Below are 60,948 nucleotides of genomic sequence, written 5' to 3'. Positions count from 1 at the left end.
TTATCTTACTAATTCTTAATACCTTGCTTGTTAAATGGTTCGTCTAGATTTGTGTTGTATAATACTTGGTACATCAAATGCTTGATCCTTCATAGTCTTCGGCCGACATCGTTATTATGATAGGAACTTGATTTGTTGTTAACATAAGCTAACAATATGAATGTCTGATGATATTAATAAGTATGGTGTTACTTAGATAAGATGATCAATATGATCATGTTAATAATTTATAATGAGCTAATAACGATAAATCATCCGATTGGAACCTTCTTTGTGTGTGGTTTCCAGTTGAGTAATAAAAAGAGTTTATATTATATTTATTTGAAATACCATTAGTGGATCCTCTAACCTTGACAATTGTTTTATTATTGTTTAATCTTTTCATCATTATTACATCTCAAAGTTCTCTTCAACATCAATATCATTTTATTATTTGTAATTTATATAATTCACCTCCCTGTAGTTTGACCTCGGTCTTGCTGGGTTATTTATTACTTTGACACCCCTATACTTGGGATAAGATATCAACTCTTTGATCGTGTAAATTACTGGTGGCTATTTGTATTGTTTATCTTTTGGGCTGAGGGAAGAGGATTATAGAATAATAAATCTCATTTTAGGAATAATTTGTAGCAGAATTGTTTTTTTTTTCTTTAAATTAATCTATAATCTGGTCACTTGACTGAGTCAACTATTAGGTTAGTTGTAATAACTATAAATATAAAATGCGTAACCTCGACGGAGATAGGTGCACAATCGTAGAGAAGAATATCCAAAACCAGGAAAACAAACAGTCTTGAATCGTTTCCACCTTAAAATATCGAAACGACCTCTAAATTTTATGCAACAATGGCACTATCAACTCTTCAACAACTCCTCAAAAAATCGCCACTACATTCAAGAATCCTTGCTTCGCTTCAAAACCCTCATTTGCTTCAATCCCCGAAAGTAAATCCACCCGTCAATATCGATGGCAGACCATTTTTGTTTGGTTCATCTAAAGTAGAAAACTTGACCCATTTGAATCCCTGGCTATTTTCACCGATATCTCCAGTTCAGATATTTTCTTACCAGAATTTATCATCTGGGTCGGCCCAAGATGGTTCAAACGATGATGATTCAGGGATGTGGGCTGATAGTGTGAAGAAGAAGAGAAAGAAGAAGATGAACAAGCATAAGTACAGAAAGTTGAAGAAAAGGCTTAGGAGACGGACTTAGTTTCAAGTTTGTTTTGGTGAGGGTTTCCGTTAATTTTCTTTTTGAGGATTGTATTACACTTTTTAGGTGTTTTGGTTAATGTTGAATTTCTCTTCATAATATTACCCGCCAATGAAAAAACCTAAGTGGGAACTTTATTTTGTTGGGTATAAAAAATTAACATTTTGCACTTCAATACACTCCAAATTATTAGACATTGTAGGGTGTTTTACTGTTGGTTTGATTTTTGTTTTAGTTAAATTTAAGGTATGCCATTGTTACACTTGTCTTGGCTTATGAAAGATTGGATGCATGGATAAATACCTAATAATGTAGTTTACAACAGATGTTAAATTGTTGTCAGAGGGGCTGCATTCCTGCATTCTTGTGAATCGCAAGAATGCAATTCCAAGTATTTTTTTTGTTATCATAGGCTGGATTAGTTGTACCTGGGAGTTGAATGAGTCAGTAGAGACTATTTATCTGCACAGCCAAACCTTTTCCTTTCTTTGTTGTCCTTATGGAGGGATTGGTAATGCACTGGCTTTTGCTAGTTGAAAGTGATTGTTTCCCCTTCTGTTCGATGCATTGTGTTGGATAGGTAAATAACAGATGATGATATTGCGTTTACAGAATATCATGCTCCATCTGTAATTTCGAACACAGCTGTTTGTTTAGACATTGTGAAAGGGTGTTGCTTAGCTGTTAGTTCAGTGGTAGTTTATTTGCATCTTCTAGGGTCCTCAGCCTTTTTTCCTTCTCTTTTTCTGGTGCTGAGGCTTTAGGGACCATTGTCTTATGCAATGATAAAAGACTTGAATTTGCAATGAGATGGGTCAAAATTCAGACCTTGATAAAGAATCTTTGCTGAAATGCTGAAGGATAGGATTGTCTATGTATTCTGCCTCCCAGGGGGCGAATTTGCAGGGACCATTTTGGGGTGATGAGTTCTATTCTCCTTGAATTTATGGTTATCGATAACATTAAAGGTCAGTTCTTGCAGTTACCAGAGTTGAGGCAATGTTCTTCGAGTTTAATTATACCTTTCTTGTTGCAACATTAGAAAATCTACTAGAAATGGGGTATTTTTATTCCCAACTTCGGACTAAACTGGGAAATTCCGTAATTAATCAGTTTCTGCAAGTTTATGGGAGTATCTAGAAGCATAGACTAGGTGTCTTGCAATATGAATTATTGGTCATGTGTCTGTGACGGAAATAGATATAGTTGCATTTGTAGGAGCTCAATCCTTGCTGATAAGATTACGTACAATCAATGTTTTGAAATCTCTGATCCTTTGAATTCCAACTTTGATTTTTGCATCCTTTCTACTTGACCCCCACCTCCTCTTTTTTTCCTTTCCCCCATTTTCTTCCCAAGCAAGCTTTCGTAGACCTTGTTATTTTTCAAAGTGCAGGGTGGCTTTGTTTGGCAGTTACAAAGTATTTATCATATATGGTTACTAAATTATGTTTGCATCATAAAAATAAGATATGATCAGAGAATTAAACATATGTTTATTTGGCTTTAGGTAACAAAATTGGAAATCTTTTGGCTGGACCATGTATATCTCAAACCTTAGTGTGGAGCTGGAATAATAGCAAGATATCTCTATATCACAAGTGGCTATTGTTAAGAAGTTGTAAATATATATACTAAGGTGATAGAGATGTTCTTCTAATAAAATGCTGAGTTGCTCTTGTAAATTTTAAGGTTTTCTTAGTTTATTTAGTAATCAGGTTGTTGTAGCAATAATGCAAACAATATATGTTCTGGGTAGAAAAACATATATTTTAAAGATGAAATAATAAGATACCTCAATATTCCTTGTGTGTGCTGTGTAGAAGTAGCAAATGTATACTGAGGTGATGCTAGCTTCTGAAAATGTGTGTTTTTATCATTGCCTTGTATCTGGCCCATTCATTGTGTGTTTTCTGTGTATTTTCTTGATATCCAAGTTGCTACTTCAGGATTGAGGAAGGAGTGAAAGCTAGTTAGTTGTTAGGTCTCTCTCTCTCTCTCTCTCTCTCTCATTGAGTTGAAGGTCTTGGGACAATTGCTTGGTGCACTGGCAAAAGACTTGGATTTCCGACATGAGGGTGCAGGTCAGAACTTTGAGAACAAACTTTTTGTGAAAAAATGCTGAAGGATAGGATTGTATCCAGTTTCTCTCTCCCAGAACACCCATTTTCAGGGACCATTACTGCATAGCAGATAGATTAGTTATACTCTCCTTGGAATTATGTTATTGGCAACCTTGAAGTGAGGTATTGCAATCAGCTGAGTTTAGGTATTCCTTACCTAATTTTACATCATAAAAGAACTAGACATGGTTTTTTATTCAACAGCAGACAAAACTGTGTAATTCTGTGACAGAACCATTTCTACAAGATGATGAAAGCGTTTAGAAGCATAGACTAGGGTACTTGAACTTCTTTTTTCTTTTGAGGAAGCTTCAAAGTCTTCACTTTATCTTGGAGTTTTCTACTTTTGAGTTTTTTCATTCCCCCCCGCGCCTGCCTTTTTCATTCTCAAGCAAACTGTTCTAGTTCTTCTAATGGAGGGGTTCTTTTTTGAAAATTACAAATTCTTCCTCTTTTTTTAATTTTCAAATTTTGACAGCAATCACGAAGATAAGATTTGATATGTAGAACAAAACTTCTGTTTATATGGCCGTAAGTAGTGCATTTTGAAATCTTATGGTTGGACCTTGTATGTATCTTGCCTAGGTGCAGAGCTGAAATAATATCATGTTGGCTCCATAGCACATATGTGTTGTTAAGAAGTAGCAAATATATACTCAGGTGATGGAGCTCACGTGGCTGTTCTTCTAATAGTTAGTAGGTTATATTGGCTACATTAAGAATAAGAGGTTGTGGACAGCAATATATATATCTGTTAGAATCAGAAACCCTCAGGCTGGACAAGATATTTCTATATTACTTTTGTTTACCCTGTAGAAATACCCAATATATACTGAGTTGATGGTTGATGGTGGTAGGTGACCTAACAAATTATCATTGAACTTCAGTTCAAGAAATCCGTACTTATGGGTTTGTGTGTTTGAAAAAGGGAGAATGTGAAACATGAGACTCAAAAGACTTATCGAGAAAATAGAGCTTGTGCAGGAAGACGCAATGCTAAAAGTTTTGATGAATGGCACCAAGAATATAGTTGGTCAAGGCACAGTTTTAGCTTTAGAATCAATCTGCACATTGTAATTTTTTAATCGTTTTGCTTTAGAATATTTGCAAATTATAAGCCTGGTATTGAAGTATGAACTTAAGCTTGCCTTGCCTGGTAAATGTTTTGATAGCAGTAACCAATTTTGGGGATTTTAACGGTAATAGATTTGATAATTAAGGTACTAAACCATCAGAGATCAATTTGGTCGAAGTAAGTTGCCCCTTGTTTCTTTATGAAAACAAGTTTCGTCAATTTGATAGCGATTGCATTATCCACTAATTTTGACATAATAATTTCTGACATATCCTTTTGCAAATTATAGATTTCATTTTATGAATTCATAGCTATTGATAGTTTTGGAAATGCTCATGCATGTACAAGTACATGCTTTAATTGGACTTGTGTAATTTTGATAAAGAAATATGGAATGAAACCCCTTTGGAAAATCAGACAGTGAGATCAAGAGACAAGTAAGAGATACATGATTGGGGTGGAATTCAAAGAGGACATATTATTTAGAATTGAGCTTTATGATCCGTCAGCTATTCTCATAAGATATCCTTTTTTTTTTTGGGGAAATATATGATGCTTGTCAAGAATGGATGAAGATGATCCAAATGTTTCATTCAACCTAACCCAGGTCTTTCTCGTCTGCATTTGTTAGTCTTTCTTGCTTTCTTCTGTGATTTGGCTCGTGAGACCCACTGTCCTTGGTGAAGGAGACAGCCCTGGTAAGTACTGTCAAAGTCAAGTTACACAGCGTGGTGCTGACCCGCAGCACACTAGCCATGCTACTCATATGATGCAAACTTGTCAGAGAAATATAAACTTGTATTGTTCTGACTTGTGTTGGAGCATGGCATCTAGGGTTGTTGAATGTTCTTAGAACATAAACCTGAACTGCTGTATTACATAATCGTGATACTCTTTTCTTTCTGATGATATATTATCTCTGAAATGCAACATGCTAATGCATTGTTGATGAGTTGCAGTTCAACTGGTGTTAGTGTCTCCTCTCTTTTTAACTATAGTCTCTTCTCTAAGCTTGAGTTTAAATCTATCTATATTATAATAAAAACACATATAAAGTATACTGGGAATTTAGCCCGGCAAGGCTTTTGTTCCTGCAAAAATGTAAAAGCCTAAAACTCCTCAATAGCAAGGAGTATTTGAGGGTTTTGTCCTTTTTCTTTTTTTTTTTTTTTCCTGCCATGTCGATCATCCAACCTCAATAACAAGAAGATAAGAGTCAAGATGAGTGAGACCCACCACTTCCTTTCCCTTTCCCTTGCTTGATATCATGGACCCTATTTTGGCAGAAATGAAGAGTGATTTGCTGCATATCTCAGTACCCTTCTAATCATTTAGGTTTCTATTAAGTCATTTTCCCCACCAATATGATGGCTTGTTTTGCGACCTCGTTTGTGTTCTCAAGCCTTTTTTGTGCTGAAATCTGCGTCCATTTGCTGTTGCTGATATCTGCAGGTGTAAAAGGCGGGGCGGGGTCGGGTAGATGATATTTCACAGCCCCGAAATGAAAATCATTATCATTAGTTTTGACCAGTAACCACGTAATATTAGCAATCTAGTCTCCTTCTAGGGATCTCTGAAGAACTTTTTCTCCATGGCTGGGTAGGGATGTTAGAAAAACAGGAGATTTGATTGCCTCGCTCATGATGAGTTTGATATCAAATCAAATCATTGTCAAGTATGGTTGGAGTTACAGAGACCCACAAAGGGCACTGTGGATTTACAACAACTTACAGGGTGTAGTTTGTTGTTTATGGAAATTGTACTTTCACTTGGGGTTAAAGTGCCTTGCTACCTTTCTTAGGGAGCCAACTTTTCATATTGGTTCAAGGGATGCCAAGACCTAAGAGGGTGCACGTGCAGGGCACAGCGAGAGGTGGTCACAGGATATGGTATAAAGTAGCGTGAGATTGGTAATTCGGTGGATGATATTTTTTTATAAAAATATTTTTTAATTAAAATAATATTTTTAATATTAATATATTAACATCATTACAAAAATAAGTATCTGGAAAAATCAATTTAAGATTTTCAAAACAAAATATCGTTTGAAAAACACTCGAAAAAGCTGCAAACACAAAATCTGGCCTTTTGCGTCCTCGGTTGTGCAGAAAAGGTCTTCAAGCCACACATTTAGGATCTTTCCCACTGCTGCTTTTCTCAATTGCACTTGTTTTTACCATGGGAGTAAAATCTCAAATGCACCATTAACCATCATTACATTACATGGTCTTTAATCCCAGTTGGTTTTGTTTTTTATACCCACTTGATTTAAACGATCCAGTGAAGGCTCAAATCTTCCCTTTCAGCAGTGGATTGAGGAGCCTTAAAGGGCTTTCGCGGCGTTTATAACTTCATCTAAGCGCTTGTTTACCAGCTATAATTACTTGGAAGGAATATGAGTTTCCAGGAAGAGACATTACATACAAGCTAGGGTTCTTATTTGAGCCCGTGCGTGGAGGAGGATTCACAATCGAGCTCCATTAAGTTAATCATAATTCAGTTTATTGAAACTAATTAATTAGTCATTGTAGCATGAGAAATAACTAAGTCGTCACTTGACCAGCTTTAACCATCCTTAATTTTGTTGTATTTTCGTTATAAAAATGCTTTATTTCACTTCTCTTTTCTAGAAATAAAAAAACAAATTAGAAAAGAACATGGAATTGGCAGGAAGGACTCAATTATAAAAAACATAGGGATTAAATATACATTTTTTGAAATTTTGAGGTTTAATTAATTAGCATAGTTAGATTACAAGGTCTGAGATGTAATTCACCTTTGTTTTTAATTAATTAGTCTTGTTTTTTTTTGGTTTGGAGTAGAGATGACTTCGAAAGATGCAAATGGGAATTCTCTTTCGTTGTGAAACTTATTTTTAAAGGAAAGAAGATGAGACTCTGTCAGGCGTCGACCCATCTATTTTCTTTCCATGAAAACCTTGAAGATGAAGAATTTGTTTAGAAAACCTCGTGATGTTATAATATTTCGTTTCAACTTGTAATGTTCAAGTTGTGGCATACCACAAATTAAGCTGTCCTCTCCTTGCTAAACCAGCTGGCTCTTTTCTTTGGGCTCGAGTCTCTCCTTGGACTTAGCACTGAATTGCCCCCCAAACGGCAGCTTAAAACACCCTGTTGACTCTTGATCCAACGTATGAAGCCAGGAGCCTCATGGTTTTTGTAAGAGAGAATCCTATGCTGACAGAATCCCATCTTCATATAGTGCAGTGCTTTTAGGGCAAGCAAGCTATTTGCACTGAATATTCCGATGAACTGAACTTCCATTCAATTTATATGTGGTTACAGAGCATGTTTCCAGCCAAGTGATGAGAACGATTCCACCAATCTATTCCTTAAGCAGCAAGGATGGATGTATGACGAGCTTGAATCTCTCATCAAGAGCACTTGAGTATGTAATCAAGTATGGCAGACACTGAATCTTACAAGTATCAACGAGTGATCCAAGATTTGAGGCTAAAATCTTTTTGTCTAGAGTATCTGAATTTTTGTCGAGATGAGATAGAATTTTGCTTTGTGATTTTCCATATACATACATTAGTAGCTAGCTATTGTTCTTGGGCACTATTAGATAATGGAATTCATCTTCTTTTCAGATTGTTTTTCTTTCAAAAAATCATTAAATCGATGTTTTTGATCAGCCTGGAAAGGACAAGAGAGGCCTCATGGAGTAGCTGAGTGGAATAAAACTACAACTTAAAGCATCAATATCATCCACAAATTTTATTTTTTTTCCTACATATCAAAATAAATGAATGATGGGCTAATTCAAACCAATTAGAGGGAAGTCAAACAAAGCTTGTTGCTTGAACCTGAGGAATTAAACTATTTAATATAGTGTCAAGAGGATGAAACCAAAATGTTCCATCCAAGTGTTTTTTTTTTTTTTTTTTTTTATGATTCTTCAAACCCAAAAATCACAATCAACTTTATCCACATGGGTTGTTGTAAGGCATTTCCACTTGCCATCAAAACACCTTGTCCACTCTATTTGACCCTACAACACCAAATAATTTAAGCCCTCAATTCAATCCCCAAGTAAAAAAGTAGGCTAAATAAATCATACCCAACAAGCCACTTCCCCTCCCCCCCTTGCATTGCAATTTACCTCCAAGTTCTTGGAAATAAAGCAGGAAACTTTGGAATATAATGTTTCTGGTCTAAAACATACGTAGTGATAGTGGAAGGGAGAAACAAGCGATCAAAGAACAACAAAAGGAATCACAGGGAGAGATGGGAGGGGTAACATCATCAATGGCAGCAAAGTTTGCTTTTTTTCCACCAAACCCACCATCATACAAGCTAGTAACTGATGAATTAACAGGTCTATTGCTACTGAGCCCATTTCCTCATCGTGAAAATGTTGAAATCTTGAAATTGCCAACAAGGAAAGGTACAGATATTGTGGCAATGTATATAAGGCATCCTTTGGCTACTTCCACCTTGCTTTATTCTCATGGAAATGCTGCCGATCTGGGTCAGATGTATGAGCTTTTCATTGAGTTGAGCATCCACTTAAGGGTCAATCTCATGGGGTACTACTACTTATAATATCTCGATTTTCCCGTCTTCACCTTCTTGTTTTTTTAGCTTGATTAATGTTCTTCTGACTTCTTTTTTTCCATCTGCTCTGATTCTTGTTACTTGTTATTGTTCACAAGTGAATTTTGTAATCTTTCTATGTTCATCAATTTTAGATTCTTGCCATTTTTTTAAGTATTGGTGCTATCAAGATGGGATTCTTGCCGTATTTGCTCCCAAATCTTAGATTTAAAGCATGCGGATTACCTCCATAGCTTGATCAAGGGAATCCTACTGAATTGAAATACCTCTATCTCTATGACTGTTGCTCAAATAAATCCACTGCAAAGAACCAAGGATCATGTTAGGCTTTGTCTATTATATATCTATATATAAGGGTTGATCCTGGTTTTTTGGTTACCAAGGAGAGGTTTGGACTCGAGACCTCTTGGGGGGAGGGGAGGACACCAATGCCAGTTGAGCTACAGTTCATTTGCTTAGTTTTTCCTGGTCGATTAGCAGATTGTGCTTGCATCTCAAGCTAGTAGACATGCCCTTTCCCAAGTACTATTTGCTGTCATTGCTTAGATGAATTGGACTTGTTTTTTATTCTGTCTCAAGACATGTTATTAATCTGTGTTGTTGAGATACAACTCCGAGACATGGTTTGTGATTTTGCATCTCTCATTGGAATCTTGTTCATTGTTCTCATTCCATCTTTAACTCTCTCAGGTATGACTATTCTGGGTATGGGCAATCGTCGGGAAAGGTTTGATGAACTGTTTAACTTCTTAATAATTCATTGAAAAAAAAAAAACTTCTTTTATGAGTTTATTGGTTCTTGTGGAAGGAACTGAAATGGCCATCTGAAGACCATTTCCTGTGTTGCAGCCGAGTGAGCAGAATACATATGCTGATATTGAAGCTGCATACAAGTGTCTAGAAGAAAGCTATGGTACCAAGCAGGAAGACATAATCCTTTATGGGCAATCTGTTGGAAGTGGCCCCACGTTAGATCTTGCTGCTCGACTGCCTCAGTTACGGGCTGTTGTTCTGCATAGTCCCATACTCTCAGGATTAAGAGTCATGTATCCTGTTAAGCGTACATACTGGTTTGACATTTATAAGGTAACATGCGTTTATCAATACTCTTGTCCTAACCAATCACTGAAGTGGTGATTTTATAATCTCTATAACATAATGAGTCTGTTCTTTGTTCTTTTCTTTTTTGCAGAATATTGACAAAATCCCACTAGTAAATTGTCCAGTTCTCATCATGCATGTAAGTATACTATTGCAATGCATGTTGAAGTGTATATAAAGCTTTCTTTTGTTCTTTTATAATTGCATATTTTGGGGAAAGCATAGCAAAATTTGTATCGATGTTCGTGTCACAGTATAATTGGTGTTGGAATTGTTCGATTTGCTTCCTCCTTTATGTGCTTTTGTCATCTCATTTACAGTTTTTCCTTCTTTTGAAGAATTTAAAATGCTCCCTGTATAGTTAGAAGATCTCCAAATTTTTAGTTGTTCGAGTAACGAGGAATTTTCATTTAACGTAGAGTACACATAAGTTTCTGGCACTCGTAATGCATCCAGGTCTGTTTGTCAACTCTCAAGCTTCTTCATGTTTCGTTGCAGGAACTTTGTTATGTGTTAATCTATGTATCTATGCATGTTTCTCTGTGTTCCTCCAACCAAGTATTACAAACTTAATTGTTCTCCATAAGATATCTCAACACTCTACTTCTTGTAGACTGCCTTTAGTTTACTTGGTTTTTCCTCCTTTTTTAGATTTTTCTAGAGAGGCGTATTGTGATAGTCCCTGCAGAAGTGACAGGGATTATCTTCTGGTATTTCATGGATGATTGATGATAGGGGTTTGTTATTTATTCTTATTTGGCAGTACAAGTCTTGTACTGGTGTTATGGTCCACGCAGGTGTCTCAAATTCAAACAAGAACATAGCTGTCATGTATGTGACTTGTTAACTTACTAATTGTAAAGATTGGAGATCCAGACAAAGTAATTAATCATAGTCTTTGAAGAATCTTAGCTGAACTATTACAATAAAGGCCCCCCAATTTTATTTTATTTTCGATAAATGAAAGGAAGAAGAAGAACAATGGGATAATTTCTTTTATATTTTTCTTTAATCATGTACCTAACCTTCACAGGGATTGAAATTTCATTTGGCAACTGTGGGAGTAGGTTTCCCAGTAAAAAAGAAAAGGTAAAACAAATTTTTTAAACATGATAGGGGTTAGAGCAGCCCTGTAGTTGGAAGAGGTAAGGTATATGGACCCCATGGATGGTCTAATCAGGATTCCTGAGCCTTTTGTTTTGTGCTCATAGGAATGGTGCTGTGTGCTGACTTCTGACATCACTGAGTTCTTTTATTTGACTGTCCTTGAGGTTCTGACATATACAGCTGAAGTAATTTTGTCTTGTGTAATAATTAAATTTGAAATTTTCGCTGTGCCATGGATGGTCTAAGATTTAACTTTTGCGTTGTGTAATGGAGAAAACAGTCAAAATTTCCCTTCAACAAAAACTAGAAAAAGAACATGAAAAAACTGCTTTTCATGCTCCATGACTCTCTGTCTACTAAAAAGTGAAGTGTTTCAGAGAGTGTTCATTTCATCCCCCGCCCCCTCTTTTTTTTTTTATTTCCTGTTTGGAATAATCAGTGTATAATGTTGTTGAATAAGATGTTGATCCTTTCATTCGTTATCTTCTTTCAAGTTCTCAATATCTAGATGCTAGGAGGTTTTATGAGGGTTCATTCATTTATTTTAAATGCATGCAATCCCACCAACTGAATGCAAGATGCCCTTGAAAAGCTAATTGACTTGGGATCTATTATTCGTAATTGCCTTAATATTTTGATCTTTTTTTATTTTATTTGTAGGGAACTTCAGATGAAGTTGTCGATTGCTCCCATGGTAAGCAATTATGGGAACTCTGTAAAGAAAAGTACGAACCACTTTGGCTTAAAGGAGGGAACCATTGTGATTTAGAGCACTATCCAGAGTATATCAGGCATCTGAAGAAGTTCATATCAACTGTGGAGAAATCTCCTTCTCAAAGATACAGTTCCAGGAGAAGTACAGATCAGTTTGAGCAGTCACGGAAGAGTACTGATGTCTTTGAGGTTTCAAGGAAAAGCACAGATCGAAGAGAGAAACCAAGGCAGAGTACTGACAGGCTCGAGAAACCAAAAATTCAATCTAATCATGTTGACAAGCTAGAAAAACTAAAAAATCTGTCAAATAATGCTGATAAGCTAGAAAAGTTAAGGATGTCATTTGATCAAATGGAAAGGTCTCGGAGGAGTGTTGATTGCCATGAGAAATCCCGGAAAAGCATCGACCACCAATTGGAAAGAGCACGGAAAAGTGTTGACAGGTTGGAAAGAATACGGACTGGTTGATACTCAAAACCAACTGTAAAATTTACGCATGGGTTTGGTGTTGTGGGCAATTCATTTGGTTTTTCTTTGCTAATTTATATGGTTTTATGGCTGTGTTGCATTGTCTCTATAATAACAATGGCATGAAATGAGAAAGGGTTTGGTGTTATAATGATTTACTACAAATGACTAGCAATGTCTTTAATATTTCATTTCCAAATTTCGTAATACAAATATGATTTTCCATTTTCATGCCATCTGACGAGAAAAAAGAAAGAAAGAAAGATTGTCCACTGTTATGCTCCTCAATTCTAAATGTTACATCAAGTGGATAACTCAGATGTTGCCATTCATGGTTTTGCATCAGGAGTCAAGTCATGGATTGGTTATGGGCAAGTGCCACAGCAGTTTTCGCCAGCAGACCCATCTGTAGAAAACTTGCACTTGAAAAGAGATTCTTCATGTGGTTGGCTCGTTAGCAGGCTATCAGTCTAGTAAGCCGGGAGCAGGATTAGAACGCAGATCCTGGGTGACATGAATCTCCTTTTCTTCCACCGGAGTTGCAGAATTATATACAATTCCCTGCAAAGAAGATAATATCAGCGGCCGGGAGAGCCATCGTGCCAGAAGTTACTGAACTCTATAGGACTGCATGTATTGGACATGGAGCCTTCCATGTGACTGGACAGAAGTGCCTGTTTCCTGAAGCAATTTTCAGTTAATGATCCATGTAGCACAATGGTACCATTTGCATGCAACAGGAAGAATGAATAGTTTCTGACAGACTACAGAAGTGACAGCTGTACATGCCTCCTTTTTTTTATGGTTGCAAGTAAAAGCTTTGAGAGCCTCTGTTATTATGATTACAGCAGAGTTAACGACGCCAGAACCAAATTGGTGATGGCTATTAAATATTACAGTCCAACTGTAATCTTCACCCTGTACTGTTTGCATTGGTAGTAAAAATCATTTAAAAATCAAGTTAAAATCATCCAAAATATCAAATATAATGCAAAAACAAACACTCTCTAAACAAACCGTGCAAGTTAGTCCTAGCTATGCTCAATAGGCTGTACAATCCATCAAAGCTTTTTAAAGAACTGTTGCCAGAAGAGGTGATGCAGGGTAAGAGGTGATGCAGGAAGTGTGCAGTGTTGTCGATTATGAACCAACCACACCCCACTCATCGGCAAACCCTTCTTCTATTGCCAGAAGTGAAGTATAATTGATAGTTGTATCCATTATCAAACATAATTAAACACCATCAATTTAACCGGGCAATGCATCCCAGGTGTCTCCTTTGCATTAGCTAGGAAACAGCTTCGATCCACCCCAGAAACAGTATCTATTTTATTAGACTACAATTCACTTCGAGAAAAATAGAGCATTAATTACAACAAAAAAGTCCACATGGAAACTTAAAGTCTGCCAAAAGAGAAGGAAAAGGAAAAAACAAAGTTCATGCATTGCACTGTGATTGAAAATGCAGTAATAGTTATTTTTTTAAGTTTTTATTTTAAAAAATAAATTAAAATAATAATTTTTTAGTTTTTTAAATTTTATTTTTTATTTCAACACATCAAAACAATTTAAAAATAAAAAAAATTAATTTGAAACCAAAAAAAATATTCAAAATCATTTTTTGACCGTAAAAACACTCTTGATTGTTTTAAAAAAACAAATATATAATCCTGAGGGATAGATCAACTGGTCAGGCATTAGATTTACTTTCTAATAGTCAAAAGTTCGAGTTCTCTCAAGGCTACTGGAGACTTACATAATCGTTAACTTCAGGAACCGTGAGATTAGTTGAGGTATGTCTAAACTAGCCCGGATACCCATATTAATTAAAAAAAAAAAAGTATGATCCACCAACAAATACATCAACATTTCACTTGAAGCAAAACCACACCATTAAAAAGTGTGTGTGTGTTTTTCTCGTTTTGTGACCATGGCTCGTATTTTAAGTTGAAGGACACAAGGTTTTTTATCCTTGGGTTCTCGTTGAGGTCCAAAGGCAGAACCCAAGAAGTAGTTGCTTGCATTTGTTGCGTACAGAATGGGTGCTTTTAAACTGATCCGACTCGGTGCCCACTGGGATTCTATTGTATACCATGCTGTATTTCGTTTCTGAGACGGAGACAAAACATTCAGTATTTGGTGTGGGTTTAGTTATATTTGACATTAATGTTGCAGAGTTTTCTTCTACTTTGGAGTTCTGGTCACATGGTTAAATTAGCTTTTGCAAACTGGTCAACTCAAAACAGCTGGGATTGCATTGAAGGTTTCAGGGCAATGGTTCATGTTGCAATTCAAACGAATCCCATGTTAGTGTTGTCTTAGAAGTCTTTGCCCAGACAGCCATGGACTTCATGAGAGCTTTACAGGCAATAGTGCCATTTTGTTGGGAATTGTTAAGATGTTGCAGCATCGACATGGAAACTGTACCTTAAGGCACTGGATACAAAACTGTAACTGGCACTAATTGCAATTATTTTTTGGAGTTTTCATTCATCACTCAACTCCCGGGAACCATCCACCCCCACACTTTTTCATTACAAAATAGCAACAAAAATTTACGACATGAAGAAAGAGTGAATCATAACACCAAGGCTCCAAGTTATTGTGCATGTTATGTCGCTTGTATGGTAAAGAATAAACCTCAGACCACCACCGAGGAGCCTCTTCCACCCATTTGGTGGTAGTCTGACTCCATTTTACCTGCAAAGCTAAAGAGAGGGTTGCAAGCTAGACAAACATATGGCAAGTGATCACCAAACCTGCAAAAAACAAAACGAAATGAAAAGTATTTTGTTCCTTAACCTGAGGTAAGTGGTCTGGCTCTAGCAGCGAATGTTGGATAGTGTAGTAGTAAGAAGATGCAAGATAGAATCTCTAGCAGCACATCCATCTTCAAATTATTTTTTTCACCTTGCTCCTCCCAATTCTCATCCGTTTGCTCTCCGCAATATGCATGCTTCCTGCCCTTTTGTCTGGACATCAAGAGGATGAAGGCTAGAGGAGTACCCAATAGTATCGGAAACAGTGCCTCACAAATGAATCTTCAGTAAAGTGTAAGTTTAAAGAACATTATGGGATTATGAGCATCATATGCTGTGAATTCCTTTCGTTCTTTCTAAGCTTCTAAAGGATCAAGGTTTTCAAATAGGAAAAAGTGGTTTGACTGGCCATCACGTGCTCCATGATCGGGAATCAGTCACTGGCTCAATCGGCCTGTTAACGATTGAAATTGGTGCCATAACTTTAACTTCTCACCATGACCTTGCACGCTAACACTTTACAAAACAGAAGAGAAGGCTAGGGTGAATTGCTCAGCAGCTGAATGAGAGCTTCGATTGATTTTTATGGTTCAATTACTGAAGACCATGACGAACTGCACCGATGAGAATTGAGAAGTCTTAGTGCATGCATAAATTCTTCTGAGTTGGGACTGCCTGGTAGCCACAACTACATCGGAAAAACCATGTTCAGATAGTAGAAGAAATGCAAATCTACTGTAACTGAATTAGACCTCTCATGCCATCAGCTCACCCCCAGTAATAAACTGCAGATTTGAGGTTATGCTGCAGGAGAGCCATGAGCAGCGACCTGTTTTAGAAATAAATAATAATAACAACATTTGCAAAGACAGAATAAAATTGTTTTGTCGTTTATGAAGAACACACTAGTCATGCACCCTCATGCCATGCACTCAAATATCAATAATGTCGTGCTAACCCAGCCAAGACAGGAAAAAACGAGAAACATTCTAGGAATTTGATCAACGCCATCTGAGTGGGATATTTATGATACAAAGACAAACTGATAAATTGACCATATCCCTTTTCAAAACACCTGATGCTAACAAGAAAGGTTTCTTTATTTCTTCTTTTTTTTAATCTGAACTCAGCAAAAAATATTAATTGGCTGTGTTACAACTTTCAGAAATGGAACAATCCAACAGGAAAAGTGATAGCCTTTGAAACAATTGAGTATTCTTGTTGAACAAAAAAGTCAGGTTCCTAATGCTTTGCAAGCCAATGTATCACCAACATCATTTTAAATAGAATATTTGGAGCAAGTACATGTTTCAAGGAGCTCTGTCAAAGGGCTGTGTATCATTGTAACAGACATCCCATACAGCTTCCATGGCATCCTTTGCGGCTGCTTTTGAGCAGTATGGGTTGGCGATCATTGATTTCATAACTCTTCTTTTCACACAGTCCTTCATATTTACATTGAAAAGTTAATTATACTGTTCTATATCAAACAATAACAAACCAGGATGGATAAGAAAGACATCATAAAAAGAAAGTGAAAATAAAATAAAATAAAATTGAGGAATGTAACTAAAGTCCTTGTTTGTTAGACACTTGCCACCGCCAATGGTGCGATTCAGTTACCATGTTTTCACATTATATACTAGTCACCAAACATGACATTGCTTTAAAGATACCATTGTTGGCATTATACACTACCAGTGGTCCATGGAAGTATTTGAATGATGCCATGCCATGAAGCTTCCATACTAAGGGAGAAATCACTCTCCAGGTTTTATTGAGTTCTCACTTCCCATTATGTCTTGGATGGAACTTAAACTGCATTCCTATGAATCTCAAACCATTTGTTATTAGTCCTGGCTACATGGATAAGAGTTCTTTTCATTGGAAACATTCCTATTCCTAGCTCAACCAAGTGAATAACATCAGATTTCATTTCAATTATTTTAGTTGATACATATCTGCAGCATATCTATTTATGGAAGCTGATAATGTGTAAGCTCTGTGGGCACGTTATCAGTATAGCCAAATTTTTTTGGACCCAGTTTATCCTCGTCTATCAACTTGGCCAGGTTTTTCAATCAAGGATAAAATTGTAAATCTAATAAATCCACCTATCTTCCCCTACCCTTTGTTGGAAAACACCAGCCTCTCTTTCTTCTCTTCTCCTCTCCTCCTTTTCTTGTCTCAGTCTACTTAATCTTCTCTCTATCAATTGCTATTTATACACAAATGCAAAAAATTCTTAACCATCAATTGCCCTAATTTTGTAATTGACCCATTGACAATAGCTTGATAAAGGTGATTTCAAGTTAACATAACATACCATCCTTGGAAAATAAGAGAAGTATTCTTACTTTTCATTATATGTTTATACCAAAGACACAAACCATTGTCATTGAATCATGTAATCAAGACCAGTAAAACAAAGTTTTTATATAGTCAAGAGCGAGAATTTAGTTTCAGATAGTTGTCAAGTTTAGGTGGATTTCTACGGTAGTACAAGTTAAATTATATATTTTTTAAGGGTTTTCATTTTTCCAAATAATTTGAATTAACAGAAATGATGAAAAGGAACATACAAATCAACAACAGTCATGTTTTGGAATTCATATATATGCTAGCAATTGACTAAATAAGCATCCATATATCTTTTATAAATAATGGAGCTAATTTTTCAACATATTAAAAGTAATGAATTATCCTGCATGCACGGGTGGGCTTGTGGCTTGTTTTATAATATAGAAATTACATTTCTTGAGCTTTAATCTAGAAGAACACCTCGTTCTCATTGTTGTAATTTCTCGTATTCTTCACTAATAATATATTATTCTTTATCCAATCGAAGTAATATTTAACAACTTAGGAATTGAAAATTTTCACCTTGTGTTTTTTCTAGGAGGAAAACTAATCTGAAAATAGCAGGTTCCTTTCCTAAAATACTGCCAAATATGGAAGACAACTCAATAATTGAAGTTGTCTCCCACTAAAAAAGGCACTTCAATTGCAAGGATCACAAACTCTTCCAACTTAACACGTGATGTCCTGCAGCACTGAATTCTAATGAAGTGCATTTTAGTAAGACTCCAACTTCCATCTGTACATGGTGATTTCAAAGGCAAAAGAAACCTCTACTGAAAATGTGGCATAACCATTTACCCTCAATTTACAGCCAATGAAAAGATTGCTGTTTTCATCTTATACGCAAGCAGATGTGTGAATATAGTGGACATGAGTAAAGTTTATCTGTATGGTTTCAGCAGAATTAGAACTCACCTGCTCATGGCCTCTTAATTTCATATAACCCCGCAGCAATTCTCGTTTGTAATGGCAATCACCACTTAAATGGCCAGCACGAATCTGTACACAAAAACAAGAGAGGAAGAATAAGTATCAAGGAAGGGAAAAGTAGTAGTTGCAGCACTTACTATTTGTAAAAATATTTGGTACATTTTAACAAGACTCCCAAGTTGCATCTGTACATGCCAAAGTTCATGAAAAAGAATTGGTCGTTGTTGCAGTGATACACACCTCACTACAGGCATGATGAGCACAGTCAGCCCAATCCAAGTTCGCAGCCCGACAGTCATCATACGCATGAATCAGCTCATGTATAACAACTTGGTTTACATCATCTTGAGTGTTCATGTGATTACTACACACCATTATCTGAAAAACAGAACCTAAATAAGAAGAAACACTTGAGCATGCCAAAGGAGAAAAACATACCCAAAAAAAAAGGCCTTCATGATAAGCTGGCCAATTGTTTGAAGAAATGCATATAATCCAACAAGAAATACATGATTCAGAAACCAATTGAAACCTCAATTAATCTAAAGAAAAACATCATACAATCAAATGCCTATAGAAAAAACAAACATAATGTAAATTCTACTGTATTACATTGACATCCAAATGAAAATAAGGAGTAAACTCACATTATAAACCAAAATACAATCCACAAAATCATGAAAAAACGAAAAATTAACAAAGCAATGAGCCAAGGAATGATACCCCTTCGCCACGAACATAACCACCAGCAATCTTCTTATCACAATTAACAGCTTTCAAGAAATTTTCACCAACTCCACACCCTGCTTTCTCCATATGCTCCCTCAAAAATTTCACCATTGGAGCTAATACAATACAAGACAAAAAAATAAACAAATTTTTTTAAAAAAAATCTGTGAATGATCTTCAAATCAACTTAACTATAGTATCAAATAAAGTTAAAGATACCCATTTGCTTTCACCATTGATTCTAAGCTACAAATTGGAGAAAACAAAAAAAAAAACCTCCACTCTAATGAGATTTATGAATCAGAATGAGAAACGGAAGGGTTTTGAAATTTTACTCCGGAAACTCCGGCGAATCATATTTTTGCATTCCTCTACTGTCGTGCCGTCGGAGCCGGGTGTCGTGCCTGGTTCCTCCGTCATTTTCCGTATGTTGGGCTAGGAGATTTCTGTGACGGGGTTTTTCTGGTCCATGTTTGGGTTTTAATGTACGTTTGGCACCATAGTTTTTAAACCGACCTGGGTCAACCCGGCCAGTTTTAGATTATTGATCAAATAAGTTCACTAGAGTTAACTTGAATGAATTAGTTTTGATGAAGTGTTTTTTTATCGATTAAGTTGTGAGTTAACTTCAGTTTTTTATCATTTACATAAAGTCAATGGTTTTTTTGTTATTTTAGACTTTACGTTTTAAAATTATTTTAAAAAGAAGTTGAAAATTTTTTATTTTTTTTTAAATTAATATTTTTTTATGTTTTTGGATCATTTTAATATATTAATATCAAAAATAATTTTAAAAAATTAAAAAATATATATTATTTTAATACATTTTTAATTTTGATGAATTGTTTTTTTAGCCGATTAAGTTGTGAGTTAACTTCAGTTTTTTATCAGGTTACATAAAGTTAATGTTTTTTTTTTATTTTTAGGTTTTGCGTTTTAAAATTATTTTCAAAGAAAATTAAAATTTTTTATTTTTTTCTTTGCTTTAAATTAATATATTTTTTATGTTTTTGAATCATTTTGATGTGTTAATATCAAAAATAATTTTAAAAAAAATAAAAAATATATTATTTTAATACATTTTTAAATAAAAAAAATTTTAAAAAATAATTATAATCATATTTTTAAATAACTTAAACCGCGTATAATCTAGATCAGAGGTGAACCAACCCTTACATTTTTAAAGCACCCTTTTATTTTTGTTTTTTTATTACTGGTTATCTACTGTCTATGGTTTACCATATATTAAAGTAAAAAGGTAGACAAGTTATCCATATTTTAATACGATAATAACTAGGATTATGCATGGAAATATAGATATCACTAACTGTAAATTATGATAAATGATTACGGGAACTTATATAGCATTACACCATTTTATTTATTTATTTATTTCTTCAGCATGAAAAATACAACCGTGAATTGATTGAAATAAAAAGAGAGCAGGTCTGAGATTGAAACTGTCACACGGTGACAAATCATCACCGACCAAGAAATTAATTGTTTTGGAGTTGCCGACTAGAGCTTCTAAAATAGATATTAATTTATTTATAGATTAAATATTGGGTTAGTTATACTTTAAAAAAAATAGACATGGTTATGTTGTTTGTGTTTTTTTTTAAATTATTCTATTCTTTTAGTTTATTCATAATTTTGAAATCTTATCGAGGATTTTAGAATTGATACATTAATAGATGAATGCATTGAAAATATATTTTTGAAATTTGAAATTTTTTGAAAAGATGTTGAAAATCATGAAAATGGTGCGAATGCATTAAATATATATTTTTTGAATTTTTGGATTTGTGAAAAATATTTTGAAAAAAAAAGTCAAAATTAAGTTATGACAATTCCCCTCCTTTTTATATCGCTTACAGTATAAAGCAATGTTGTCAAAATCGCGAGTTGACTTATAAAATCATACGATTTTATGAGTCAACATATATATAATGTGTAAAATCAGGTTAAAAACTCGAAAACCAACAAACTTGGTAAAAGCATACCGAGTTTACGAGTTTGATAAAAGTTAAAAAATTCATTGACTCCCTATCCCTGAGTCCCGACACTCCACACTCTACAATCCCCACTCCCCAGCCTCCCCTTTCCTCTTTGTCCTTTGCCCAAATCTCAAATTCTCAACCCTAGTAGGCTAACACCAACAACGCAACTGGTTCTACTCTCTCTCTCTCTCTCTCTCTCTCTCTCTCTCTCTCTCTCAACACCCATTTTTTCCTTTACTTCGTTTGCCTCTTATTGATTGTCTCCACTCTCCACTCTCTCAACTGGTTTTGTTTGTCAGTGTAAATGAAGCAATAAGTGTGCCTCTCATTAGTGGCCAGATGTGCTTGTTGGATTCTCTTCTTTTCTGTCATGTTTTATTATACAAAAGAGGGTCATCAATCTTATATCATTTTTTGGTGGTTTGACAGTTAAATAATCTTGAACTTGCTGTTAATCTTGTAAAAAGAGGAAATCTTCCTGGTGCTGAAAATCTGGTAAACACATTATTTTCTGTTAATTTGCTAATCTTTTCTTCTTCCTCCTCATCCATGAGATTAATCAAGTTAATCTTTCTGGTGCTGTAATGGGTTCTTATACTCGGTTTTTGTTGTGATAAATAGAAAGAAGAAAGGTTAATCAAACATTAACTTGAGAATTGAGATGCATATAAAAAACATTGTGTGGTTAAGAAAACATGAACAGAAATACCTGCATCCTGTCTGAATTTATCAATAGTAGAAACCATAGCGTTATAGAGATCAAGAATTACAACTTGTTTTTGTTTCCATCATCTGTGTTTAATTTTTCCACTACTTTCTGCAATACCTGGTTGCGAATCTTGGCGTAATATTCCATGTATGTAAAATGTAAAGGAACTATATCTTTCAATTTTACGCTGCATATATAAAAGTTCAGGGAGTGCTAATAAACCACCTCAGCAACAGCCAAACATATTGGCCATGCCTTTCCTACCCTACCCCATCTCCTCTCTCGCAAACCATATATAGATGCTATCACACAACAATCAATGAGAATTGTTTGTCCGCAAAAGCTAGAATTGACCACTTGTAAATGTTTGGCCAAATTGCCAGTCTTTTGGCATGGCATTGTAGCTTGTCATAGTCCTACCATCACTTGTGGTGACTTGGAAAGAAAGACTTTGGCCATTAAGGTAAGAGAATTGCTTTGCTAGTTCTGGCCCCAGTTCCTCGACATAACTTGCCAACCTGTCTTAGAACCATTTATCGATATTAAATGAACATCTCATACTCCAACAACATTTGTGATCAACACCAAATTAAAGGAAGAGTGCCCATTAATGGTAAACTTTATTTCTCTTTTCTTAACACAGGGGACCTTGTTTGGAGTTTGGACCAAAACAAAGCGTATTAATGAGATGAGCTAAATCTATTTGGTACTGGTGGATACTATGTTGCTCCAATGTATGAGCTAGAAGATCATAACTAGTCACTGTATAAATAATCTACAAGCATATGGAATATTACAATATTAAAAATCAAGTTAATTACAATGTCATATAAATTGATAGAAAATTATAAAAGGTGACATGTTTTAGGTTTTGCTTTCATACTTTTTACTCTAGTTGTTAGATGTATGTTTCATTGTTGATTTAATAATAATGCAAAGATTTTGTAGAATTTAACCATATATATGTATTATATATATTATTATATATATATTATGTCCAACTCTTTGCACTATACATCCTTGTTGGTGCATATATTGATTCTTGAACTGCAGGATACATGGCATCTAAAAAAACTACCAGTGGCAATAAACTTAATGTGGGATGGTAATATGGTATAGATGTTGATAAGAATTCAAGAAAAGTTAAGTGCAAATATTGTCAGAAAAATTTAAGTGGAGGCATTTATCGTTTCAAGCATCATTTGACTTGCACTCGAAAGGATGTTGAGTTATGCCAGCAAGTACTAGAAGATGTAAAGAAGATGATTTTGAATATTTTAGTGAAAAATCAAGAAGCAACTGAGAAGAAAACAAAGGCTTTCCAATATATTGGAAAAGATAAAGATAATGATGAAGGGAATGAAATTAGCTCAGTGAACAAAGGAAAAAGAGTAGTAAGTGGGAGTGGAAGTACAAAAACTACCATCAATTAGCTGCTAAAAAAGGATCTAAGAGAAGAAGCATGTCGATAAATTACAGGGTTTTTCTACACTAGTGCGATTCCATTTAACTATGTGAAAAACTCTGAGCTTATTAAGGCACTTGAATTAGTTGTAAAGCATGAGCAAGGTTTTAAGCCTCTATATTACCATGATAATAGAGAGAAGTATTTGAAGTAAGAAGTAGATCATACGATGAACTTGCTTAAGGAATACAAGCTAGAATGGAAAAAAAATAGGTTGCTCGATAATGTCTGATGATGGACTGATAAGAAAAGGCGTTCTATTTGTAACTTTTTGGTTAATAGTCCTAAAAGGGAAAAAAAAATTTCATCAGTAAATACCTCCAATATATCTAAGACTGTTGATAAGGTATTTGAGATGTTGGATGCTACTGTGGAGAGGATTGAAGAGGAAAATATGGTGCAAGTAATCATTGACAATGCTGCAAATTATAAGGCAATAGGGCAATTGTTGATGGGAAAGAGAAAAGGATTGTTTTGGACACCATGTGTTGCCCATTGTATTGACTTGATATTCAAAGATTTTAAGAAAAAACTAGAGGTTCATCAAGTAACTATTGTTAATGGGAGGAGAATCACCTCGTACATATATTTAAGAACTATTATCATTTTCATGCTAAGACACTTTACAACATAATTAGGCCTGCAACCACTAGATTTGCTACTTCATACTTGATTCTTGGATGTTTAAGTGATTGTAAGATATAGTTAATGACAATGTTTACTTCCATCCAGTAGAGGTCATGTAGGTTTTCAAAAATAAAAGAAGGGAAACGAATTCAAAGTTGTGTTTTGGACAACAAGTTTTGGCATGATGCCACTATATGTATTAAGGCAGCATATTCTCTAATTAAAGTTCTTCAATTAGTTGATTCAAATGAGAAACCAACTATGAGTTTTATACATGAAGCAATGGATCAAGCAAAAGAAAAGATATAAGTGAATTTTGGTTCTGTGAAAAAAAAGTATCGATTTTCTATCTTACTAATTATTTATTTACTATTATCAGTTGATACATAATGTTATTTCACTTTTATATTATTTAATTTAATTTTGATGATAATATTCTTTCTTTTTTTGTAGTTATATACCTATATGGAATATTATTGATGCAAGATGGGAACTTCAACTTTAGAGACCTTTACATGCAGCAGCTTACTATTTGAATCCTCATTATCATTTTAATCCTAATTTTAAAGTTAATGCCAATATTAAAATTGGATTATATCAATGCTTAGAAAGGATGGTGTCTGATGCAAGTGAAAGGTATAAAATTGACTTACAACTTGATTCATTCAATGATGCAAATGGGTTGTTTGATATTGAGGCTACCAAGATAGCAAGGGATAAAAAAAACTCCAGCTAAATGGTGGGATTCTTATGGGGATAAATGTCCAGAGCTATAAAAATTTGCAATTCGAGTTCTAAGCTTGACTTGTAGTTCATCTAGATTTGAGCGAAACTGGAGTGCATTTGAGATGGTAAGTTTTTTTTTAATTTTAATGTTTTTATATTTGATAAGAATCTTATATGTTATAAATTTGAATTGCTTACATAGGTGCATACGAAACGAAGAAATTGTTTGCACCAGAAAAAAATGAATGATTTGGTATTTGTAATGTGCATTATGAAATTGAATGATAACCAAGTCAAAAAGGAAGCTAATGATTTTGGTGAAGTTTTGGATGATCTCTCATCTGATGATGATTGGATAACCGAAGGAGAAAAACATGATGGTTCATCAAACTTTGATTTGTTTGGTGTCATTGATAGTGCAACACGAAGAAAAAAATAGTAAAGAAGATGAAAGTGATGATGAAGAAAATTTTAATGATGCTGAAATGGAGTATCATGGATCTGAAGATGATTTAGAGATTCAGAATGATGTCAATCCAGATAATTCAAGGAGTTTGGAGTTAAATATTGTTGACAATATTGGTGTTGATGTTGGTGTTGGTACTAGTAGTAACACTAATGTTCATAATATCGGTGTTAATACTAGTAGTAGCAATAATAATCCTTTAGATGGTAATGATTTTGATGAATGTTTTAGGAATAACGAGGAAGATAAAGGCAATGAGGTTGATTTTATATGACACACCAACAAATTGTTTATTTTAGGTTTGTTAATTTTTAATTAATAAAATTCTATAGATATAATTGTATTGTATTGTATATTTTTAAGTTATTTAAACCATGTGTAAATTTTTATTTGAACTATGTATTTTAAGATGTTTGAACATTTGTATTGTTTATTTCATTTTAATTTGTATTGTGTTATATTATTATTTACTATTTGACTGGAATTGTCAATATATAATTAGTTAAAATATTTTACTTACGATTTTACAATTCGAGTTTACAATACGAGTTTATATTGTATATTTTATGTTGGGTCAAAAAAGCGTTTTTGACAACCTTGGTATAAAGTTTTGTAAAAAGCTTTATATAATAAACTTGTAAAAAAAAATGATGTTTCTCAAAAGCATCAAAGTTGAGAGGTAACTCCACTAAGAAATTTTGAATTTTATCAAATCATGAGGTGATTATCCTCGAGAAATTTTGAAATTAGTCATTTGAGAGGTAGACTTACCTCTTGAAACATTTAAAATTGATCATATTATTAAGGCGGCCTTCCTCGAAACTTTAAAAATTGTTCATATTATTGAGGTGACTTTCCTCAAATTTTTTAAAATGGTCAAATTATTGAGGCGACATACCACTTGAAACGTTGAAAGTGGTTATTTGAGAGGTGATCTACAACTTAAAACATTGAAAACAATCATTTGAGAGGTGACCTACTCCTTGAAATGTAGAAAACAATCATTTGAGAGGCGACCTACATGTTGAAACGTAGGAAACGATCATTTAAGGGGCGACCTACCTCTTGAAACATAGAAAACTATCATTTGAGGGGCGACCTACCTCTTGAAACATTGAAAATGGTCATTTGTCATTTCGGAGCCAACCTACCTCTTGAAATGTTGAAAATGGTCTTCTGAAAGGCGACCTACCTCTTGAAACATAGAAACTGGTCATTTGGGAGGTGACTTACCTCGAAACGTTGAAATTTTAAAGTTGATTATTTGTGAGGTGACCTTCCTTAAAACATTAAAATTGGTCATTTGAGAGGCGACCTACTTTGAAACGTTAAACTTTTGAAATTGGTTATTTTTTAGGTGATTTACATCTTGAAACATTGAAAACAATCATTTTAGAGGAGACCTACCTCTTGAAACATTGAAAGTGGTCATTTGGGTGACGATCTACCTCTTGAAACGTATAAAATGATCAGTTGAGAGGCGACATACCTCAAAACATTGAAATTTAAATTTCAAAAACTCTTATGGGATTTAAATTCACATAAACAAGTTTTTTGGAGAAAATATTGCAGGAGTCTTTTGAGACTCAAAATCTCAAAAAGGTTTAACCTGTAATTTTATAAAGTGATGAGCTTAAAGTTTTTTTTTAAGTTTTTGAAAATATTGTAAGATTGATGGCATATATATATCCTTACCTGGTTTGAAATATATACTTGGTAACAAAAAAATTGTTATTTATATGTACAGTTTCCTTTATTTTAGGTTACATATTTTGATTATTTATTTTTTAAGAATTTGATTTGGATAGAGAAAGACACACATCCTATTTATTTTCATTTTATTATAAATACTTTTGAGTTTAAATCTTGGATAATATTCTTTTCTAAAATAAAATTGCATGATTTTCATATGCCAAATCCAATAACAATCGGATAAAACACTAACTTGGATGGACCCAAAGATTAAATTAAATCATATAATTATTTAAAGAACTACTACCGTAAAATCTTTAGTTGAAAGACTTGTGGAAATTGTCACAAGTATAAGGTTATTTCCTTTTTCTCCTGATATTGTAGCAAATATACACAAGCATATGCTTCATGACAGTTTTAATATAATATTCAAATGATGGAATTCTCATCAAAACTTATGGGAATGTAATTGACCATATCTTCAAATTGAAGATCGACTGAGGTAGGACGAGGATGATAAGTACTAGCTGGGGCTACAAGAAAATTCTTTTTGGAGGTCACCTCTAATGGAATTGAATTAGTTTTCATGTTCTGTTCAAATATTGATCAATTTCATCCTTTTTATAAGATGTTTATAACAATTTTATTTTTATGATCAGAATTTTTAGCTTTTGTAGTCCCGTGACTGGTTCATTTTCATAAAATCTTCATTTTTTAAGATATTTATATTTTTAGTTAAATAGATGATATTAGTTAGTGGCTCCCAAACTGTCACAAGAGAATTTTTTAGCACTATTATTAAACTCAATCAATCATATAGGGTCAAAATGTGATCCTTCATGTTGGTCTTTGGACCAGGCTGAGTTTCAAAGTTAATCATGTAAGAGTTGATATAATATGGCCCATTTGACCAAGTGGGTGCAATTGTAGCTCGATCAAAATCCAGTATGGCTTTTTATCCAAAAAAAATTAAAATTTATATTGATTCAATTTTTCTTCAATAAAAAAAAAACTAGAACGACGTTTTGGATGGGCCTGAGTTAACATGTCCAGCCCGTGATCTAGGTCATAATGCTGACTAGGTTTATAGACCTTCCTTTTGGAATCCATTTTAATTTAATTAAATAATTTAAAAAAAAATATTTGCATGAAATACAACGAATAAAACTACTGAGAATAAATGTATTTCTTCAACTTAAATTTCATTTCCTTATGCATCTCTTGAATGTTTGAACAAAAACATGTTTTTCAATTGTAATCAATATTTTTTAAAATAAAAATCAATCATGAGCTAAAAAGCAAGTTTATTTCTTTTAAAAAAAATATCAAGTCAATGTCTCACTACCTTGAAAGGAAAAAACTAATAAAAGGGATAAAACAATCCAAAACACCCACCAAGAAATTTCAAGAAAAAAAGAAACGTTTTCATTGAATTTTCATGAACAATCTTTGGTTCTTATTTTTGCATATTAGGTCCATGGTAATCGATAAACAATTGTTAACATTCTCATATAAAAACATTTAATATTATTAAAAAAAAATGGAAATATTGAAAGATAATTAAATATCATGCTACCCCCTCATTAAAAATCTAGAAAAAAAGTATTTGTTTTAGAAAAAAAAACATAGAAGAGGGCCAGGTTTATGGGCTAAAACGACAAACCCTGCACATGTGACTCTCGTTTTTTTGCTCAAGGCATGTTGTCCTTCATTTTCTCTCTTTTTTACAAAAAAAATAATAATAAATTGATGACATTTAGTTTGTTTACCAAGATTTCAATCACTAGAAAGGGAGCCTGGAAAATTAAACTGGGATTTTTTTATCCTAAAATTTATTTTTAACTTATTTTTCTTTAAAAACAAAATACTCTTATAACCTTAATAAACTAGTTTATTAACTCAAAGCACTTCTAAATCAGTTTAAAAACATGAATTTAAATGAAGAGAAAAATGTTCTCTAAATCTATTTTTTTCAACAAAACAAAAGTTTAAAAACACTTCAATGACCTTTCTCTAGTCATGATGTATTCTTGCCGACTGATTGTTTTCTCTCTCTTCTTATAATTAAGGAACTGAAATGTAAGGAAAATAAAGTTTTGAACTAAAATGTAAAAGTCTCAAAGTAAATGAAAAAAAACAATAAAAAAATTTCACAAGCCAAAATCTCTATCAATTTTGGTCACCATATTTTCAATTTTTTTTTTTTTTTTGCAAGTAAGAAAATCAATTGTTTTAAAAAACAAATCAAGTACCAACCTAATATTGACGATATGACCCAATAGATAACAAAACTAACAAATCATCTGGTATAATTTATAGAAAATAAAAAATTAAAAGATTAAATTAAAGAAAAAAATCATGCTCGAATTAAAAAAAAAACACTATTACAATCTAACCCACAATCATTTGAATTACATGCTACAGTACACTCCGCAGTAAAATTGCCTTCTCTTCTATTTTTGTTAGTTAATTAATTAATGATGCTTATGTGGATACAATTACAGAAATAAGTTTATAGCAAGCTAGAAGAAACCAAGATGATAGTAAGAATTATCAAAACCTGGAAAAGAAGAACAACGACTTATGGAAGAGATGAATAAGTTTTCTACCTGTATTGAATTTGTTTCTCCCACACTTCTTGCGTTCCTTTTACAGAAGGGAGTGATATATATACTGTATATTCTATTCTGTTAGTATCGTATAACTGACTATGAAAAGAAAATGAGAAAAAAAAAAGAGTGTTATCCAGCTCATGCTAAAAGCCAAAAAATGCTAGTAACAGAAGAGGAGAATACAATAAAGCATGTGTTATCTATCATCTTGTGCTTGTGATGGGAGAGCTGGATGACTAGTCGTCGTGCCTCCATTGGTAGGAATATTTATGTCCCGTAATACCCCCCACAAGATGGAGAATGTAGGTTGACAATTCCCAGCTTGAGTAAGTGAGAGCTCAGAAGGGAAGAGGGAAGTGCCTTTGTAAGAAGGTCAACTCGTTGAAGGTGAGTAGGGACATGCATTGTGACAATGGATCCTTCCAAAATTTTATCTCTGATGAGATGACAATCCAACTCAATGTGCTTCGTACGTTCATGGAAAACTGGGTTTGAGGCAATATGGATTGCAGCTTGATTATCACAGTAAAGAGTGGCTGCCTGAGAGTGTTCGATATGCAGATCAGTAAGTAGAAAACGAAGCCAAGTGAGCTCAGAGACTGTGGAAGCCATGGCACGGTATTCTGCCTCTGCAGAAGACCGAGATACTATGCTCTGTTTCTTTGATTTCCATGAAATGAGAGACTGGCCAAATAGAACACAATATCCTGTAACTGACCGAAGAATATCAGGGCATGAAACCCAATCAGAATCACAATAAGCAATTAACTCTAAGTTCGAAGAAGCGGACAACAATAAACCTTGTCCAGGTGCAGATTTGATGTACCTTAGAACTTTGTGAGCAGTTGTCAAGTGAGTTTTGGAAGGTTTATCCATAAACTGACTCAGAACTTGGACTGGGTAACTAATGTCAGGCCTGGTAATGGTGAGATAAAGCAATCTGCCAATGAGTCTTCTATATGTAGAGGGATCATCCAAACAGTCACCTTCATCCTTGCATAGCCTGGAATTTTGTTCCATAGGAATCTTGACTGGCTTACAACCCAGGATCCCTGAATCAGCTAGAATATCAAGAGCATACTTTCGTTGGCATATGTGTAGTCCTGTAGGTGATCTTGCTACTTCAATTCCAAGAAAAAATCTCAAGGCACCTAAGTCCTTGATCTTAAACCTATCATGCAAACAATCCTTGACTGCAGTGATGTTGTCCATGGAGCTACTAGCAAGGATTATGTCATCGACATAAACAAGAAGGGCAGTGAAAGAAGTGCTAGTGGACATGGTGAATAGGCTGTAATCAGCCTTTGACTGAGAGAAACCAAAATCCAACAAGCACGAGGTGAGTTTTGCATATCATTGTCTGCTAGCCTGCTTCAAACCATATAAGCTTTTGAGGAGCTTGCACACCTGTCCAGATGTTCCCTTGTTGTACCCTGGTGGTTTTCTCATGTAAATATCTTCTTCTAAGTCGCCATGTAGGAAAGCATTATTTACATCGAATTGATGTAAATGCCAACCACGAACAGCAGCAACTGATAAAAGACATCGCACAGTCACCATCTTGGCTACGGGAGAGAAAGTCTCATGATAATCGATGCCTTCTTATTAAGTATACCCCTTAGCAACTAATCTAGCCTTCAATTTCTCTATATTGCCATCTGAATTCCTTTTTATTTTTTAGACATATTTACAGTCCACGGTGTCTTTCCCAGGAGGCAGATCAGTGAGAATCCAAGTCTAATTCTCTTCCAAAGCTTGCAATTCTGCATCCATTGCCTTACACCAACCTAGATCCTTAACTGCTGCAGAATATGAGGTTGGCTCGACCATGATAGAAAGTTGAGAAGAAAAAACTTGAAACTTGGGTGAAAAACAATCATATGAAAGGTAATTGGACAAGGGAAAAGAACAGTTTGTAGGAGGGAATGATACTTGTGCCGTGGATTGAAAATCTGAAGTGAGTGCAGCTTGTTGACAGTGAAAATCCTGCAAGTATTTAGGGGCAGTCCTGTTTCTAATGGATTTTCGAAGTTCAATATGAGGGGAAGATGAGGGAGTATCATGTGCAATAGGACTAGAAGAGACATGTGAGTTTTCAAGCTCAAAATCCTTAGGAGTGGAAGCAGGACTACTATAAAAAGATAGATTGTTTGGTGAAGTAGGGGTGGTGTCTTCATTTTGTGGAAAACAATGAGAGTTAGATGAGTGATCTGAACAAGGAATGTTTTGTAATCCTAGTGTGGAATTGGAATGGAATGGTCTGCAGTGGTGTCAGAGGGTGACTTGAAAGGAAAATTAGTTTCATGAAAAAGGACATCCCTAGAAAGAAAAATGGTCCTACTATTTAAATCCATCAGCTTATCTCCGTGGACTCCAAAGGGGTAACCCAGAAAAATACACTTCCTACCTCTCGGATCAAATTTTCTTCTCCCATGTGAAATGGTTGTGGCAAAACAAAGACACCCAAAAATTTTCAAATGAGAATAATTTGGTTTATTATTAAAAAGAACTTCATAGGGGGTTCGATTGGCAAGTATAGGGGTAGGTGTTCTATTTATAAGGTAGACCGCAGTCAAGATACAATCATTCCAAAATGAGAGGGGAAGGTTAGATTGGAAAAACAGTGCACGAGCTACATTTAATAAGTGTTGGTGTTTTCTCTCAACTATCCCATTTTGTTGGGGTGTCTCAACACAAGTTCGTTGGTGAATAATCCCCTTTTCATTGTAAAAGTCAGTCATCTTGAACTCAATACCATTATCACTACGTATGTTCTTGATTTTACAGTTGAACTGTGTTTCTACAAGGTGGTAGAAGGATTCAATGCATTTTCTTGTTTCAGATTTGGTTTGAAGTAAATAGACCTAAGTTGTTCTAGACAAATCATCTACTAAGGTCAAAAAATACCTTGAACCATCATAAGCATTAGTGGAACATGGCCCCCAAATATCACAGTGTACTAATTCAAAAATAGTGGAAGATTTATGTGCACTAATAGGAAAAGGGAGTCTATGCTGTTTGGCAAGGGGACAAATGCAACAAGGAGAAGTTTTATTTATGAGCAAGTTGTTTCTTACAGCAGGATCATCTATCAATTTCATTCGTGAATCAGAAATATGACCAAGGCAACAATGCCAAAGATCAATCACATCTATACTACTTTGAACAGAAATAGCAACTGAAGGGAAATTCGGAGACAAACATGATAGAAGGTCGGCCAAGGATGAAGGAGAAACTACTCTAGGAAGAAGGTGATACAAGCCACTTCTCACTTCAGTAATTCCAATCGTGGTCCAGGTGGAAAGGTCCTGTATAAAACATGTATTATTTATAAAAACCAAACAGCAATTCAGATTTTCAGTAAGTCTTTTAACAAAGATCAAATTAAAAGAAAAGGAAGGAATGCACAAAACATCATCAAGGGCAATCTTATAAGTAAGTTGAATGTTGCTCAGATGTGTGGCTGATACAAAGGTTTTATTAGGCAAACTTACCCTATAGGATACCTCTGCAATATTAGAAGTGAAAAGGGAAGGGCTACACACCATATGGTTTGTAGCCCCTGAATCAATAATCCAGGAAATATTATTTGACCTTAAAAAATCAGCAGGAATATCATTACAAAGCATAATTTTACCAAACATCTTTGAAGGTGTGATACTGGTTTTTGAATTGGGTGGAGTTTGACTTGCCGGGGGAGCTACAGTTAAAGGACCTTTGTGCTGAATAAGGCTCATGAGATGAAGATATTGCTCTTTGGTGAAAACCATTTTCTCCTCAATCACCTCCTCCTGATAAGGACTTGTCAACAAAGCAGCTTGATTAGCAAAGGAACCTGTAACTTTTCCTTTGTAAAGCTTGTGACCCGGGGGATACCCATGAAGCATGTAACATTTCTCAACCATGTGACCACTCATATTACAGTGAGAACATACTGGAGGCTCAGCATTTCCAGCCTTATAGCAATTTTCGAGTGTATGACCTTGTGTGTGACAATATGGACAGTAAGGCCTTTGTTTCCTCTGGTTTGTGAAATTTCTCTTAGTTGTGTTAAAAGGGGTATGGAAAAACTTACTGGCCAATGCCATAGACTCACAAGAAGGAGTGTTGTTGGCGAGTTGGTGGTGCTGCTCTTGTTGTTGGATCATTGAGAATACCTTGTTAATGTTGGGAAGAGGCTATATTAGCATGATTTGATCTCTAGCATTAGTATATTGATCGTTCAAACCCATAAGAAACTGTATAACATAATCTCTCTGATACCTCTCATTCAACATTTTCAACTGGCCGCATGTGCATAATGGCATTGGATTATAAATAATCATTTCATCCCAAAGCGTTTTAAGATTACCAAAATAAGTACTCACAGAGTCCCTGTCCTGTCGAAGAACAGCTAAATCTATTCTAAGTTGGAAGATGCGAGGACCATTCTGTTGGGTGAAACGATCCTTAAGCTCTGTCCACACCATTTGAGCATCATCCACGAAAGCCAGAGTATGTTTGATATCAATATTGACTGCATTTTGTATCCAAGAAACCACCATGTCATTGCACCTTTCCCACATTTCAAACAGAGGATCCTCCTCACTCGCCGGCCTAGCAATGATTCCAGAAATGAAGCCAAGCTTGTTCTTCGCCTTAAGTGCTCGACACATTGCTCATGACCAGGTGACATAATTTTCAGTGGTGAGCAGCTCAGTGACAAGAATCAAAGTTGTGTGGTCCCCATTTTCCATACGATATGGATTATTTGGATCTGTGAAGTTGAAATAGGGAGAAACTGGTTTGGGACTTTGGGTGTTTACAGATTGTGAACTTGGGGATTGTTCTTCCATGGTTTGATTGGAGAAAGAAAATAATTAACCGTGCTTTGATACCATGTAAGAATTATCAAAACCTGGAAAAGAAGAACAACCGACTCATGGAAGAGATGAATAAGTTTTCTACCTGTATTGAATTTGTTCCTCCCACACTTCTTGCGTTCCTTTTACAGAAGGGAGTGATATATATACACTGTATATTCTATTCTGTTAGTATCGTATAACTGACTATGAAAAGAAAAGGAAAAAAAAAAGAGTGTTATCCAGCTCATGCTAAAAGCCAAAAAATGCTAGTAACAGAAAAGGAGAACACAATAAAGCATGTGTTATCTATCATCTTGTGCTTGTGATGGGAGAGCTGGATGACTAGTCGTCGTGCCTCCATTGGTAGGAATATTTATGTCCCGTAATAAGTTCCCTTTCCAGCTATGTGGTATCACCGCTCCGTGGGCTTCTTTCATCTTGGTAGCGGCTACAATAGGGGATACAAGATTGGCGTCCTGCACGACGCCACTGACCAGATTAATGTTTTTTTTTGTTAAATAAAAAAAATTAAAAATACTTACATAAATTTTTTTAAAAAAAAACTAAGAGACATATGTAAATTAAGATATTTCATATCACAATACAAGTGATTTACTCAGTTGTGTTTAATGAATTTATTTATCTAAACAAATTTGTAATAGAAACCGACACACATAAAATTTATCAAAAATAAATAAAAAAACAATGTTGTGCAAGACTGCACATATTAAAAATCTTATAAAAGTCAATATTTTTTTTTAAAAAAATTAATCTATATAAAATTTAAAAAAATTACAAATGAATCATACCAACCTCTTAAAAAATCAATTAAATCATATAACAAAATATTATTTCAAAAAACACATAAAATAAGGCATTAATTAAAAAATCATTTTTTAAAAAGAAAATGATTAGGTCAGGCGTATGAAGCAACGACCTGCACGCGGGCTTTTATTTTTATAAGTTAATGGGGGCAGACGACATGTCATAATTAAAAAAAAAAACGATGCATCACTTACATCAATAGATGACGCGTCTTCTCAGAATCCCTAGAATCCAGCCACTATAGTGGCTAGAATAATGGGGTTCTGGATGTTTTTGAAAAAATAAACTCATTTTCAACTATTGTTTTACCTAAAATACTTATAATACACCCTACGAACCTTGTTAAACCAATCCATGACCTTCAAAAATGCAAACAACCAATCCAATACTCAAAATCAATCTGGAACCCAAAATCTTCTCGAGCTCAAATAGCTCGAGGTGAAAAAACATCTAATATAAACTCTCATCATCACAAAAAACTATTTGATAAAAAAAAAAAAAAATTGTTTTGATGGCCGAAATTGTCACCAACAACAACTTTCTCTCTCTATATCAGAATCTGGTGACTCCTCTCTCCTCCCTTGAAAAAAAAACTGAAAAATTAGGAAAATAAAATTCGGGACCTAAATTAAATTTTTAAAAATTACAGGGATCAATTTCCTTATGGATAAAAAAGATGGGGGATGTAAATGAACTTTTTAAAAAAAATTCAAATCCGCCACCCATTCAACCTACCTTTTTCACTTCAGTCACATGTATTTCAATTCAACTCTCCCTCCTAAATAAATATGCAATTTGGTGTTAATTTAGGCTCAAAATAGCTAAATTGCGCAAACTAAAAGTTTGAGGACCAAATTAAAAATAAATATTGTTCTAATCCATAGTGTTATGTGTGTAAGTGAACAATAATAACATAAAAACCTCTTTTAGTTTCTTTTAGGGCCTGTTTGTTTTTGCGTTTTAAAAACGCTTTTGAAAAATTTGAATTTTTTTTATTTGCTTCACATTAATATTTTTTGTGTTTTTAAATCATTTTGATGTGCTGATGTCAAAAATAATTTTTTAAAAATAAAAAAATATTATTTTTATGTATTTTCAAATGAAAAACACTTTGAAAAGCAACCACAACCACATTTCTAAACATCCTCTAATCTTTGCGATGGGAGCATACATCTAGTTGTGCATAAAAGAAATATAAAAGAAAAGAAAGTAAATACAAAGTATAAGTATGTATATACGTAGAAAAAAAACCCATCATTTGACTTGTTCTTTTTCTCACTGAACGTTACTTTTTTACCTCTTATAATTAGCTAGGCATGAAGTTTTTTCCATAGAAAACCAACAATTTCCCATTATGAAGAGTGTTTTGAACATTAGTATAAAACGCTTTTTTTTTTTCATAGTGGAAGGAATAGTAAAGAAATAAGATCTTCCTTGTTGCATGTTGACTGACCATCTAAATCCCACTAAAAATAGCTAGTTTGCTATAAATTTCATGTAAAAACTAAAAATGGCGCATTTCGAGATCAGACCACTTGTCTAATTTTCCCTCTCACCACAACCACTTGTCTAATGTTTGACCCATAAAACTCGGTCAAACAGTAGCCTCTTGCCCTTCCATTTGCAAAATGAAACCATGGTTGCCAAGAAATGGCGAAGCATCCACCCCTTTCGCTTTCTTCCTCTCCATGCAATTCGCTGACTTCTACCCTTCCTTTAATCTATATAATTCCTTTCAGCTTCATCTCTTTCCTTCATTCTATAACTGCGCAGTGTTTCTCTATATTGCTTTAATTGAGAAGTACTGCAAAACCTTATAGAATCCTATCATATTTTTTTCTTATCAAAAACCAAAACAAAAATAAATCACAATGGCACGCCAAGTTCTTGCTCTTGCACTCATCTTTGTTGCCGTTGTTGGGGCATTTGCTGCTGAGGCACCTTCCGCCACCCCTTTGGCTTCACCGTCACCAAAGGCCTCTGTGGCTCCCGCTAAGGCACCCACAGCCGATACCCCAAAGGCATCGGCCAGCGCCCCCGCCATCTCTGGAGCCCCGAATGGCTCTGCCTCCTCACCTGTTGCCGAAGAGGGCCCCGCTGGAGCCCCAGAAGAGGAAATCTCTTCACCTCCTGCCCCAGCCAGCCTTAGCGCAGAAGGACCTGCAGGACCTGCTGCTGGACCAATAGCCGATGTTGTCAGCGATGCACCAGCCACACCACCAGCACCCCAGAAAGACGGAGCTGCCACTATCAAGATCTCTACAGCTGCCGTTGTCGCTGGCCTATTGGTCTTCTTATCCTTCTAAGCTTTATAAGCACTAATGCAATGGAAGGCTCTTGAGATATTGATCATGTTTATTCTTGTGTTTTACAAGAATACTTGCTTGACTTGAATTATTCAATTATTTCAATTTAATAAAAAGCTTTGAATTTACCAAGCCGATCTATAGAGGAAGGTGTCTCATAGACCAGGCATTTATCTTATATGTTCATTAGCTAATTGTGGGATTCTGTTTGGGTATGCTTTCAAACCTTTAGAACAGAGCAAAAAAAGCTGATTGTTTTGTTAATAATCTCTCGCATGCTTTCTTAACATAATTAATTTGTTTACAAAGCCAAATTAATGCTCTTCAGCACCATTCAAATTAATTAATATAGCTCGTATTCTCATATATAGGACAACAGATTAATATTAACATATAGCAAGACTGCAAACTCGAAATAATTAATAACCAGAGAGGGGGTCGGTCACTGAGGTGAGCATCAGCAGCAAAAAGCATAAAACACAAGTGAATTCACAAAATACAGACGTGAATAGCTAATGTTATCCTGAATAACCAACCATAGATGCAAAAATTCTGGTGCCTGAGAATTCCAAAGCCCAGCCACAAGTCTGCCTGAGGAGCAATATGATCAGAAGCAAATTGCTTCAGACACCATCAAAACTACTTTGGCAGATAAGCCACGGAAGATAAAATTCTCATACAACTAGTCGCCTAGTGGTTCCCTGCTTTGCATGGCGATCTGCATAACTAGGATGACTTAGTTCTAAATATGGAATTGATAATTTCCAAGGAGTGAGAGAAGGATATGGCAGCAGATATTTGATGGTATTTGTTGAATCAGATTTTGTAGTTTGAGTGCAGAACTTGTTGTTGACGCTGATTTCGATTAATTGTCTCAAGAAATTGTACATAGCTCTGCTTCATAGGAGTCCATTAATTACCATCTGGGCATGAAAAGGCATGAAAAGGCATGAAAACCCTCTCATCATTTCTCAGTAGAAAGATCTGTTTTCCTATAGAACGATCCATAGACAGTTTCTGCTAGGATTGCACGCATAGATATACAAAAAAACACAAGAAAAAAATATATTCACACAATTTAATAGTGTACTTGTTTCAGCTATGTTTACGTCTATGGACTAATAGGAGGAAATTGCACCATTATCAGAATCAATGTAGTTTGAACTTTTATCACTATTCTCAAGGACAGCTTATTTCTCATAGATCACAAATAATATTTGTCTAACGTTCTCTTTGAATGCTCTTTACACCTATAGTACAAAACAGAGTAAAACAACTATTTAAAATATTTTGGCATGTGCATTTTCTAAATTGCTTTAAAAATATTTATTATTTAAAAGCAATAAAAAAAGTATTAACACTAGGTTACTTTACCTATTGCTCTAATGTTCGTCACATTAAATTTTTTTATTATAACAAAATTTAAAAAATAAACTTTTTTTTAACGTTGAAAGGATAAAATATTGGATTAACTTAAATCAATTTGAGTTAATTCGTGAAATTTATGATCCAGATCTTAAACTCAACTAGTTCCAATAATTCTTTTTGTAATTTAGTCATATAATAAAAAAAAAATATAAAGACCAATTTAAAATAAAAAAAAATATTAAATTGAAAAATAAAAATTAAACAAAAATCCAATGTTGAAGACTAAAATTAAAAGAGGGAAAAAAAAAGAAAAACAAGGTAAGTAGGTGCACTATGGATCATAAATTTTTATAATTACTTGAAACTATTAAATGATGATAATTACTTTTTTGCTCATGCATTTCATGTGATGAATATAGTAATTACTATATTTTAATATTTTTTTAAAAAAGATAATTATATTTTAGCAATTTGAATACTTCTTTAATTATTAATTTGATTACACATATATATATTAGATTGTATATTTTGTTATAGCTGTTTTTTTTCTTAAAAAAATAAATATTATTAACAATTCAAATATCTAATGAAATAATTTGAAAAAAAAATATATTTGAAACTTCTTATATGTAATAATTTTTCTTTGATGAAAATGTTTCTCGAAACAGAAAAACAAAATTGAATTTTTTTTAAAAAAATCAAAACATAATACAATAAAAACAATTAAGAAACTTGAAAAATTTATAAAAAAAATCAATGAATAAAAAAAAAAAGGCTCCATCGCGCGGGCCTAGCCTGAGTGGTTCGCTGCTCCTGGGCCCCTAGAAAACAAAGCCAGGCATGTGGGCCTCACAACCCAAGCCCACGTGTCTGGGTGAGTTATTTTTTTTCTTTTTAGGTGGCAAACCACTTGTTGTTTGCTTTTTTAAAAAAAAAATAGGCGAAAGATCATTTGTTGTATTAGATAACTTGTCGTCTATTTTTTAAAATCCGGCTGAGAGATTTTTAAACAACCTGATAACTCTAAAATAAACCCCAAAAACACTTAAAAAAACAAAATCAGCCGAATATCATTTTCCATGAATGTTTAGAGATAATAACCACCATCATTAAACTTTTCTTGTTGAATGAAACTCGTTAATACTAAAATGATATTTTCATCACTAAAAACTGATCAAACCGATTACTTTTTCTCTCCTTATTATTTTTATGTGATTTTATCTCTCTTTTTTCTAACTCATTGATTAAAATATAAAGAAAATGAATTTTTAAATCAAAATTAAAATGTTAAAAAATAGAGACTCCAAAGAAAGAAAAAGAGAATGTATGATGACTAAAAAGAACTTTTTCCAAGAATTTTTGATTGGCCATGTTTTTTCTTCTTTTTTATACTTTGGTCTCTTTTTGTTTAATTTTGTCTATCCTCAACAAATTTAGACAAATTTGTCATCAAATTAGACATGTAAGACTATAATTGGAAAAAAAATGAAAAATGAAAAAAAAAAACATTATTGTAGATTGGTACAATGTTTTACCTAAACATTTTAGCATGTTTTGTATTATTTTATGCACTTAGTTATACAATGTTTTACCTATTTATATGATATAAATTGATATATCAATCAAATTAGACATGTAAGACTGTAATTGGAAAAAAAATGAAAAATGAAAAAAAAAACATTATTGTAAATTGGTACAACGTTTTACCTAAACATTTTAGCATGTTTTGTATTATTTTATGCACTTAGTTATACAATGTTTTACCTATTTATATGATATAAATTGATATTTTTATGTGATAAGTGAGTAAAATTGCATCCTATAATAGCTACTTAGCTATATATCACCACCTTGACCAATATGCTTTGTATCACTTAATTTTGAACATTAATGGAATCTTGAGTCAAATTCACACAAATCAGTTCTTGTAGTACTTGTAGTTATGATATTTTTATTATATTTTTAAATAAGTGTATATATATAAAGAGCATCCATGTAACTCCTTGAATTATCTAATAAAAAAACTTAATTTTTGATTGATATATAAATTAACCAAAAAAACATCTTGAATATCTAAAAAAACAAAAAGTTGAACATTTTATTTAATTGTGTCATTTAAAAAATAAACAAAGTATTGCATTTTGTCCCATGTTTGTGAAATATAAGTGTATTAGATATTATTAGATCATATATACCCACACAACATTGCTGATTGGAGTAATTTAAAAAAAAATTAAAAAAAAAAAAATATAGGCATTACTAATGTGTTTTAAAGAAAAAAGAAAAAAATTAAACCACGTAGAGTTTGATCTGATATGACCCGGTCAACTTGACAAGTCTTAAACCAACCTAGGCATCTGGAAAAAAAAAATATAGTTTGACTACAAAAATTTCAAGACAATATATTTTTAAAAAAATATTGAGACAACAACATATTGGATCGACTCGAGTCAACCCAGGTTAACATGTAAAATTTACGACTCAGGTCATAAGACCGTGATAATCTCATAGAAAGCAACAAACATATTGAAACTCAATTCTCAATCAACATATTGTTCAAGAATGAAATTAATAAATAAATAAATTAAAAAACAAAATAAAAAAATTGTGTCAACCTAAGTTAATCTGTCAAATCTAGATCTTGAGATCGAGATAACACAATAGAAAGCAAAGCAAAAAAAATTATGAACCTCAATTCTCAATCAAACCATGATTGAAGGATGAGATTGAAAAAAAAAACAATCATAAAAAGGAAAAACAATGACCTGAATCAATTTAGTTTAATCCGTCAAACTTTTAACTCAGATCATGAGATTGAAATAACCTTATAGAAAGCAAACTAAAACAAATTATGAAGTTTAATTCTTAATCAACCCAAATGATGAATGATAAAATTGAAAAAAAAATCAATTACAAAAACAACCTTAAAAACCCGAGTCAACCCCGTTAACTCACAAAATTCATGACTCGAGTCATGAAACTAGGATAATATTATAAAAAATAAACTGAAATAAATTATGAAGATCAATCACCAATAAATCTAATGTTAAAGGTTGAAACTAAAAAAAAATTCAAACAAATAAAAAGTATTGTTTCAATAAACACTATTTTGTTAAAAGGAGAACAATGATTTTTCCTCTTTAATTACTTCTTGTTAATAATTAATAATGTGGAGCTCTTGAAACTAGCTTTATCATCAAATCATCCTCAAAATACTAAAGAGGAGTTGTTTATTTTTTTTTAAGATGATAAAATGAAATTGTAAAGTAATATAAATTAGAAAACTCATTGTAAGAAAAATGAATTAGGAAACTCATTGTAAAGAATGGAGAAAAAAATAAATTAGATAGGCTTTTAAGTTTTTTTTTAAGATGATATATTTTTTATAATATTGAAAGAATGATATATTAGATAGGCTCGAGCTTTATGGGTTAACATACTAAACTCATGATACAGATCATGAACTCCACGAAGAATAACAATTTTTTTTCTTTAAAACTATTTTTTACTTGATGAAATGATAATAAAAATATACGTTCATATAATTGAGCACCAACCAAATGCCAGAACATTTTCTCAAGACTGTGAAAATCTCATGGAAAGCAAATCAAAATAAATTATGAAGACCATTTCAAAATTAATCAAATGTTGAGGGATAAAATTGAAAAAAAAAAGCCAAAAAGAATTCAATTGAAAGAAAATAAAATTAGAAGATGGAATTTTTTTAAAAAAAAAATATTTGACATTGTCATTAAATCGAACTTAACAGGTCAACCTTAAAACCTCTCAATTCAATTTCTTGTCTATCCTGGGTTTGAAATTAACTCGCATGAGAGTTGACTCTACTTGAAAAAGTTGACTTGACATGTCCAAAGAAATATTGAACAGCCAGTAAAAGCTTGGTTTGACTTTAAAAAAAATTGAGATAACCTTTTTTTTAATATTAAGATTATGACATATTGGATCGACCTAAACTTGGTGACTTGTCGCAAGGGACACTGCGGTGAATTAAAGTGTAAGAATGAAAATAGAAGTTGCCACCTAGTTTATACAAACTAGGAACTCTAACCGATCTTTATAGTTTTAGGTAAGGGGTTTACTTAAGACAAATTGTTTCATACTTTGTTTTCATGATAAAACTACATATTATATCCCTACACAAAAGTTTTTGCCTAAACTAACTTATTGTTGGAGATAATAAACTATTAGGACTTAGGAGTGATTTGGGACACATGCTTGGCTATAAGGCTCAATCCTCACTCTTGAAAAGTGGGCAACAAACGTAATAGGATAAAATTTATAAATTGGGATTTTAAACCAATTTTCTTAATTATATCCCAAATTAGGTCTGCAACCATTATAAAATTTTGGGATTAATACAAACCCGAAAGGTGAGAACCCTTAAACACACAAACAAGATAGAAATAACCCAATAAAACTAAAATTAGATTGATAAAAAACCCAACGCAATAATTACTTAAACCAAGAAACCAAAGTTATTAGATGAAAGACTCTACCCATTTGATTATAAAAAACCAAAGAACTGAAAGTATAAGGATGAACGCCATAAAAACAGAATTACTTGATAAGTTTTAAAGAGTTCAATGAAGAACTAAGAGTATAAGCAACCTTGCACACACATAAAATATTATTCTAAATTAAATTAAGTCTCTAAAAAATATTAATACAAGATAAATAACTCTATTTATAATAAGAAAAAATATCTTAAATAAGCCTGAGAAAATAAGAAAATATTACCAATTCAAATAAAAAAAAGAATCATAAACTAACTAGAAAAATAATGTAAATCATGTATAGTAGCTTCTAGACTGTATTGCAAGACATATCCAATGTCAGATCTCTACAAGATTTTAACATTTAGAAAATAAGGCCTTTAGAGTTTTCTAGTAAGATTTCTTCATAATCTAATGGTCGGATTAAAAATTATGTTTATTAGCGTAAAGTTGTGCAATAAAAAAAATAAAGCCCGAAACCGATTTAAGCTTGTTCGACTCTTGCATAGATCAAATTAATTAAAGCTTGATCATTCCTTATTGAATTCTAAAAGCTTAACTTGACCCAAATATCCTAAATAAACCCATTGAAAGTTGTTTTAGGCTTCTTGACCCTTGACCTTGTGATTGGCCTAATCGCCACCTATAACGGATTTTTTTGTGGTGCTTGTTGGTTCTCATCATAGGTCAAATTGACTCAGCTCAAATCAAGTCATCCTAAGATACGAAGAAATACATCCTCAAACAAAAAAATAAATAATGATTGCTAACATGTATCCAAAAAAAAATTAACCATGAATTTAGAATCATTTGCATTTGAATGATATTTCTATCCAATATTTAGATGGAAACACATTAGATCTATATGAGTCAACTCGAGTTGACATGTGAAACTTACGAGAATAATCTTAGAAAAGACAAACTTGAAAGCTAAATCTTCAATCAACTCAACATTGAAGGAAGAAATTAGTAAAAAAAACAACAATCAATTTTTTTTTAAAAAAAAACAAGTGAACTCGAGTCAATCAACCAAATTCGCAACACAAATCATGCACACAATCAAATTCAATAAATTTTTTATTCCAAAGATTATTTTTCATTTAATAGATTTATATGAAAATAAAATGTATGTGAATTTCTTTTGTATGATATGTTTTTTAAAATAAAAGAAACTTGACAGGCGTGTGGGACTAAGATAGCACAAGCAAATTATTGATGACGAAGGGTGAAATTGTATTTTTTTTTCTAGTTTTAAGTTAAATAAAATAATAAATCATCGATAAAAAATAGTGAAATTGATTTTTTAAAATTGATGGACAAAAAAGACATTAAACAAAAAATAGAAAGAAAATAATAGTTTGAATGTTGTGGCTTTACCTGTCGAACATGCAATCCTAGTCATGACTTAACCGAATTCAATATCTTTTTTCATAAATCTATATTTAACCTAAATATTAAAAAAAAACCTAAAAAAGACCCAACACCTTAGGTTATTGAAAGGAAGAACCTAGACACGCGAGCCTTCAAGCCTAGATATGTGGGCCTTTAAGCCCAAGCCCACATGTCTGAGTTTTTTTTCTTATTTAGAAGGGAGGGTGGTTGTGCGCCCCTATTTTTTTTTTATATAAAAAAGGCAAACAACACGTCACCCACTATGGATGAGGACATGTCATCTACTAGTTTAAATTTAGATTATCACTGTGGTAGCTAGAAAATTAAAATTATAATTTTTTTATTTGTAAAACTCATTTCCCACCCATTTAACTCAAAAACAATCTTAAAACATCTACAAGCCATCTTATTAACCCAATAAATAAATAAAAAAGTATAAATCTCAAAATCAAATTGAATAAAATTTATAATCCTTAATGTAGATATATTTTTAAGCAATATTAAGACTAAAAACAACCTCTGTAAAACACCTTTTAAATAGAACAAAATGATATCAATTTCAACTATTTCAGTAGTAAGAATAGATATCAATGATAATTTTTTCTTTTGCCAGAATCCGTTGAATTTCTGTCTCTCTCTTCTCTCAATTGCAGAAGGTAAAATATGATTGCAACAAGTATGGAGCAATTTTGGGACCATTCTTTCAGAATTCTTATTCAGAAGTCAAGGTTGGTTCTTGCCCTAAATGCCAATCAAAGGGACCATACACTCCAAGAAAGCCCTGGAATTGTGCCTACCGGTCGGCTTCCAAGATACAAGGAAGTGATACTGTTGAATGATTTGATTGACTGTGCACGCCCTGGGGAAGAAATTGAGGTCACTGGCATTATGCAAATAATTTTGACTTGTCTTTGAACAAAAAGAATGGATTTCCTGTCTTTTCCTCTGTAATCGAAGCAAACTATGTCACAAAGAAGCAGGATCTCTTTTCTGTGTATAAGCTCACTCAAGAGAACAAAGAAGAAATTGAAAAGTTGTCTGAAGACCCAAGGATAGGGGAAAGGATTATCAAGTCTATTGCCCCATCCATCTACGGACATGAAGGCTTAAAAACTGCATTAGCTCTGGCTATGTTTGGAGGCCAAGAGAAAAATGTTGAGGGGAAACACCGGCTACGAGGAGACATAAATGTGTTTCTCCTAGATTCTGGCACTAAAAAAAACTTGATTTCTAAAGTATGTTGAAAAGACTGGATAGAGGGCCGCGTATACTACTGGTAAAGGGGCTTCTGCTGTTGTTCTAACGACTGTGGTGCACAATGACCCAGTGACAAAAAAGTGGACCCTAGAAGGAGGAGCCCTTGTTCTAGGTGATCAAGGGACCTGCCTGATTGATGAGTTTGACAAGATGAATGATCAGGACAAGGCGAGCATCCATGAAGCAATGGACCAGCAGAGCATTAGTATATCCAAGGCTGGCATTGTTACCTTTCTCTAGGCTCGGTGCTCTGTTCTTGCTGCTGCAAATCATGTTGGAGGAAGGTACGACTCCTCCAAAACATTTTCACAGAATATCGAGTTGACAGATCCCATCTTTTCTTGTTTTGAGATCCTCTGTGTTGTTAAGGAACTGGATGACCCCATAACAGATGAGATGCTTGCAGAGTTTGTCGTTAATAGTCATTTCAAATCACAGGCCAAAGGTGTTAATATAGATGATAGGTCCTATAGCGAGTCTCAAGAAGATCAAGCCTCTGCTAGGCCAGTTGATCCAGAGGTTCTTTCTCAAGATTTGCTGAAGTACATTACATGTGCCAAGTTGAACATATTCCCAAGGTTTCATGATTCTGATATTGAAAAACTCACACAAGTTTATGTTGAGCAGTCGAGAGAATCTTCTCATGATTTTGATATGGAAAACGCACCGTTTAATCAAGTGACCATTACACTCAACGCACCGTTTCAGTTTTTCCTTTCAGTCCTGTGTAATAAGAGGGTACACGTGTTGCTATTTCTTTAATTCCTTAATCTCAGGAATCTGTCAGAGAAGGAGTAGCCTTGTATGGATGTAACAGACTTTGGATGGCTATGGAACAAATTATGATGAATGAATGATGAATTATGAGAATCTCTCTCTCTCTCCCTTCTTCTTTTTCTATGGATGTTAACCGTCTTAACCCCTACCAGCCATGGCTGGCCTTCACGGTGAGCTACAAAAGTTCTCCCAAATACTCTATAGAAATCCTAGTAGGAACCATTTCAATTTATTATGCAACATCCTCGCTGCTGTTGTTGTAATTTTTAAATGAATAAAGAAAAAAAATATTTATTCTACATTAAAAATAAATATTTCCTATTAATTTGAGTTTTTATTGTGTAGTAAATTAAGTCATGGTAGACAGACTCTTCTATTTAACTTCATAATGCTATTATATATATATATTTATAATATCAAAAGATAGCATTTAAAACTTGTAATTTAATATGAACAGTTATATTGTTTCATGAATAGTTATATTGTTTGATGAACAATCATACTATTTCATTTTTATATTTCAAGTCTATAAAAACATGTTATTACACAGAAAAGAAAACATAATAAAAACATATATTCTTTTCTTGGTCTTATCTTCTCATTCTTTTAGAAATTTAAAAGGCTTAGTTGTATCCTAAAGATATTGTTTTTGTGTAGAACAAATAAACTCCTTAAAAATAGTGTTTTCACGCCTCTAAACTAACTCTATATTTATTTTCATCCTAAGAATTTCTAACAGCTGCACCATCAACATTGAAATTGTAAGGAAGCTCGTTATTGTTGCTGCTACTAGGATGGGGGGATGAAGAGCTAGATCGCATGGGCGGAGAGGTAGGAGAATATTTTGTCGTGCGTGCCCTCAAACAAAACTCATAACAGTAGGAGAAATTAAAGAAAGATCGATCAACCAAAGATGTAATGGCCTGAATTTAGTAGAGAAAGGGCTGTCGTGGATAGGAATGTGGAAGAGATGAGGTTAGTTCTTTATTTTGACAAGGATCGATCGTTGTCAGGAAATGGTTTCCAAAATGGGAGAGAGAGATTGAGAAAACATGGAAACATGTCAACATATCTAAAAATCATGAAAAACCCTTGAAACGATTAAAATCATGAACATGAATTATTTTCTTGACGAGAGTATCTGCCAAATTGTTCAGAATTATATCAAATTATCAGCAAAATGATAATCATATACTTCATGCTGCGGTGCAACAGGGTGCTTAATTCTCTTCGAGATAATCACAGTTGTGCTTATTTATTAGATTGAGAATATAATTTTATAATTTTGGATAGAAAAACTTGAGGAAATATCGTATTAAAGAATTAGATAATATAAAGTGATATAATAATATAATTAGAATTGTAAGGATATTTATTGGAGATTTGTAAAATTATTTCTATATATTTTTAAATAAAAAATATTTTAAAAAATAATTACTATTTTAATATCATATCTGATAAAAGTACAAGAAAAAAATAAAGTATGACTTCAAACCGAAAACTTAATGATTGTGAATGTGCTTGCATGCTGGGATTGTTTCTCGTCCCTCGACAACCCCCTATGATAATCGTCATGATTATGGAGATTAGACTTATGCTAAGTTGAACCTCCAAGCTGAGGCCCACTTGCATGTGTCTCTCCACGATTGACGGGGTGCAAAATGTGGTTAGTGGTTGGCTGGTTGCATTTTTCTGCTCTTTGTTGCGTTTTTTTCCCCGTTTCACATTATCATAAATCGCGGTGGATGACAAAATAAATTGCAGTAACTTCCTTTTAGGTTAAATTGCGGTGCTCCAGTTCTCATCCACAGTAAGCATGCAGTCCCGAATGATGATGGTAAATTTAGTATTTTTAAGATATAAATTTTAACGCAAGGTTTTATAGCTAGCATGGTGCGCGCAGACTGCAGATGTTCATCATAAATGGTCTAAAAAAGTCGTGGTAATTTCCGTCAACAAGGAAGTTCGGAGTTGTAAGTGAAAATTAATAAGCAAAATCAATCAACAGATTGGAAAGCAAAGATTGATGCTCCATCGACGTAAAGTACAAAAGCTGAAGCCAAACAGACCTCAAACTTAAATCAACACACTCCTGCTCTTTTCTTACTTTTTCTAACAAAACAAAGGGTTGCCATTACAACAGTTCCAACACTTTCAAAAGCAGAAGACAGAGCGGTCGTCAATACATGCATTTAGATAGTCAAAAAAGAGGAAAAGAAAGAAAGAAAAACAATCACTGAAGATGCTTGACAAACTACAAGAAAAACAATCACTGAAGATGCTTGATAAACTACTTGCCCGTAATTAAGGCCTAATTAACTATGACTGTTTTTCCATACTCGTTTGGTAGCCTTCTATGGCTAATAATACTATAATTTTACGAGCATGGCCACAATCAGCATCGAGAGCCCTTCCTGCAGTTAAGTACACCGGAAGTCAGGGTCATTGAACCCACAAGAGAAGATGGTCTTGCACTCAGGCTATAAGCCCTTGCATAGCTTGAAGATGCACCAGCGCCTGATTGCCGGAAATAGGCACCATTCAACATTAAGTCTCCTTCTGACCTCCAGTTCCAGTGCCTCCACTCACTCTCGGGTGCATCCTCATGTTTAGTCACCTGCGTGAATGTCAAGATTTTGTAACTAGTAAACCAAATTATTTTGTGTATTACGACAAGGTTGCATTTCGTCCCTTTAAGGATTAGCCTAAGCAGTGATTGTGTTTGATTCCATATTATCATAGGACACGCAAAAAGAAATGTTGTTCCAAGAAATAAGAATATCCTCACCCCCATAAACCCATAAAAAAGGGAAAAGGGTTTCATTCATGTATTTATGAGCACTCACCTCCTTGTTAAATCTTCTATTTGGTGCAAGAAATCTATTTCCTTGACTGTTGATTGTAGGAGAAGCGCTCCCGCCAATGGCATACATTTCCCAGTGGGTGTAGTCATTGTTCACAACATGAAAGTACCCATGCCTGCACCTGCAAATGCAACAATTTGATAATATGTAAAACGCTTTCAAAACGACAAACATTGTAGAAAAATCATTGGAAAAAAATAAAATAAAGGGTAAACAATTGATTAGGATTTCTCATTTTACCTTGGCATTCTTTGCACCAGCCCTTCGCCAAAATGATTAAAGGCTATAGTCACTTGCATGTCTTTGTCTTGTGTATACGAGTCGCTATGGCCCAACAGCATGACCTTGTCATGATGGGTCATGAAGTTGTTGGAGATAGTGATGGCTGTCGATCCATGAATGGCATCAATAAGTCCATCATGACAGTTAGACAATGAGCAATGGTCAACCCATATATGCTTGCTAGCAAAGATGGAAACCCCATCACCGTCCGAGGGAGTCCACCAACCGGAGTGGCGAGGAGAGTCTCGTATATCACCATTCCCTCCTTGCTTACAGTCATGTATATGTATGCCATGTATGATAATGTTAGTAGCATAATGAATAGTAATGCATGGTCCCCCGGCAATGTGAACACTAGCACCCCTACCATCAATAGTCTTGTAAGAATTCATGACCAGCTCTTGCCTCAGCTGAATTACCATGTCTCTCTTGAAGATGATCCACAAGGGCTCGTCCTGAATTACAGCATGCCTAAGAGTTCCTGGCTTAGGGTTCACCGCATCATCATTACCAGAGTCGGTCACAACATAAATTCGACCATTTCTACCCCCAATAGCGTTCTTGCCAAACCCAATAGCACAATCAGCTAGCCGCTGGCGATTCCTCTCCCAATTGGGGTCACACCTCCAGCAATCATCTATAGGGTTGCCAGTTCCACATGATAAATAGCCAAGGTTTCTTCTTGAAGCATTGATGCTCCTGTAGAAACAAAATGCGTAAATTCTCAGCACACCAGCTAGCTACTATCATGCTATTATACACAGCATATATATGTATGAATAAAACACAATTTTAGACAGTATATATTGTACATTATTACCTATGCACCTCCTGTACCACTAGCTCAGGGTCCTGAATTGATGAAGAGAAAACAAAATGTGGTGCTGGAGCAGAGAAAAAGAAAATCAGAAGGATTGCAAGTCTTGACATTTTTTTCCCTTGCTCGATCTCTGGTGAGGGAAAAAAAACGAGGAAGGGAGGTGATAGGCTTGGCTAGGATCGAGTGGGGTTATAAAGGCAGAAAAAGCCGCGAGTGATGGCGTGATTAATATGAAAATGTGGGGTCAACCTAATCGTAATTTCAGGTATTTGCTTTGGTCTTCAATCTGGTAGTTTAAAACCGTTAATCATGCCCTGAGAAATCCTAACCCTTCTAAGTCAAAACCTGCTGGCTAAAAGGAGGCTATTATGTTCTCATTTATCACCTTGATTACTATATAGCTATATATCTCATTGAATTCAGTTAATAATTGCACTTGAAGTTATCAGCAAAAACCACCAAATATTAAGAAAAATGGAAAATGATTTACTCATATTCAAATCATACTAATTTAACGTATAATTAAAGTGATAAATGACGAAGTGTGGACTTTAGAAATATTAAATGGTTGATTAAGAATAAGAAAAAGTAATTAAGGTGTTGTTTAATTAATTTGTGGTTGATAGAGAATTATATAAATTACATCTTGGATTTTTATCGAATAACTTAAGGTTTTTGATGAGATTGTTCTTTGATATGGTATTAGAATATTGTTGATTGAGTAGTTATAAGTTTGAATCTCACCACACTCATTTTATTTGATAAAAATTAAAAACAAAATAATATGAACCTGTTAAAGAATTATATAAATCATATATTAGACCTCGTCTAATAATTTAAGTACGTGGGTGAAATAGTTTTTTGATAATGGTTAATTTATGTTTATATTTAAATAGATTTTGCTCTTGTTTGCGTGTTTAATGTGGCTTGTAACTTGATAAAGTAAAGGGAAATGTTTGCCTTCTGCAATTAAGACAAAACAGATCTCCCTTTTGGATTAGTAAAATATTAGTTCATCTTCTGTATAAAGCTAAGAAATCTCCTAACCCATTTTGACTTGCTTGGTTCCTAGAAGAAAAACATGGCTCTTGTTGATATCTTTGGTACAAGGAGAGAAATTCAGTTGTCTTTTATTGACTTGGCTAGTAAACGGATTTGAGTCATTTTGAAAAAGATTCACCTACACCGTATTTTAGCACTCATTTTCTGTGTGTGTGTGTGTGTGTGTGTGTGTGTGTGTGTGTGAGAGAGAGAGAGAGAGAGAGAGAGAGAGAGAGAGAGAGAGAGATTTGCGCAAGCACACTATGCCACTTTTATGGTAGCTATTTACCTTTCTTCTGCTATGAGATCGCAGACTTTTACTATAGTGATATCCTTGCATGTTCACACTATTGGAGTACCTAGAAACTCTTTTTTTTTTTTGGGCTATAGTACAAAGATAAAAAAAAAAAAATCATGCATCTAGGTTTTGAATAAATATTTGTGTGTGTGTGTATTGAAACGAAACACACTCTAGTGCTCTTCTTTGATTTTTGTTTCTTTATATAAATGTAGATTAAAAAAATGGAAGACGTACAAGAATACTAATAATGGGGAGTAACTTTACTTTTGATATAATTTTTAAATGAAAAAATTACCCCTATAGTTTAATTAAAATTACATTTGCTAACCGAGTTTTAAAATATTATAGTTTATATTTGTCAAGAAAAAAAATAAATTACTTTATTTATTCTTTTCCTCAACTACTGAATTTCTTCAAAACTTTTAGGTTAATTAGAAGTTATTTTACCACTTAATTCCTTTTTTTTTATCTAGTCTTTAAAGTTGATTAATTCTTTTAAAATTTGTACTCGATTTTTTTGTAAAATCCGATCATTCTAATTATATTTTATCATTAATAGAATATTATAGAATAGATTTACATATTTTTTAGAACCCAAGATGCACTGTTTCTATGTCAGATCACTTCTTCTCTCATCAATCAACTAAAAATCTTCTCATAGAAAAATCAGTCTCTCTTATTTCGACATTTCTCCCTCTTTCTTAACCCTCAATTGAACCTAATAATTTTTTGTGCATTTCATGAAGCTCTGGTGGCAAAATCTCAAATTGAAACTTAGGAAGAACCCGAAATCTGTTTACTGTTTCGGGTCAGATCAGAAGAAGAAAGAGGTTTAAGAGGAAGAAAGATGTGGTGGGCTACTCAGTCATGTGAGGGAGAAAGGAGATCGGAAGGTGAAAAGGGTTTAAGAGGAACGGTGGGGCTGTTGTTGTCAGTCTTCAATCCAACGTCAACAATCATGTTCATTTGTTAATTTAGGAACAGCAACTTCCCAACCTCAATGAACATGTTTATTTATATTGATTAATGAGCATTAGCAACTCGAACAAACAAGTCAGCAACTAATGGAGTTGGAGCACAGAAGCAGGCAACTCAAGCACAACATTCTGGGTTATCCATTTTATCAGTTATACACAAGCAACCAACATATGAAGTAAATATGAAAAGTAGACCTCAGTAGCTAGAAATTGGACCTCAAAGTTCTGAATCAGTAGTTGATAGAGCAACAACAGTCATGGGTCTTTGGGTTCGATGTCGAAGACCATTCTATCAGTTATCCTTTTTCTTCTCCTGGGCCATTGTTGCGAGGAGAAGTGTCTTGTTGTCGCTGCTATTTATTCTTGATCGGTGGAGATGAGGTTGGGATTTGGGTCCAGTGTCGTCTCATGGGTTTGGGAATTCTGAAGTTGAGGAAGCATCATGTCGAGGGGTTGAGAGATAATACATGAATTGAGTTTTGTATTAGCTTGCTTTCTATTTTACATTTTTATATTATGAGATTTAACAATAATTGTTTCTAAGCTTTTAAGGTTTTTATTTGAGCAAAAAATCAAATAAACAACATTTTTGTTATTTTTTAGATTTAGTGGCTCTTTGGTCATTAAATAATAAATAATAACAAACATGTAAATAATCAGATGATTTTTGTTGATTTTTCTTTGTGAAAATATTAAATATTAGTGTGTATATAAAATTTAGAATGCAAACTATAATTTTTTAAAATTTAATAAATAAATATGATATCAACTAAATTATAGAATGTCAGAATAAATAATCATTTATAAGCCTTATATTTATTAGCAATGTTATTATCAATTTTAAATTCAAATGATATTATTTTACTTTTCTAAAAAGAAAAAAAAAATGAATTAACTTAGGTGAAATCCATCTAATCCGTAACTCAGAATTTATCCTAAAATTTATCTTGCTCGATCTCAAATTAAATTTAAACTATAATAAAATATTATTTAGCCTAATATGTGACCAGCTTTAGAAAATAAAAGGGATTATTTGTATATTTATTTTCTACTTTTAATATTTTCTTAATATGAACACTTAATATATTTAGTTGTTCTACTCAAGAAAGTATCTTCATCCTCTATCATATATATTTTCATCCGATTGATTACAGTTAATTCATGACATATAGCCTACATGTTTTCGACACATCAATTTTGTAGGGTGAAAAAGGAAAAATAAAAAAATAAAAACTTACTTTAGTGGACAATACAGCTTGAAATAATTTTTTCATGAATATCTAATGGCCTCTCCGATAAGATCATAGGGAAATATCTACACATAGCTGCTTAATTTTGTAGAGTGACCAAAATAACCCTATCGCATTTTCCTTCTAATAGAAAGTTTTTATATTATTAGTATACATAAAAATATCTCTAAGCTTAAAATAAGAAATAAAGTAAACATTAAATTTTCATTTTTATTATTTAATTTCTTGTAAAATATATTTTTCTACATTGATATTATCATTAGAAGACACTAATTATCATATCACTAAAATGTTATTTTAGCACTTTAATAGTCTTTATTTCATTGAAAACATATTCTCACTAGAAAGTTATGCTTGGTTTATCATATGAAAATAAATTAAGAGATTTAATTGCTTGGTTTATAAAGTGGGAATAATTAATAATTAAAAGAATGAACATAACACCATCGATCCTTAATGTCTTTGCTACTTGTTGAAGCTGTGGAGATTCTTACTTGTTTTTATTTCATTCTACTTTGTTTCTCCTTGTTCAATGCTTTCTTCTTCCCTGGATGTAAATGTTTCTTTATCTTTTTTCTTTTTGAAAAACTGAAGTTTTGAGTATAATTATTAGCGATTTTATCTATATTTATTTTAATTACTAGAGATAAATTCAGGTCTTTCGCTTGCTGCAAAGGCTATTCTTGCTTGAGAGAGATCAATCAAGTTAAAATTCCAAACTCCAATATTGGAAAACTTGGATGGTAAGCAAAAATCATACAAGATGGAAAGAAACACACTCATTAATTATGGGGGAGAGAAGAAAAACTCAAAAATAGAGGGGAAAAATAGAAAAGAAAATTGATTCTCTCTCCCCTTTACTCTCTCTCTCTCTCTCTATCTCTTTCTCTTTCTCTTCTCCCTTACTACCAATAGAAAAATCATGTGGATTTCTTTTTCAAATATTTTTTTATCGATCCAGATTATTTCCCCATTCAATGCAATTGGGATTTTTTTTTTTTTGTATAATAAAGCTCATAAGGATGGTTTTTTGATAATGATATTGTGACATCGTTTATGTCGTGGTTAAATTTGATTTGATGTTTTGTTACATGTATAGATTGAATATTTGAATATAAAATCGATTTTAATATCTAAAAATTAGAAATATTCCTTGCTTTTATGATTGTTTTGGGAATGTGTTTAATTATTATTATTATTATTATTAACATGGGTGTCCGGGTCAGTTTGTGCGCACCTCAACTAATCTCACAGGCCCTGAAGTTAATGACTATGTAAGCCTCCAGTGGTCATCATATTAGCAACCACAGGGCTCGAACCTGAAATCACAGGAGGAGCAAACCCCTTGATCTCAAGTTTTATTACTGGACCACCTATTAGATAGTTATATATTTAATTTTTTTGTACTATTAGTTCTCAAAACACCATTTTCTGAATAACAAGTTTTTATCCGATATCTACTTGTTTATCCAATTTCATGGGCTATTCAATAGCCATATCATGGATATATCTATAGCGTTGTTGTTGTTAGCAGCTTAGTGCGAACAAAATTTCCTTTTTTAATTTTTATTACATAAAAATATTTGAATATTAGTAAAACTAATATTCTTTTATCTAATCTTTTATATTAGTCTTTCACTCAAGATATCTATGATCATTTCTTAAATCATATAATATCATCATTTGCATGTATAATATATACTCTAAAGACATTAATTGGGTCAGATCTCCCTCATTTTCTTCCTCTTCTTGTTACCATTTTTCTTGAGCATCCAACAAGTTTAGATAATTAAACATACATGTTTAACTTACATGCAATGCTGTCTTCTGTAGGATATTGATGGGTGATTATTATCTTAATTACCTTCACATAACCAATTCTCCACGTTTAATCTCTATGTAAACTAGTTATTAAGTTTTCATGCTAAATTATTTATCTTCTTCTTTGTAGTTAATTTCCTCTTAAACTCGCTGTTTGCGACACCTTAATGTCCATGGATGTCTCTCTTCGACACATTAATATTGAGAAAAAGGCCTTACGAAGCATAAGCTTGCTAGTTTGTAGCTAAGCTAGGCCCAGCAGAGAAGTGGGACATCAGTGTTTAATCGAGCATACAAGGCTGGCTAGGCCAGGGATGATGCCTGAGTTATCAGGCTCAGGCCGAAATAGATGGAAGCACTTTTTATAGTGAAAGGCTAAAGAAAAGCATGGATCCACAAGAGAAGGAAAGATGCTAGCTTTTACATTTTTTGCCGTCATGAAAACCATGTTGTAGCATTAACTCCCACCTGCCCTACTCCGTCAAACACCCCACGCGGCCACCACAGAAATATCACTCCACCGACACAGCTTGCAGTGAGTTGAGGGGCCACGCAACCAATAGTATAACTTCATGATATCTACCAGGAAATATTTTGCTGTCCAGTCAGATAATGCGAGAGACTCCTTTTCTTTGTCGAAGACGGTATGAAAGTTTAAGCAGATGAAAATTACTACTGTGATACAAGCTTTCTATTGTTTCTACTGTATTTTTGTCACCATGCTTTTATTACTGCATTGCATTGTGAGTGGTGGAATACTAATACCAATACAATCCAATCCAATCCGTATTCGGATTAATTAAAAGGATATTTGTATTTGCGTTTCAAAAGTATTTTTAAAAAATTTTAAATTTATTTTATTTTTTTCTTGTTTCAAGTTAATTTTTTTATATTTTTAAATTATTTTGATATGATAATATCAAAAATAAATTTAAAATAATACTATTTTAATTTATTTTCATGTAAAATAATATTTTAAAAAATAATCACTATTTCAATACCAAATTAACTTATTTATATGCAATAATTCAAACTAAACACCTTGTCAGAGGCACCCCTTACCCCATTTAATTTTCTTAATAAAAAATAAAATTCTATAAAATATATTCAAAATTCAACATAAATGAAAGCTGGCTTCTCTTATTGTGTCTGGTGAAATTCTAATACTATATATTCTTTGAGTATATATATTATCTGTTTTAATAATGTGATCTCACAGTTTTATCTCATAAATATAACCTAAATCAATTTAAAATTCACCATACAAAACAATAATCGTGACATTATTGTGATGCAGTATGCTAATCTTATTAAAATGGATATTTATATAAGCTAAATTTGTTGTGGATGTCACAGTTTTCACAGGTTAAACTTGAATTATTAATTTTTATGAGTTTGTATTTAGATTGACCTATGATATAGATTATAGGTATCATAGCACCTTTGATATTAGGTTTAATTTTATACCAATTTTTTTAAAATAAAATAAAAATAAATATTCAACCCATAAACTATCAAATATAAAAATAAAATAAATATAAGATATACAAGTTGATGAAGTTTAAAAAAACACAACCTATAATATTTATTTTTTAGATTTTTTTAACTCACTGTTATTTATAATATTCATTACTTGATTTCAATAGATTAAATCCGGTAAAATAATATAAAATATAACAGATAAACTAGGTTTTTTAACACCTTCGAGTATAATGCATGCATAGATCTAACAACAGAGTCCAGTTCCCAAAACGCCCCCCTCTCTTTTTGTTTTTTACTTGTTCACACGTTGAAAAGGAAATATTTGGCTTTTATTTATTTATTTATTTATTACCTGGAAAATTGGTTAAAAAGAGTGATAAAAGTAGTTGGTGGATTTTATTTATTTATTTATTTGGGGGGGGGGGGTGTTCTGGGATGGATCTTTGTACACGTACACAAGAAAGATAATATAAAGATAAAGGCAGATCCGGGCCCACAGTGCACTTTCTCGTGGAAAATTGAGGTGATTGGCTACACCTCACTCTCTGCATTTCCTCCCGTCCGTCCTGTCACACACACATGGACGGCCCATTTGCCCCCTATCTTCCACTACTGGTGATGATGCTGTCTGCTACGCAAGGAGTGTGTTTTTTTTATGGCTCACTGCCTCCTCATTGGCTATATTTTCTTGGTTTTACCATGTAATCAAGACCAATCTTATAGTTTCATCATTAAAAGAAAGAAAAACATAGGTTATAACTTTCTTTTTTTGGTAGAACATAGGTTATAACTTACCTTCCAGAATTTTAATATTATTAATTCATATAAAAAACACTTTTTAGCATTATCTCATAATTCAAATTCTTGAATTAAAATAACTTTATGAGGAGTTTCAATGGTTAAACAATCATGAGTTGGAACACTCACTCACTCCATCAAATGATTTTAGAAACTAAAATTATTATAATTTAATGATTGTTTTCAACAATAAAGATGTTTATTTTTAAGATTAGCATTTATGTCAACTGAAATTAAATCCTTTTATAGATGATCTTATGCATAAATCCTCATATTGATTTATTGCATTAAAAAAATTCAATAAATTCTCCTAACTAATGGTCCCAAAATTTAAATATAAGAAATTAATGTAGAAATCAAACCTTTTTAACCATTATACGAGCCTCTCTGAGTTAGACTAAAATTATTTAAACAAGGAGAATATCAACATTTATTGCTGAGATATAGCAAGAAAATAAATAAGACTAAATTGTATTAACATCCCTAAACAAATTGTTTGATTGATTTAATACGTCAAATCAAATTATGGTTTCATCTATTTTCTATTAGAATCCGATGGATGCCAGTTGCGTGATCACTTAAAAAATTAACAAAAACAGGAGATTAGCAAAAACCCTATAGCTCGTGAGAGGAATAATTGTGGATGTTTTTTCTAATATTAAATTGATTTAGAATTGATTTTTGTGATTTGTTTTTATGTGTTTGTATAAGGATTTTGCGATGTTGGAAGAATTTTACATTGCTTGATTGGTGATGGATTTAGTAAAATAAAATTTTATTTTATTAATTTAAAAAAATCTGAACTTTAAATATTGAAATTAATGCTTAAACAAATATTTAATTTTTTTTGTTTTGCTAATATCAAGGATTAATTTGCATGGTTATGAGAAGAGTTTATGTTTTTTTGGGGTCTCTCAACTTTTTTTTATTTCGACATGATACATTTACATTGATTTTATTTGAGATTTGACTTTCTAGTTTGGTTTAGTTGCCTAGATATGGGTTTCTTGCAATGTCAATGGAAAATTTTAGCACTCGATTGATGCTTAATTTTGTAAATAAAATAAAATTATATTAATATAAAATAATTACATGTTAAGGGATTAGAATTGAGGCTAAAATAAATATAGTAAATTGTGGTGGATAAATAGGTAAAGAACTCGTTTGGCAACGCGTTAGAGGTTGCGTTTTTTCAAAAACGCACTGAAAAGGCGTTTGGTTACAGATTGTGTGATAAAAAAAACATGGGTCCCGCCATTTAAATGCGCCAGGACCACAATTTTTTGGAAGCAGTAAAATACTGCTTTTTTTCAAGATTCAACCTGTGGTTGAGAACATTCTAGAGATGAGTAATGTGGAATTATCAAAAACACACACTGTGCTTGTTCGGTTCTCATTTCTCTTCTTTTGTTCTTCCATTTGCATTGATTTCCCTTCCCATCAACCCTAATTGCGCACAACAAATCCACCTACAGAACCCAAAACATTCTTGTTCGGTTCTCATTGCTCTTCTCATTCTCAATCTTGTTCCTCCATTTGCATTGATTTCCCTTCCCATCAGCCCTAATTGCGCACAACAACTCCACTAACCATTACTGCTGCAGAATCCAAAACATTAACTGATGGCTCTTTCTATTTCTGCACGTTCAATTGTCATTCATTTCTTTTTAACAAAAGGAAATGGAGAACAACAACAACCCTTTGCAACAACCCTGAAACATGTATATAGATCGAGCGTGATTCAAGCACCAGAGCTCAAATTTCCAAAGGGTTAGTTCACTGGTCTGTTCTTATAGAAATTTTAAGTTACTTGTTGTTTATTCCAGCGAAGATCTGTTTATCCTCTTCTGTTTAATCACTTGTTTATATGCTAATTTTTCCTTCGTTTCTCCTTAATAAAAGAAAAAGAAGACAACGAGCAACCTGTGTTCCTGCAAGCAACAACCCCACCACAGATATCAAGCTTCATTCAAACACCTCAGCTGCAATTTCCAACGGGTACTGTGCTTACTTCACTGGTCCCCTTAGCAATTTTAATTTTATTTTTGTTCATTGCAATGAAATTGACCTGTTTATGCCTTTTTTAATTAACTTGTATTTTACTCTCGTCAACGATTACTGCTAATTTTTCATTATCTTTATTCCCTCCATGTATCTGCAGTTATTTCTGTGTTGGTTATTTGTTGTTGTTGTGTGCTGCTGATTGTTACCAAATAAACGTAAATTAATGACACAATTAATTTCAATTGCTAAAGTAGAACATCCCCTGTTTTTTATGCTAATATATGTATATATATATATATATATATATATGTATAGACACACACACACAGAACATCCCCTGCTTGCTATGTTAAACTGTTATTGTGTGCTGCTGATTTCTAAATACTAGTAAATTAAACAAATAATTTTAGTTGCTAATTAAAACATCCCCTGCTAATTGATGAAAAACAGTTATAGGTTTTTTCCACCGTGGGTAGGTTTTTATGTTCTTTCCCCTGTCAAGTTTCTTAGTTCACACTTCACATCATTCAATCTTTTTTTGAATTAGTTCTTTAGTTTCTTTT

At 33.3% G+C, this 60,948-nt stretch overlaps 3 protein-coding genes, 1 long non-coding RNA gene and 2 pseudogenes across 9 annotated transcripts; 4 read left to right on the top strand and 2 right to left on the bottom strand.

The window, feature by feature from the left end:
* Window positions 1-710: 710 nt before the first annotated feature.
* Window positions 711-3,020, top strand: LOC127904898 (uncharacterized). Its single transcript, XR_008058330.1, has 2 exons — window positions 711-1,234; window positions 2,729-3,020. It is a non-coding gene; the product is annotated as an uncharacterized LOC127904898 (long non-coding RNA).
* A 5,391-nt stretch (window positions 3,021-8,411) lies between these two features.
* LOC7467671 (uncharacterized) lies at window positions 8,412-12,551 on the top strand. Of its 2 annotated transcripts, none has more exons than XM_052449994.1 (5): window positions 8,412-8,968; window positions 9,687-9,723; window positions 9,846-10,082; window positions 10,189-10,236; window positions 11,875-12,551. In XM_052449994.1, exons 1-5 carry the CDS (start codon window positions 8,667-8,669, stop codon window positions 11,971-11,973), a joined length of 723 nt encoding a protein of 240 aa, XP_052305954.1. In that variant the 5' UTR covers window positions 8,412-8,666; the 3' UTR covers window positions 11,974-12,551. The 2 variants fall into 2 exon arrangements, with proteins under 2 accessions (XP_052305954.1, XP_002298575.1); XM_002298539.4 differs by having other exon boundaries at window positions 8,427-8,968; window positions 11,865-12,551.
* Window positions 12,552-14,829: 2,278 nt separating this feature from the next.
* LOC7467672 (mitochondrial inner membrane protease ATP23) lies at window positions 14,830-19,667 on the bottom strand. 5 transcript variants are annotated; one of them, XM_024605650.2, is made up of 6 exons: window positions 19,501-19,667; window positions 19,160-19,281; window positions 18,677-18,814; window positions 18,422-18,505; window positions 15,918-15,974; window positions 14,830-15,833 (listed from the first exon to the last, which is right to left on the bottom strand). In XM_024605650.2, exons 1-5 carry the CDS (start codon window positions 19,583-19,585, stop codon window positions 15,945-15,947), a joined length of 459 nt encoding a protein of 152 aa, XP_024461418.1. In that variant the 5' UTR covers window positions 19,586-19,667; the 3' UTR covers window positions 14,830-15,833; window positions 15,918-15,944. The 5 variants fall into 5 exon arrangements, with proteins under 5 accessions (XP_024461418.1, XP_024461411.2, XP_024461416.1 ...); XM_024605643.2 differs by having other exon boundaries at window positions 15,918-15,949; XM_024605648.2 differs by having other exon boundaries at window positions 14,830-15,974.
* A 3,907-nt stretch (window positions 19,668-23,574) lies between these two features.
* LOC18095333 (uncharacterized) lies at window positions 23,575-25,432 on the top strand (annotated as a pseudogene).
* Window positions 25,433-37,002: 11,570 nt separating this feature from the next.
* Window positions 37,003-46,825, top strand: LOC18095335 (DNA replication licensing factor MCM2-like; annotated as a pseudogene).
* A 1,904-nt stretch (window positions 46,826-48,729) lies between these two features.
* On the bottom strand, window positions 48,730-50,882 carry LOC7467675 (pectate lyase). The gene is made up of 4 exons (XM_002300033.4): window positions 50,712-50,882; window positions 49,850-50,590; window positions 49,592-49,730; window positions 48,730-49,362 (listed from the first exon to the last, which is right to left on the bottom strand). Exons 1-4 carry the CDS (start codon window positions 50,819-50,821, stop codon window positions 49,141-49,143), a joined length of 1,212 nt encoding a protein of 403 aa, XP_002300069.1. The 5' UTR covers window positions 50,822-50,882; the 3' UTR covers window positions 48,730-49,140.
* Between the last annotated feature and the right edge of the window lie 10,066 nt (window positions 50,883-60,948).

The sequence above is a fragment of the Populus trichocarpa genome, chromosome 1, assembly GCF_000002775.5.
Source record: "Populus trichocarpa isolate Nisqually-1 chromosome 1, P.trichocarpa_v4.1, whole genome shotgun sequence".
NCBI classification, from domain to species: domain Eukaryota; kingdom Viridiplantae; phylum Streptophyta; class Magnoliopsida; order Malpighiales; family Salicaceae; genus Populus; species Populus trichocarpa.
The sequence above is the reverse complement of the archived record's forward strand: the minus strand, read 5'-3'. Positions and strand labels throughout refer to the sequence as shown.

What these genes read in the sequence shown, in the direction of transcription:
- LOC7467675 (XM_002300033.4), bottom strand. Translation starts at nt 50,821, where the DNA reads ATGTCAAGACTTGCAATCCTTCTGATTTTCTTTTTCTCTGCTCCAGCA. An exon ending in GTGGTACAGGAGGTGCATAG is followed by an intron (nt 50,591 to 50,711) that starts GTAATAATGTAC and finishes TTGTTTCTACAG; the next exon opens with GAGCATCAATGCTTCAAGAA. An exon ending in CTGGTGCAAAGAATGCCAAG is followed by an intron (nt 49,731 to 49,849) that starts GTAAAATGAGAA and finishes TTGCATTTGCAG; the next exon opens with GTGCAGGCATGGGTACTTTC.
- LOC7467672 (XM_002300032.4), bottom strand. Translation starts at nt 19,585, where the DNA reads ATGACGGAGGAACCAGGCACGACACCCGGCTCCGACGGCACGACAGTA. An exon ending in GATTCGCCGGAGTTTCCGGA is followed by an intron (nt 19,282 to 19,500) that starts GTAAAATTTCAA and finishes GTATTGTATTAG; the next exon opens with CTCCAATGGTGAAATTTTTG. An exon ending in AATTAAGAGGCCATGAGCAG is followed by an intron (nt 16,591 to 18,421) that starts GTGAGTTCTAAT and finishes GTAAATATGAAG; the next exon opens with GACTGTGTGAAAAGAAGAGT.
- LOC7467671 (XM_002298539.4), top strand. Translation starts at nt 8,667, where the DNA reads ATGGGAGGGGTAACATCATCAATGGCAGCAAAGTTTGCTTTTTTTCCA. An exon ending in TTAAGGGTCAATCTCATGGG is followed by an intron (nt 8,969 to 9,686) that starts GTACTACTACTT and finishes TAACTCTCTCAG; the next exon opens with GTATGACTATTCTGGGTATG. An exon ending in ATGGGCAATCGTCGGGAAAG is followed by an intron (nt 9,724 to 9,845) that starts GTTTGATGAACT and finishes CCTGTGTTGCAG; the next exon opens with CCGAGTGAGCAGAATACATA.